This window comes from Suncus etruscus, chromosome 14, assembly GCF_024139225.1.
Source record: "Suncus etruscus isolate mSunEtr1 chromosome 14, mSunEtr1.pri.cur, whole genome shotgun sequence".
NCBI lineage: Eukaryota > Metazoa > Chordata > Mammalia > Eulipotyphla > Soricidae > Suncus > Suncus etruscus.
The window spans coordinates 37,918,824-37,988,737 of record NC_064861.1 but is presented as its reverse complement, the minus strand read 5'-3'; the positions used below and the strand labels follow the sequence as shown (position 1 = coordinate 37,988,737).

Below are 69,914 nucleotides of genomic sequence, written 5' to 3'. Positions count from 1 at the left end.
AGACTCGGTTCAGGTCCACCCACCCACCCACCCCAGACCCAAAGTCACTGCCAGGCACGGCCCAAACAATCCCCAAAAGCCCCCCAGCTCTGAAGGTCTGGCTGTCCTGGCACCCCTACCCCTGTGCCCACTCCAGACTGAGTGGCCCTGACTGCCCCCTGCCCCGTTACTCTGTCCAGGTGGGATCAGACCCCCTGGGAGTGACCAATGTCATCCCCAAGAGTTAGGGTCCCTGGACAGTCTCGGGACCTCTCATCCTGGATGACCTTGGTCGGGTGAATACAGACTTGGGGTCAGCTGAATCACCTCCAGACAGATGCAAGGGCTGGTGTGGTTAATGTTTGAGAAAAGCAGGTGTTCTGGGGTTCTCCAGGGAAGTATCATGAAAGACAGAGGGAAGGAGGGAGAAAGAGAGGGAGGAGAGAAGGAGGGATGGTGGGATGGATGAAGTGGGAGGGACAGGGATGGAGGAATGGAGAGACAGAGGGATGGAGGGCTGAAGGATGGAGGGTTGGTTGGATGGAGAGACAGAGGGATGGAGGAATGGGTGGATAAAGAATCGTGTGGACAGATGGATGATGTGGGACTGGCGGTTTTTGACTGAAACAAAGTTATCAGCTGTGCTTCTTCCCTGACCTTCAGCAGCTCTGACATTAGCCAGAAGCTCTGTTTATCCTGTGCCCCTCCTGCCCATAACCCCTACCTTGCCTCTGTGTTTCATCACTGAATTGTGTCTCTTCAAACCCATTTCTTCTGGGGCCATTTGTACCCCAGGATTTGCCGTCGGGAAGATAAACAAGACAGTGTGGTCTCGGGAGTGGGTCATTCCTGTCTGAGTCCCTAGGGGCCAAGGAGATGCGTGTTCCCCCCCTTTTCTCAGGAGCAAGCAGTAGAACTTTCTAGAAGCTGGAGCATGTGGTGCCATGGCTCATCCGTCAGTACTACAAAGTAGCCCCATTTCTCTGATGAGAAAACTGAAGCATTGGGCCTGGAGTTGGCAGCTGCTGAGGGACTCCCTTTTGGAGTGTCTAGGGACCTGGGTCATATTGGGGTCCAGTCAGGGTTGGGTCAGGTCGGGCACTCACTCACCTGCTTCTGCCTCTTCACACAGTGCCCACGGTTAGGGATGCCCCGGGTCACATCCCCCGGGCTCAGAATGTGGCACTCGTAACCTGAGGGGCAGAGCAGCGGCTCTTCCCCATCCTCAGTAGTGCTACAGGTCTCAGCTGTGGGGACATAGTTCAGGGATAGAACTGGGCACAGGTGTGCACATGCTCACATATGAATACATGCAACAAGGCTAGGAGACCCCAGGCTCAGGGGCACACCTCAAACACACACACTGCAGCATAAGGCGTGTAAGATAGTACCCAGCTATTAACCCAAAACAAAATGTTCCTCTATCTTCCTTTTTCTTATAAATCTTTCCTTTGATATGTAAAAGTCCACTTGGATAGCTATTTTTGTCTCTCTCTCAACCTTCCTCCTCCTGGTGACTTGAGAGTTGGTTTAATAAAGAGTGAGTTCTTGGCACTCAGAGATACCACCAGGTGCAAACAGACTCCATGTTTCTCTCCTGTCTAGCTTGGTTTATGAATCCTCACTATTACCTTGCTTCTTCAGACTCATCTGCAGGAGGGTTAGAAATATGGTGTCTGAGGTTATCTCACAAAGTGTGAAGATTTTATTTTACACAGGCCTACACATGACAATCACATGCTATACCCAAGGACACAGGCACACATATGAAAGTCACATCACACCCAAGAACATGGGCCCACACATGGTAGTCATATGCCATACTATGGCACATGAATCTACACATGGCAGTCACATGCCACATCCTAGCACATGGGTCCATATACGGCAGTCAGCGCCATACCCATATTCCAGTCCTCATATACTCCAACCTCATTTGTGTATATCTAGTTGCACAATCACTACATATACACATGGCATATATATCTATAACTACACGCATGCACTCTCCTCTCAGAAACATGCTCAATGATACTCATATATACACGCCCATTCACAATACAATCACATACATGTTAACATACCCATGTATAAACATGTAATACACACTCACACATGCATACACACAAAACACATGTATGTATCTATTCACACATATGCACACACCTGTTGATGTATTTAAGGGAATTAGTCAATGTGCCTTTAAGGGGTGTTGGTGCCCTCCCCTCAATGGCAATTGGACTGGGACACGCACCCCTGTAGCTGACAACTATCCTAAGTATAAAAAGGGTGAGCCTAGAAGTTAGGGGGGGCAGGTTAATAATGGAGCAGAGCCTGCTAGTTTTCTGGGGGGGGGCAGAAGCTGAGACCCCTGCCCAACCAGGACTGGGCCTGAGATAAAGTGTTGGCAAGATGCTGCTCACTCCATGCCCCCCTTCTTTTCCCCCCCCCAGAGCTACAGGCCTCCTCCTCCCAACTTTCTAGCTGGTGATCTCTCTCTCTCTCTCTCTCTCTCTCTCTCTCTCTCTCTCTCTCTCTCTCTCTCTCTCTCCCCCCTCTAGCTTAAACTCCCCTGGCAGACTTCAGATGATGTGCAGAAATAAAATATGATGTATCTACCTCTCTCTCTCTGGCTGCTCTCTCTCTCCCAGACCGCTCAGCAGCTGTCTGTGTCACTATGCACACCCATTTATGCACATACCCACTCTCAAACACACATATGCAAACATACACACACACACACACACACTAACACACACAACTCTCTATGCCACATAGCTGCTGCAGCCCTACACTCTAGTTCATTACCTGGCCTTTGTCCATCCCAGAAGGAAAATGGAGGAAAGGGGAGTGAACTCAGCTCATGATCTGAGGGGTCAGGCCCAGTCCATGCACTGCCTCCCAATGCTCCCCACCCCAGGAAGGAGACCCCATCCCTTAGCCATAGACAAATATGGGGACTCCCCTCTAGCCTGCCCCCTGTCATGTCATTGGAAAGGCCAGAACTGAGTGTTGCGTTCACTGCAGGTGCAGTCTCTGGGCACAGGTGCAGGTACCTGGCAGCGCCTCCTCAGGACCATCCAGGAGCCAGCCGTTCCCACCGAGCCAGCGAGGCTTGGGCTGCACCAGCCAGTCTAAAACTAACAAACAGAGAAATAAATTGAAGCTTTCTTAGTGGGACTGTTGCACACCTGCCCTGCATGAAGGAACAGAGCAGATGAAGAAGGTCCCAGCCCTGCTCACCCCTTCCTCCCAGTAACACATTGAATTTCAGATGAACTCCCAGAGAAAACTACAATTCCCAGCCTCCTTTGCAGCCAGGTGTAACCATATTTTGGCCAGTGGATGTGCACAAGTGATGATGCACTTTCTGCCTCGCCCTAACTGCTCTTTTGACCAAGTGGACTTGAGGTTAGGTGCCCACTTGACACCTGTCTCCTCTGGCCGTGGAGCCCAGAGAGAAGCTGGTGCCCTGGTTTTACGGTCTATTGCCTGCCTGTTCAAATGTGACTCACTAATGTTATCTTGTTTGTTTTGGGTTGGGGGCCACACCCAGTGGGGCATAGACTCATTTCTGTCTTTGCTTGGGAGAGTGCTGCTGGTATTCAAACCAGACAAAGCAGATACTCAGGCCTGTGAGTTGCCTCCCCCGCCCTGCTCCCCACTAGGACCTGGGCCCCTACTGCAGAACCCCCATGCCTTTTAAAGAAAGGCTGTGATGAATATTTGCTGCTCACAGCTGGGACTGTCACATTTCCAGGAAAATGCTGTGACAGAACAGGGGAGGGGTGTTGGTTCAACATGATCACCCTCTCCCCACAGGAAAGCACAGCAAAGATGAAGGACACACTAGAGGTTTGTTACTCCTTGAAGGACTGAGAGGGACTGAACATCTTCCCATGTCCTGGGACCCAGAGATGACAAAGCTAATGGATTTTCTGCAGCCCACAGGCTAGCTGGAGGGAACTTCTGGTTGGCTAAGAAGCTGAGAATGAACCGTAGAATGCCAAGTGGGCTGTGAGCAGGACAGGTTCTGACAGGCAGTGGAGGTGGTACTCACAGAACACTCAGCCCTTTCCCAACAAAGAGCAGGAGGTAGAGATCTGGGGGGGGGGCTGGGGACCCCTCAAATGTCCTCCTGCACTGGGGACCAAGGGTAGTGGACATTTCTCCATGACACATCAGACTGGAAGAAACTCCAGCCTGGTTTGTTGTGTGATCCCAGGCAAGGTGTTCAGCTTCTCTGAGCTTCAGTGTCTTCAGCTCAGAATAGGGCTGGGGGTTGGTTCCATTCCCCGAGCACAGAGCTGGGAGCAGATCTGGAGCACTGCCAGATGTGGTCTTGTGAGCATGAAGTGATGTGTGGAGGGGCCGGAGAGATAACATGGAGATAGGGTGTTTGCCTTGCATGCAGAAGGTCGGTGGTTCGAATCCCGGTATCCCATATGGTCCCGGAGCCTGCCAGGAGCGATTTCTGAGCGTGGAGCCAGGAGTAACTTCTGAGTGCTGCCGGGTGTGACCCAAAAACCAACCCCCCCCCCCAAAAAAAACCCAAAAATTGATGTGTGGAAAGTAGCAGGAAGGGTGTGGTTAGTTGTGTGGCCTGTGTAGAGAAAGGGCCTTGCATGCAGCCAACCTGGGTTGAATCCCAGGCATCCATAGAATCCTCTGAGCACTGCCACGATGATACCTGAATGCAGAGCCAGGAGTGAGCATCATCGTATATGGCCTCCCCCAAAATAAAATCAAAGCTTCCCTGGGTGCCAGCAGGCCCAGAGGCCTCACTTCTATTCAGGGAGACAGTAAGTGTGCACATCATTGGGGTCACTGAGTCCCTAGTCCCTCCATGATAGCAGCACCAACTCCTTTGCCACATGCAAGCAGGGGGGAAAAAGGGTGGGGGATGCTCAGGATACCCCAGGGTGTAGCTTAGCTGGTTAATATTTCTTTCTTTCTTTTTTTTTTTTTTTTGGTTTTTGGACTGGCAGTGCTCAGGGGTTACTCCTGGCTGTCTGCTCAGAAATAGCTCCTGGCAGGCACGGGGGACCATATGGGACACCAGGATATGGAACACTGGGATTCGAACCAACCACCTTTGGTCCTGGATCGGCTGCTTGCAAGGCAAACGCCGCTGTGCTATCTCTCCAGGCCCAATAGTTCTTTCTTTTTTTTTTCTGGGGGTGGTGGTGGTATAACACTTGGTAGTGTTCAAGGGCTTACTCCTGACTCTGCTCAGAAATCAGTCCTGGCAGGCTCGAGGGACCCTATGGGATGCCGAGATCAAACCCTGGTTGGCCACGTGCAAAGCAAATGCCTCCCTCCTATGGTCTCGCTCTGAACTGTTGGCTGATATTTCTGACAGGCTCAGCTCTCAGCAGAACCGAGTAGGGATTTTGTCTCCCCCACCCCATTGGGGCTTCTTCGCTACAATGAAGGGTAAATGTTCCCCTCAGTCGCCCTCTTAGACTCATCCCCTCTTCTATTCTGGAGTACTCTGAACCTGTCCCCCTGAGGACCAGTTATTCCAGGGTTCCCCAGGGGGTAGGCACTTTGTGGGGCTCACTCTGCTCCCTTGGGTGAAGAGGATAGAGGGGACTCACTCCCCAGATACCTGTTCATGTTTTCTCCTGAGCCTTATTGCGCTCCCTATGCCTTCCTGTGTCCCCTACACCTCTGTGCCCCTGGACCCCTGCGTCCCCCACTTCTCCAGTATCCTGGGTCCCTGGAAACAATATCTCCGCTCACACTCATCACTAAAGGGGTGGATGCTCTGAAGGCTTCTTTGGCGAAGAGTCCAGGGAAGAATACAGTATTTTAGAAACAAACAAACAAACCCAAAACTCATGATTCTTCCTTATGTTTGTTTTGGAATTCACATCCAACTGCACTTGGGGCTTACTTCTGACTGCTAGGAATCACTTCTGGCAGGCTCAGGGGACCATATGGGATGCTGGGGATCAAACCCGAGTCTGCCGCATACAGGGTAAGTGCCCTCTCCGCTGTGCTATCATCACTCCAGCCCTGCAAAACTCTTGATTCTCCGAGTTGGAAATTCACCAGTCTACCCTCCCCACTCTTTGGAGAGGCAATTTTGGGGATGGGAGGGGGGAGGGGTCCCTGGATCCCTGGACCCGGCTCTCAAAGGCAGTAGTGTGAGCCCAGAACAATCTGGATACCAGCTGGGCTCAGGGCCTGGTCTGGGCCCTTCTAGGCAGTCTCCCTGACCATCTCCCATTGGTCTCCCCCAGACCTACCTGGTGGGGGTCGCATCATCTCCAGGCACGTGTAGGCACAGCCATTGTAGCAGCATCTGTGGAGTGGGGGGCACTTGGCATCCCCCTCACAGCGCTTGGCCTGGCAGGCACCAGGGGGTAAAAACTGCGGGGGTGGCGGACAGTAGTCGGCTCGAGGGTTGTCCTGTGGACACAGGGCATGGTCAGAGCTGCAGGTAGAGCCTATGCCTCCCACAGCAGAGGCAGCAGGTTGGCGCTGTCCTGGATTCCCACTGATGCTTTTTCCTGGCACCACCCAGGATGCAAGGCCCGAGCCCCTTAGCCCCTTATAGCCTCTCAAAGGAGACCTGGGGATATCTGCATAGGACTTTGTGGTCGTGTCTGACCTAAGGGACACGAGAGGACAGGTCCTGATTATTGACCCCCACACGCATGCCCACACCTCTTTACATGTTCTCCTGACCACATGGGACCTTCACTCATGCAAACAGCCACTATCACACATGCTTCTACGTGTGACCCCACACACATGTACACACACCTCTATCATACTTAGCCACATGTGTACGCGTGGAGCTGAATGAGGTGATGACTAGCACGCACTGAGTCAAATGAACCCTGTAAGTGCAGAGTTAGAATCTGAGAGACCAGGTCAGCGCCTGAACCCATTGGCTGTCGCCCTGGTGAGTTCTCCTGCACGCCATGCCAGCAGAACAGCATGACACAGCTGGACAGATTCCGAGCACGCCCCCTGGCTCAGTGATACACCCATGACAAGTGACTGAGTTAAAGACACAAAACTGCTAAAGGTCCCAAAGGAAATCCAGAAAGAGGTTGAGGGCTGCAGGGCTGCAAGCTGCATGCACTGCTCATAGCGCCCAGAAGGTGGCGCTGAGTTACCAGGAACTGCCCTTTGGGATGACAGGCGCCCCCCCCCCCCCCAACTGTCCCAGAGTGTCCAAACTCCTAAAATAACCCCAAGAGCTGAGAGTGAGGGTGTGGAGGAGATGGCAAGGAGAGTAGCAGGGACTCACAGGGACAGTCTGGCGAGTAAGAGGACCCCACCTTGCTCTCACCCAGAGAATCCAGTTTGGGCCACACTCTGCAGTGCCCAGACAGTGGGTTGGGCTCAAACAGACTCTTGAATTCTCTCCCCAGTTGCACCCCAGGAAAAAGAGGGACACGAGGATCTGGGAACTGCGAAGCCTGCGTTCCAGAGGACTGGAAACCCTGAAACCCGTAGGAAGTATAGGGAAGGGATGGGCATAGCTGGGGTCCGGGGGTAGCCCTAAGGAGCTCCTTAAGCAGCTTCTGTGTTGCTCACTGTTGTCTCAAGCATCTTTTTTGTTGTTGTTTTTGTTTGTTGTTTTGGGCCACACCAGGCAGTGCTCAGGGCTCTGTGCTCTGGAATCACTCCTGATGGTGCTCAGGAGGCTGAGGGTGGAACCCAGGTCAGCCACATGCAAAGCAAATGCCCTTCCTGCTGTGCTATCGCTCCAGACCCACCAACATATTTTTTTTGTTATTGTTTTTATTTTATTTTATTTTATTTTAGTTTAGTTTAGTTTTTTAGCTACACTCAGCGGTGTTCAGGGGTTACTCCTGGCTCTGTGCTCAGGAATCGCTCCTGGCAGGCTTAGGGAACTCTATGGGTTTTTGGGGATCGAACTCAGGTTGGCCACCTACAAAGCAAATGGCCTACCCATTGTTCTATTGCTTGGGCCTCCCTTCAATCTAGCATTTGTAACTCGTGGGAATGAAATGCTGCTAAGGAAGAGAAGTGGATCTCGGGTAATCGAGGAAGGTCTGGCCGCTCCCACCCACTTCTGAGTTTATCTGGGGGAATCGGGAAGCCATCTTTACTGCAGTAAACATCCTTCTCATCGCCTGGAGACACATGTAAACTCTGACCATTAAAGGAGAAGAAGTGGGCGCCCACATCTCCCCACTGCCTGCCCAGAAGACTCTATCCTTCTCTGGAATGTTCCAAAGCTAAACCGCCAGACCTATAAACCCACCCAGATGGGCCATGGTGCGGGAAGGAAGCCAGTGCTCATACTTCCTGGGAATGTGGACTCTGTGTCCTGGCTCTGGGGCCAGCTGAGGGGACTATCTTTGGGGACACTCCTCGCTCTGGCCTCTCACTGCTAGGGCGGCCCCATTTCAATGCCTGCACAGAACCTGTGTTCCCTATCTGCTCCTAGCACGCTGGTGTGCCTATGTCTTCTGGAACATTCCACACCTTGTGTGCTTCTTTTCAAAACGTGTACACCACTAATTCTTTGGTTCAGGGTTTGTTCAGTTCCCAGGCTTCCAGCAACAGTTCCTGCCCCCACCCCTACATGCAGAGAAGCTCAGACCTGCCCATGTGGCCTGTGGAGTCAGCAGGTCCCGGTGTCTGTGTGTCAGAAGACAGAAGGGTTTGCAGCAGAATTCATGTCCGCATGCACTGACTGAATCCAATTTTGAATGGACTTTGAGGGAAGAAGAGCAAGGCAGTGTGAGCATGTCTGCAGAGGAACCCTAGGTTCTGACCTGAGATTTTTATCCCCTGCACCCCCAATCACTCAGCTGGGACTGGAGTGATAGCATAGCAAAGGAATCATTCACCTTGCATGTGGCTAACCCAGGTTAGCTAATCTCATCACCTCATATAGTCCCCAGAGCTTGACAGAAGTGACTTCTGAGCACAAAGCCAGGAGTAACCCCTGAGCGCTGCTAGGAGTGCCCCCCCCAACACCCCCACAAAAATCACTCACACCCTGCAGTGGACATTTCCTTCCTCTAGCAAACAGAAAGCCGACCTCTCTGGATATTTAAAAAGTCCCTCCTTGTGGGGGCAGCATCGCCCACAATAGGAAACTTTGGGAGGGAAATCCAGTCTGGCTCCCTGAAGGAGGGGCCATGACTTCAAACTCTGTCAGCCCAGATGGCCTCTGGGAAAGGGACAGGTCCCTAAACAGTGCTCAAAGGGGTACTAGGCCCTTCCTAGCCAAGAAGATAGCACAACTGGACATATGCTGGGTCAGGCAGGCTTCATCAGGAGGCATGTGATGCAGGGAATTGACCTCAGGGGCTTGGAGTGTGGCCCAACCTCTGAGTGACCCCCTGGCTTGTCAGTGCAGCCTGAGGCATCCCAGAGTTCCTCCCTTGTGTATTCTTCCTTGTCTTGGTGCTGAGACCTGCAGAAGGGGCCCAGGGGCTGGAGGGCCAGTGTGGCAGGTCAGAGCCTGTGGCCAGCAAATGCCCCTTAGAGCCACTTCCTGGGAGGTGGGGCCCTATTCCCCCAGGATCCAGTTTCCTACTCAGGAGGTGGGGGGCACTGCTTCCCATGTAGGCCCTGTGAATCAGGCGCATCTGGACCTGATCCTTTTCCTAGCTGAGCAGGGGCCTACAGCGTGGACTGGTCACATTGGGGCAGGACCTCGCCATATTGGAGCACTGATCTGGACAGGAAGGCAGCCCAGGTGTCCACCCTGATTGTACCGGGCTCGGCTGCTTGCCTCCTGAATCCACCATAGAACCAGGACCTCTGAGGAGGGAACAGAGTCAGGGGGCAAATGCAAGGGGCTGTGGTCTCCCCTCTTGGTTCCTGCTCAAGGTCTCCCTCACAGTCTCCTGTCACTGTTCCCACTCATGTTCCCCTCTCATTTTGATCAGGCAAATGTTTGCTTACAACAATGTTTTGGGGGGCTGGAGAGATAGCACTGTGGTAAGCATTTGCCTTGCATGTGGCTGACCCGAGACGGACCCTGTTGATTCCTGGCATCTCATGTAATCCCCCGAGTTTGCCTGGGGTGATTTCTGAGCACAGAGCCAGGAGTAACCCCTAAGCATCTCGGGTGTGGCCCAAAAACAAACAAACAAATAAAAAACAATGTTTTGGTTTGCTTGGGTTGGAAGCCACATCTGACAGTGCTTTGGGGTTACTCCTGACTCTGTGCTCATGAATTGCTCCTTGCAGGTGTGGTGGACCCTATGGGATGCTGAGGATCAAACCAGGGTCAGCCCCATGCAAAACAAATGCCCTCCCCGCTGTGTATCTTGCTATTGGCTAAGCAGTGCCTTCCTTTGTCCTAAAGACACTCACCACCCATCTGCCTCCCTATCTTGATCCTGCTGCTGTCCAGGGTGCGAGCTGATGCTCGGGGACCTTGAACAGTGCCTGGTCCCGGGAAGATCCTGCAAGATGTTTACTGAGTGAATCGACAACCCCACAGATTCATGACTGTCTCACACCAACATTTAGTATTTGATTACCGAGACTTGCACCCGTGTCAGTTTTAGCAACTGCAGCAGGGCCTGGTGCCCACTCATTCCCCTCCGTCCTAGCCCCTGACTGCTTGGCTGGCCCAGCTCTGCAGAAGATAGCAAGGGAGTGGGCCGGCCTGGCTGTGCAGAGACTCGTGCCAGGCCCTTGACAACAGGCATCAGGGGCCGCTTCTCCCACATCCCCCCTCACAGACACTCACGTGGGGCTCCCCAGCTGCTTCTTGGTGCAGGGTCTGTTTCCAGAAACTCCTGGTAGAAGTGGGCTGGAGGAGAAGCATCAAGAAGCCCAGGATACGGATAACCTGAGGGAGGCTGCTGAGAGACATTTCCGTGATATTCCAAGGCTAGAGGGCCCCCCTCTGCCGAGCTCTGAGACCCGTGTGGACGTGGGTACTGCCTGTGCAGCCAGTAGGCTAGCTCCACCCCACCAGGCTCTGGGATCGGGTGTCCCAGCCCTGGGAGGGGGTGGCCGGGTGGTAACAGCTGGCCCTAGAGTTGCCACCCAGACGTCCAGACGGCGGCGGGAGGAGGGGGCACCGCTGGCCTGGCGGGAGATGTGGCTGGGAGGGGCCATGACTTGGGTAACAAGCATTTCCTTTTGGACTGGGGTGGTCCCCTCCCAGACCGGTTCACAGCAGGGCCTCCTTGTCCAAGTTTGGAGCAGGGCTGGCAAGGGTGGCCTGAGGCTTGTTGGGAAGCGGCTGCAGGTGGGGGATCTGGGGTGGGGGGCTCAGGAAGACCACGCACAGTGCATGCCAGGCATGTCCTTGTCAAGGCAGGGTGCCCAGAGTCATGGTGTCTTGGGAGAACTCGTAAAGGGGAAGGGTCTATTTCCTGCTGATTTTATTTCTCACATGCCCCAATTATTTTCTTTTTAAAAATGTAGTCACTGTGACATGACAGTTATTCCTGACTGAGTTTCAGGCGGACCATATTTCTATTTCTCCCCACTGGTACCCCTCATGCCCTACTAGTCTCCCCTGCCAGTCCACCTCTAGGGGGGTGCTTTTTAAAAATTAATGTAAGTTTGCACTGTGGCTTGCAGACCTCTTGCTGATGCGGTTTCATATCTGACATTTCCCCCCTTTCAGCATCTTTCCTCCTGGTTCAGAGTTTCCCCACCACAGTCATTGTCCTCTCCCTGTCCTGTGCCCCAGATCCCTAAAAGACGCCCCTTACTAACACCCACTTGATGATGGGGAAAACAAAGGTTCTCCCCTCAGTCACTCAGCAGAGGTCCGACAGTGGGTCAGGGAGCAGATGGGTTGAAGGGACCCTGCTCTCTCTGCCAAATCCTCCTACTCTTCCCACCACTCCCCAGCTTCACTCACCTACCCTGCAGCCTCTTTTCTATTTTGGTTTTTGGGCCACATTCAGAGGCACTCAGGGCTTACTCCAGGCTCTGTGCTCACTCCTAGAGGGCCTCTAGGCAATGAACCACATTTGGTCACAAAATGTGTTCTCTCTTTTTTTGTGTTTATTGTCTGTTTATTGTCTGCCACTTACCAGTGTTCAGGGACTATCTGCCTTCTGGTGCTTGAGGACCTCTTTGGGAGTGTTCAGAGAAGCTGCGGAGCAGGGCCTTGAAACCTGACCACCTATATATACAGTCTGTGCTCGAGTTTTTTGGCCTTATCCTGAGCAATCTCGACCTCAGCCTATGCAATCTTAGTAATCTCAGCCCCAGCTGTGCAATCTCGGTATAGCCTGGCCAATCTCAGTCCTAGCCTTTACAATCTTGGTCATAGCCTGTGTAATCTTATTCCCAGCCTGTGCAATCTCAGCTCTAGCCTGTGCAACCTCAGCCCCAGCCTGTACTCCCACCTGAATGTGCATCCTCCTAAGGGCCCACAGGGGAAGCAGGGTTGGTGTTGCTTTTCACAGTGCAGGGGAAATACTCCAAAGATTCCCCCCTGTTCCCCTCATCTCCCTGCAGTTTGAGAGGTACCTGCTGGATCTCAGCCCTCCTGCGCTCCCTTGAGTCCCAAAGGCTGCAGGTATGTCTGTTCTGTGCCCCCAATGCCCTTCTTGCATCCCTAACACACCATGTCCCATCTCTACACCAGGGTTGGCACTAAGCCAGGGTCCTGGTGAGGGATTGGCACATATCCTGGCACAGGAGATAATGGAGTAAAATGGGCATTTTCCAGAGGGTGGCCAGGTAAAAAAGCCCATGGGGAGATTAGAGGTGGGCTGGGGAGTAAATGGGTGAGTGGGTGAGTTCGAGAGTGGGTGGATATTGGTTAGATGGCAGAAAGATGTGGAGGAAGGACTGGATGAGGAGTGGATGAGGAGAGTGATGGAGATGAGGGGGCGCTGATGGGGGTGAAGAGAAACTGATGGGCAGGGCAGACTGCTCTGGCCTTTCTGCTGAGGAAATTCTGCTGCCCAGAGACTAAATCCAACTGGCTCTTTGAGCATCTAATCCTCTGGCTCCATAGTCACCTCCACCCCCAGCACCTATATTTGATGGTCCCCACTGATGCCCACAGTCCCACTGCTGACTCAGCCACTTGACCACAGGGCTTGGTAATCCTGTTCAGAGCCGCACTCACTCCCACCACGGGAGGGGGTGCTAAATTGGGGTCCCCTTTGCTCGAGGCCCTTTCAGAAAAATAAGGCGACCTCACTTTACTCTTGGCTTAAACCATCCTGAGCCAAAGTGGCTCACAGGGAGGCATGGGGTGCAGGGTAAGGCCAGGCCTCCAATTATGGCCCCATTTCTCCTCCATGAAGCCAAAAGAAGCTTCCTGTCTGGAAAAACAGGAAAAATTCTTTTCCTGGGAACCAAACAGGTCCCAGCCTCATGCTCTCTGGTGTTGTCTGTGCCCTCAGCCCTTACAGTTCTCCCTTCACTGCACTGAATCTGCTGCTACTGAAGTTGATTGCTTCCTCTTCTTCCTCTTCTTTATTCTCCTCTTTCTATCTCCTCCAGCCCCAGCACAGTGACTCACAGTGATCACAGCATGGGTAAACAGGTGAGAACTTGGGGTGAGCCAGACACAGGGACTTTAGGGGACTCCCCTGGATCCTCCTGAGAGCCCCTCATGGCACAAAGAATTGATATGCCCATTGAACAGATGAGGAAACCAAGGCAGAGGCCTCAGGCATCTAGTTCCAGCTTTTTCATTCCTTTTAAGCAAGTCCCCAGTGGTGCAACTTCTGGAGCAGCTGGTGATCCAGCTGTCTCTCTGTCCGTCCGTCCGTCCGTCCGTCCGTCCATCCATCCATCCATCCATCCATCCATCCATCCATCCATCCATCCATCCATCCATCTGTCTATCTTTCTGCTTACTTCCATGATGGCTGCCTGGGCTGCCCAGTACCTGCCTCCATCCTCCTAATACTATTTTTCTGTCCTTTTGAGCATGTGATGGAGAGTCAGTGTGTGTGTGTGTGTGTGTGTGTGTGTGTGTGTGTGTGTGTGTGTTTGTGTTAGTGTTCTGTTGTTTTTTTTTGAGGGGGCTTCCCTAGTGGTGCTCAGGGAACCTGGGACGCCCTCTAAAACTGTTAACCAATACCAACACTGTGGGGCCAGCAGTGTGGAGGACCCTGGGACCACCTTGAACATTCTCAGAGCCACTGGAATTGCACTTGTGAGTACTTGGGGGACCCTCTGCAGTGTTAGGATTGACCTAGGGCTGGTCACATGCCAGGCAAGCTTAGCCCTGTGCCATCTCTCTGGCCCCAAACTGCTTTTGAATATTTTTGTGAGTTGGTTAGTTTGAGGACCACACATAGCAATCAATGCTCAGGGATTACTCCTGGCTTTGTGCTCAGAGATCATTCCTGATAGTGCTCAGGAGACCCTGTGCCCTCAGGCTAGTAATAGTAAAAGTTTAAAGAGGACAGGATACTTAGAATATATATATGTGTGTGTGTGTGTGTGTGTGTGTGTGTGTGTGTGTGTGTGTATTCTATGAGAGAGTTGGAAATGATCACTCTGGACAAGAACTGGATGCTGAAAGGAGATAAAATGATATGCATAGCACCCCTTCATTAACATTAGTGCAAACCATAGTATATAAAAGGAGAGAGGAAGAAAGTGTGAGAAAGACAGAGACTATTTGCCCTTGAGACAGGTGACTCAGAGAGGGAAACTGGGGACATTGGTGGTGGGAAATGTGCACTGATGAATGACATTGCATATTGTCTGATTGACTGAAACTCATTCATGAACAACTTTGCAACTGTAATAAAAAATCAACTGTACTATGAATAGCCTTGGAACTATGTTGTCTAAAATAATTTAAAAAAATTAAGCAATATTTTAAAAAGTAATTAAAAATTAAAAAAAGCTCTTCCACTTTCCAGCAGCCACATTCATATTATTTTATATTTATAGTAAGTATTTATATTAAAGACAAAAGCTGCCCTTCCCCCATAAGTTTTGGGGCAGTGCCCAGGCTTCTGGCAGTCACTGGGCCGGAAATTACTTTGTGTACCGTTATCGACTTTGTGGGGGCTGGGTTTTCCCAGGGCACCAGTTTTGGCCAGAGGGACTGATGGCCAATACAGCCCATGTCAACAGGAGACATTTTCAGGGCGGTGAAGATTAATCTTCTGTGTCCCCCTGTTCCTGTTAAATGGCCTCAAGGGATACCTTTTAGCTCTGTGTGTACTTTCAAGGTGATGACCTTCAATTAGGTTCCAAACAGTCAAAAAAAGAAAAGCACAGCACCCCCCAAAATTAAATCTTTCAAAATTTAATCTCTCCTGTTCCAGGCATCTGAGCACTGTAAGAAAACAGCTCTTTTTTTTTTTTTTTTTTTTTTTTTTGGGTCATATCCAGCGATGCTCAGGGGTTACTCCTGGCTCTATGCTCAGAAGTCACTCTTGGCAGGCTCAGGGACCATGATTCGAACCGGGGTCTGTCCTGTGTTGGCCACGGGCAAAGCAAATGCCTTACCACTGTGCTATCGCTCCGGTCCAAGAAAACAGCTCTTTAAGGGCTGAAGGCAACCTTGGGCTAAATCCCCAACTGTTCATCTTAAGAGTTGTGGGGTGCTGGGAGCAGAGAGACCTTGGGCTTCTGAAGGAAAGGCACCAGAAACAGAATGTCTAAGGGGCTGCTGGCCATGGATCACATGCCTCAGTTCATGCCCCAACTGCCGATCCTGAATGTGGGACTAAGTTTTCTGTGGGCTGTGTTTTCTGTAGTACACATTGGAGCAAAGGATAAACTGCCCCCCCCCCCAAATGGAAGCCTCATTGTTCAATCCTAGGAGATTGGGGAGCCATGGTTCTGGAAGCAAACACTAACGCAAGAAATAATCCATACATAGTTAAGAAGATAAAATAAGATCAGGAACTTCCGCATGCAAGCCTTCCAATCCTACTACTAATACCAGCAAGCAGATGGCTCAGTAGTTGGAAAACCAAAACCACATGCAGTTTCTCCTTGAGACCCCTGGGCTTTATTTGAAATCCAAAGACCATACCCAGGGTAGGAGAACAGGTGGTCAAAGGCACCAATCCAAATGGTACTTCAATCAAAAAGTGCTTTCATTCAATGAGTGACAAGAACCAGCAAAGAATGAAATGTCCTGAATAGAATGAAAACCAGTTAATCCTACATCTCCCCTTTTTAACTATAAAAAATGTAGAAATATTAGGTAAAACAAAGTAATTCGTGTCTCAAGGTTCTAAGAAAAAGGTAGATGCCTCTATCTAAATGATAAAGGGGTGGCAGTTTTTTTGCATAGGTGCAGCAATAGTAGGGGAAAATAGAAAGAAAAAACCTTTGGCCTAAAAACAGGATGTCCTTACCTGTGGGATTAATCAGATCCCATCCCACTCAGTATCCTCCTTGTTATTCATTGGTTTGAAATATCTTTGAATATGGTACCTTGGATTGGTGTTTAGACCACCTTATCCCACCTCTGGGTGTGGTCTGTTCCTTCCTAATAAATACTTTCGAATGCAGGAAAACACTCTCTTGTGTTTCTGTTTTTTTTTTTTTTTTAATTTTTTTGTTTATTTTTGGGTCACATCTGGCAGCGCTCAGGGGTTTCTCCTGGCTCTAGAAATCGCTCCTAGCAGGCTCGGAGGTCCATATGGGATGCCTGGATTTGAACCACCGTCCTCCTGCATGCAAGGCAAACACCTTACCTCCATGCTATCTCTCCAGCCCCTCTCTTGTGTTTCTGGACTTCCCACTGAGCTTCCTGCATCTTAGGAGTTGAAGATTTACTTGTTGGAATTCCTGAACCCATTTCTCCCTCTTTCGTGTGTGTGTGTGTGTGTGTGTGTGTGTGTGTGTGTGTGTGTGTGTGTGTATGAGAGAGAGAATTATTTCCTACATTGATGTTTATTTACTTCCAGACCTGCAACTCTCCAGTGTCCTGGCTTTTGTACCTGAGGCCTAATTCTGGCGCTTATCCATGAAGCATTCTGATTCTGTCATAAGACGAACTAAAGACTCTAGGCATACTAATTTGTCTAACTCCAAAGTCTTTCGTCATGGTCCCAGGAAAGATTCTCCTTAATCATGGTTGTTGCAGTCAAGCTTCAATAATTAGAGATCTTTGTATATGCACAGATCCTATGTCAAAGTCAGGGTGTCATGTAGTATCTCCTGGTATCATCCCATTGTTATGTGACAAGGTAGGAAATCTGCCTCGAAAGCAAGTCTTTGCTGACTTCCAAGCAATGGCTGTTACCAGCTAACTCTTTTTTTTGTTTTGTTTTTTCGGGCCACACCCATTTGATGCTCAGGGGTTACTCCTGGCTAAGCGCTCAGAAATTGCCCCTGGTTTGGGAGGACCATATGGGACGCCGGTGGATCGAACCTCGGTCGCAGATCAAACCTCCATCGCGATCTTTCCTTGGCTAGTGCTTACAAGGCAGACACCTTACTTCTAGCGCCACCTCTCCGGCCCCATCAGCTAACTCTTTTTTTTTTTAATGCATAATTTTTTTTTATTTAAACACCTTGATTACATACATGATTGTGTTTGGGTTTCAGTCATAAAAGGAACACCACCCATCACCAGTGCAACATTCCCATCACCCAAGTCCCAAATCTCCCTCCTCCCCACCCAACCCCCGCCTGTACCCTAAACAGGTTCTACATTTCCCTCATACATTCTCAATATTAGGGCAGTTCAAAATGTAGTTATTTCTCTAACTAAACTCATCACTCTTTGTGGTGAGCTTCCTGCGGTGAGCTGGAACTTCCAGCTCTTTTCTCTTTTGTGTCTGAAAATTATTATTACAAGGGTGTCTTTCATTTTTTTTAAAACCCATAGATGAGTGAGACCATTCTGCGTTTTTCTCTCTCTCTCTGACTTATTTCACTCAGCATAATAGATTCCATGTACATCCATGTATAGGAAAATTTCATGACTTCATCTCTCCTGACAGCTGCATAATATTCCATTGTGTATATGTACCACAGTTTCTTTAGCCATTCGTCTGTTGAAGGGCATCTTGGTTGTTTCCAGAGTCTTGCTATGGTAAATAGAGCTGCAATGAATATAGGTGTAAGGAAGGGGTTTTTGTATTGTATTTTTGTGTTCCTAGGGTATATTCCTAGGAGTGGTATAGCTGGATCGTATGGGAGCTCGATTTCCAGTTTTTGGAGGAATCTCCATATCGCTTTCCATAAAGGTTGAACTAGACAGCATTCCCACCAGCAGTGGATAAGAGTTCCTTTCTCTCCACATCCCCGCCAACACTGTTTATTCTCATTCTTTGTGATGTGTGCCATTCTCTGGGGTGTGAGGTGGTATCTCATCGTTGTTTTGATTTGCATCTCCCTGATGATTAGTGATGTGGAACATTTTTTCATGTGTCTTTTGGCCATGTGTATTTCTTCTTTGTCAAAGTGTCTGTTCATTTCTTCTCCCCATTTTTTGATGGGGCTAGATGTTTTTTTCTTGTAAAGTTCTGTCAGTGCCTTGTATATTTTGGAGATTAGCCCCTTATCTGATGGGTATTGGGTGAATAGTTTCTCCCACTCAGTGGGTGGCTCTTGTATCCTGGGCACTATTTCCTTTGAGGTGCAGAAGCTTCTCAGCTTAATATATTCCCATCTGTTAATCTCTGCTTTCACTTGCTTGGAGAGTGCAGTTTCCTCCTTGAAGATGCCTGTAATGTCCTGGAGTGTTTTGCCTATGTGCTGTTCTATATATCTTATGGTTTTGGGGCTGACATCGAGGTCTTTAATCCATTTGGATTTTACCTTTGTACATGATGTTAGCTGGGGGTCTAAGTTTAATTTTTTGCAAGTGGCTATCCAATTGTGCCAACACCACTTGTTGAAGAGGCTTTCCCTGCTCCATTTAGGATTTCCTGCTCCTTTATCAAAAATTAGATGGTTGTATCTCTGGGGAACATTTTCTGAGTATTCAAGCCTATTCCACTGATCTGAGGACCTATCCTTATTCCAATACCATGCTGTTTTGATAACTGTTGCTTTGTAGTACAGTTTAAAGTTGGGAAAAGTAATTCCTCCCATATTCTTTTTCCCAATGATTGCTTTAGCTATTCGAGGGTGTTTATTGTTCCAAATGAATTTCAAAAGTGTCTGATCCACTTCTTTGAAGAATGTCATGGGTATCTTTAGAGGGGTGGCATTAAATCTGTATAATGCCTTGGGGAGTATTGACATTTTGATGATGTTAATCCTGCCAATCCATGAGCAGGGTATGTGTTTCCATTTCCGTGTGTCCTCTCTTATTTCTTGGAGCAGAGTTTTATAGTTTTCTTTGTATAGGTCCTTCACATATTTAGTCAAGTTGATTCCAAGATATTTGAGTTTGTGTGGTACTATTGTGAATGGGGTTGTTTTCTTAATGTCCATTTCATCCTTATTACTATTGGTATATAGAAAGGCCATTGATTTTTGTGTGTTAATTTTGTAGCCTGCCACCTTGCTATATGAGTCTATTGTTTCTAGAAGCTTTTTGATAGAGTCTTTAGGGTTTTCTAAGTAGAGTATCATGTCATCTGCAAACAGTGAGAGCTTGATTTCTTCCTTTCCTATCTGGATTCCCTTGATATCCTTTTCTTGCCTAATCGCTATAGCAAGTACTTCCAGTGCTATGTTGAATAGGAGTGGTGAGAGAGGACAGCCTTGTCTTGTGCCAGAATTTAGAGGGAAGGCTTTCAGTTTTTCTCCATTGAGGATAATATTTGCCACTGGCTTGTGGTAGATGGCCTTCACTATATTGAGAAAGGTTCCCTCCATTCCCATCTTGCTGAGAGTTTTGATCAAGAATGGGTGTTGGACCTTATCAAATGCTTTCTCTGCATCTATTGATATGATCATGTGGTTTTTATTTTTCTTGTTATTGATGTTGTGTATTATGTTGATAGATTTACGGATGTTAAACCAGCCTTGCATTCCTGGGATGAAACCTACTTGATCGTAGTGGATGATCTTCTTAACGAGGCATTGAATCCTATTTGCCAGGATTTTGTTGAGGATCTTTGCATCTGCATTCATCAGTGATATTGGTCTGTAATTTTCTTTTTTGGTAGCGTCTCTGTCTGGTTTAGGTATCAAGGTGATGTTGGCTTCATAAAAGCTATTTGGAAGTGTTTCTGTTTGTTCAATTTCATGAAAGAGTCTTGCCAAGATTGGCAGTAGTTCCTCTTGGAAAGTTTGATAGAATTCATTAGTGAATCCATCTGGACCTGGGCTTTTGTTTTTCGGCAGACATTTGATTACTGTTTTAATTTCATCAATGGTGATGGGGGTGTTTAGATATGCTACATCCTCTTCCTTCAACCGTGGAAGATTATAAGAGTCCAAGAATTTATCCATTTCTTCCAGGTTCTCATTTTTAGTGGCGTAGAGTTTTTCAAAGTAGTTTCTGATTACCCTTTGAATCTCTGTCATATCAGTAGTGATCTCTCCTTTTTCATTCCTGATACGAGTTATCAAGTTTCTCTCTCTCTCTCTTTCTTTGTTAGGTTTGCCAGTGGTCTATCAATCTTGTTTATTTTTTCAAAGAACCAACTTCTGCTTTCGTTGATCTTTCGGATTGTTTTTTGAGTTTCCACTTCGTTGATTTCTGCTCTCAGCTTTGTTATTTCCTTCTGTCTTCCTATTCTTGGGTCCTTTTGTTGAGCATTTTCTAGTTCTATTAGCTGTGTCATTAAGCTACTCAGGTAAGCTCCTTCTTCCTTCCTGATGTGTGCTTGCAAAGCTATAAATTTTCCTCTCAGTACTGCTTTTGCTGTGTCCCATAAGTTCTGAGAGTTTGTGTCTTTATTGTCATTTGTTTCCAGGAACCTTTTGATTTCCTCCTTGATTTCATCTCGGACCCACTGGTTATTGAGCATGAGGCTGTTTAACTTCCAGGTGTTAAAGTGTTTCTTCTGAGTCCCTTTGGAGTTCACAAATAATTTCAGAGCCTTGTGGTCAGCGAAGGTAGTCTGCAAAATTTCTATCCTCTTGATATTATGGAGGTATGTTTTATGTGCCAGCATGTAGTCTATCCTGGAGAATGTCCCATGTACATTGGAGAAGAATGTGTATCCAGGTTTCTGGGGATGGAGTGTCCTATATATATCCACTAGGCCTCTTTCTTCCATTTCTCTCCTCAGGTCTAGTATATTCTTGTTGGGTTTCAGTCTGGTTGACCTGTCCAGTGTTGACAAAGCTGTGTTAAAGTCCCCCACAATTATTGTGTTGTTGTTGATATTATTTTTCAGATTTGTCAACAGTTGTATTAAATATTTTGCTGGCCCCTCATTCGGTGCATATATGTTTAGGAGAGTGAATTCTTCCTGCTCTACGTACCCCTTGATTAATATAAAATGTCCGTCTTTGTCCCTTACAACCTTCCTGAGTATAAAGTTTGCATTATCTAATATTAGTATGGCCACTCCAGCTTTTTTATGGGTGTTGTTTGCTTGGATAATTTTTCTCCAGCCTTTTATTTTGAGTCTATGTTTGTTCTGACTATTCAGGTGTGTTTCTTGTAGGCAGCAGAAGGTTGGATTGAGTTTTTTGATCCATTTAGCCACTCTGTGTCTCTTAACTGGTGCATTTAGTCCATTGACGTTGAGAGAAAGAATTGTCCTGGGATTTAACGCCATCTTTATTTCAAAATTTGGTGTGTCTTTTGGGTAGTCTTGTCTTAGATTAGGTCTTTCAGTTTTTCTCTTAAGACTGGTTTTGTGTCTGTGAAGTTTCTGAGCTGTTTTTTGTCTGTGAAACCATGTATTCTTCCATCAAACCGGAAAGTGAGTTTTGCTGGGTATAGTATTCTGGGTGAAGCATTCATTTCATTCAGTCTTGTCACAATATCCCACCACTGCTTTCTGGCATTGAGCGTTTCTGGTGACAGGTCTGCTGTAAATCTCAGGGAAGCTTGCTTGAACATGATTTCCCCTTTTGATCTTGCTGTTTTCAGAATTCTGTCTCTATCTGTGGGATTTGTCATTGTGACTAGGATGTGTCTTGGGGTGGTTTTTCTGGGGTCTCTTTTGGTTGGTACTCTTCGGGCATGCAGGATTTGATCACATATATTCTTTAGCTCTGGAAGTTTCTCTTTAATGATGTTCTTGACCATTGATTCTTCCTGGAAATTTTCTTCCTGGGTCTCTGGGACTCCAATGATTCTTAATTTGTTTCTGTTGATCTTATCATAGACTTCTATTTTCGTCTGTTCCCATTCTTTGACTAATTTTTCCATTGTCTGCTCATTTGCTTTAAGTTTTTTGTCCAATCTCTCCTGCTGTATGGAATTGTTATGTATCTCATCTTCCACAGCACCAAGTCTATTCTCAGCTTCTGATACCCTGTCCCAGAGCTTATCCATTTTGTCATTCACTTCGTTTACTGACTTTTTCAGTCCTGTTAGTTGACATGTTATTTCAGTTTGGAGTTTTGTCATTTCTGCCTTCATATTTTCTTGGTTCTTATTAGTGTTCTGTTCAACTCGATCCATGGTTTCTTGGAGTCTGTTGAGCACCTTCCATATTGCTAGTCTAAAGTCCTTATCTGAGAGGTTGATTAGTTGTTCAGTCATTATCTGGTCCTCAGAATTGTCATCTTCATTCTCTATGTCTGATGCTGGCCTGCGTTGTTTCCCCATTGTCACACTTGTATTGTGGGTTTTTCTACGTGTTGTGGTGTTATTCATTGTCTATATGATGTAGGCAGCACACTCCTCTGGCTCCTCCCTTTCTGGATGGGCTGACTTGCCTCTAAGGGAGGGGAGTCCTCCGTGGATGAAGCCTCACACTGGGTCAAATCTTAGGCCTGAGCATGCAACAGAGAAGACAGTCCAGAGAGAAATGTTTGCTTCTGTGATAAAGCGCCGTTCTTAGTGTGATTTTTCCTTCTTGTTGCAATGGAGTTCTTTCCTTAGAAAGAGTGCACGGCCGCGTAGCGAAGCGTACGCGGCCGTGCTCCTCTGAGCCTCTTTTTGCCCCACTCGCAAGAGTTTCACGCAAGAGGACAGTAGACAGACATAGACAGGTCACACTCACAGTCTTTCACAGTTGAGCCCCACTGGGCCGGTGTACTTTCGCGGATTTTCCCCGCCTGGTGTCACACACAGGGAGCCGGCTTTTGCAAAGCTTAGCCGGTTTTTATGCTCTGAAGTCCCTCCCTGAAAATGGCATCTGGGCGAGCGAGGTTTCTGGAGGCTCTTTTTGCCCCACTCGCAAGAGTTTCACGCAAGAGGACAGTAGGCAGACATAGACAGGTCACACTCACAGTCTTTCACAGTTGAGCCCCACTGGGCCGGTGTACTTTCGCGGATTTTCCCCGCCTGGTGTCACACACAGGGAGCCGGCTTTTGCAAAGCTTAGCCGGTTTTTATGCTCTGAAGTCCCTCCCTGAAAATGGCATCTGGGCGAGCGAGGTTTCTGGAGGCTCTTTTTGCCCCACTCGCAAGAGTTTCACGCAAGAGGACAGTAGACAGACATAGACAGGTCACACTCACAGTCTTTCACAGTTGAGCCCCACTGGGCCGGTGTACTTTCGCGGATTTTCCCCGCCTGGTGTCACACACAGGGAGCCGGCTTTTGCAAAGCTTAGCCGGTTTTTATGCTCTGAAGTCCCTCCCTCCCCATCAGCTAACTCTTAACAATCAACTACATTTGAAATGCTTGCTACTTGATATACCCTTGATATATATCTATATATGTCTATATATATATATATTTTTTTTTTTACAAGCCAGAGATTGAATCTGTGACTGTGCAAATGCAGAACAAGAGTTCTACCACTGTGTTATATCTCCAGTTAAATCTTATACCTGGAGGCCGGAGAGATAGCATGGAGGTATGTAACTGCCTCGGCTCCTGCCCTTTACTGGGAGAGAATTCCGGCCAGCAGCTTTCTCTCAACCAGGACAGAAGGCAGAAGGCAGCTACAAATAATTTGCGAGTGTTAAGCTCTTTTGTGAACACCTAAGAAATTACGCTGCAGAAGTTTGTAAAACGCTCAAGGTGTATGCCAGTCAAGAGGTTTATTGAGGGGAGAACAGGGTTTTTATGCCCTGCTTCAGTGGGAGGAGTAGTAACATAGGATTGAAACATAGACCAATCAGATTTGTACAAGTACAACAATTTTAACCAATGGGAGCATAAACACATTTTGATGGCGGGAAGGATAAAGAGGAACCTGGCAGGATGGGGGGAGGGGAAGCAAATCCTTAAACAAATAGCTAATTGATATTTACGCAAATACAATTTTTTGTTTAGCCTATTTTCCATTTAGATCTTTCTTTTGTGCAAGCAATAAGGATCACAGTTTAAACCTTACAAAAACCTATCTATAACTACATGCTTGTGAGCATTTACAAAAACAGGTTCCATGGAAAGGTTAAGGAATCTGGTTAAGCCAGATTCTGTGTGCTGGGCTAAATTTATTTGCAGAGTTTCCAGTTGGCTCGGGGCTATGCAAACTTTGTGGCTTGAATCAGGCAGGCGGTGGAAAATTTATCCAGAGTTCTTTTGATATGTGGGGTGCTCGGTCTCCCACATAGGTAAGGCGTTTGCCTTTCATGCAGAAGGTCATTGGTTCAAATTCCGACATCCCATATGGTCCCCCGATCCTGCCAGGAGTGATTTCTGAGCATAGAGCCAGGAGTAACCCCTGAGTGCTGCCGAGTGTGACCCAAAAACGAGAAAAAAAAAAGCACTTCCCCTTAACCAGTGCAACCTTCCCACCACCAAGGCCCTCTATCTCCGTCCTCTGCCTGTCTTCAAGACAGGAATTCTATTTTTTTCTCATAAACTACCTTTGTCATAATTGTTTGTGTAGTTATTTCTCTAGCTGAACTCACAACTCTTTGTGGTAAGCTTCATATCATGGCTGATCCTTCCAGCCCTCATCTCTATTGTCTCTGGGTATTATTAGAATAATGTCTTTTGAAAAAAGGAAAAAAAGGATAAAAAAGGGGAGGAGGCTGGTATGGCCAGTTTTATTTTTTTGGCATAGGAACAGTAAGTAGTCAGGAAATTAGAAAGGAAATTCCCTTGGTCTAAGAGAGATACAGGGTTTCTCCACCCTTGAAGAACACTGTCATGGGATCAACTACCGGCTCCAGACATGTTCGTTGTAGAAACTCAAGTCCTTTTTATGGTGCCAGCAAACGTTCTGCTCAGTTGGGGTTGTCAAAGTCAGTCCTCTGCAAATAGAGATCTTGTTTTTTGCACATATCCTAGGATAAAGTTTAGGGTAGAGTCTTTATGGTTCCAAAAGTTCTGCTTAGTCACTTTTTTTCAAGGGCATTTCTTGGTGTGGATGATCTAAATACTGAATGTGATTTTAAAATACATTTAGGTATGAAAGGAACATAGTAAATTTGACCCCAAAATAAAGCAGCAATGGATTTATTCCTTTAAGAATTTAACATTAAATAAGGGACACAGGACAAAGAAATATATCATTGATGGGAGTATATAAATGTTCATTAAAATATTTAAAATATTTTTTTGGCCACACCTGGTGACACTCAGGAGTTATTCCTGGCTATACGCTCAGATATTGCTCCTGGCTTGGGGAACCAAACTGCAGTCCATCCTAGGCATGACCAAGGCATATGCCTTACTGCTTTACGCCACTGCCCCAACCCCAAAATATTTTTAAATTTATTTTTAAATTAATTAATTAATATTTTTAATTTTTGGGTCACACCCCGCAGTGCTCAGGAGTTACTCTTGGCTCTGCACTCAGAAATCGCTCCTGGCAGGCTTGGAGGTTCATAATGGGATGCTAAGGATTGAACAGGGTCCATCACAAATTTGCTGCTTACAAGGCAAACATCCTATAGCTGTGCTATCACTTTGGCCCCTCCTTGGAATATTTTGAAGGATAGCATTTATAGTATGGTATTTGATATACTGGCAAGTGAAAAGGAAAATTCTACAGGTAGAATGAGTTCAGAAGGGAGTTCAGTGAGTTAGAGGAGGGGCAATCTGGTACCAGGGACCACTAAGGAAGAATACAGAGGGAATTGGTAGCTCTGGAATACACCGGTTAGACATTAACCAAGGCTGTGAGCAGTGGCAGATATTAAGAAGTACCTCAGTAGAGAACAAGAACCTATGTTAGCATGTGAAAGGCAAACATGCTACTCCTTGTGCCACCACTCCAGCCCCAAGAACTATTATTTTCCAATGTGGTTCGAATCTATAATTCCCAGATGAACAGAAATACCTTTAAGAGTCAGACTGCTTCTCTTTATAATCAAGACAACAGTTTCTGAAGGACTCAGTTCTTTTATGCCAGATCTTATCTTGTAAAGGCATTAAATTGGTATTATGGTTAATTCTTCAGGGCAGGGGTTAATCTAACAGCCTCCCTCCCTGCTCAGAAGTGGGTTGGAACAATAAACTAGCTCAGGTGATCCTCATCCCACATCATCCCCCCCCCCAGGGCACTTTTGTTGAGCTGATTTGGGGTTCACACCTGGCAGTGCTTTGAGACTACATATGGTTCTGAGTTTCCAGTGATGTGGGGGCCACATGATACAAACTAGCCTCAAGGGATTCTGAAAACCCTTAAGTCTCTGTGGCAAATGTGCTTTAACTTTTCCAAAAGCAAGAGAGGTTGGAATGTTTGGAGGCTGATGAAAAACAGTGCTTCAATTTGCTTTTTTTTTTTTGTTTTGTTTTTGGTTTTTGGGTCACACCCGGCAGTGCTCAGGGGTTACTACTGGCTCTACACTCAGAAATCACTCCTGGCAGGTTCAGGGGACCATATGGGATGCCAGGGTTTGAACCACCATCCTTCCGTATGCAAGGCAAATGCCTTACCTCCATGCTATCTCTCTGGCCCCTCAATTTACCTTTTAAATTCACCCACTTTGCTCCCCACCTGAGTTGCTTACTTCTCTGCCCCACTGGTGCTGGCCAGTGCACTCCAACAACACAGGCTGGTAACCTTTTGAAATCTTCTCGTGCCAATTAACGAACAAGCCCTGCTCCAGACTCCCCAGCCCTGGTTCCATCCTCTGGGGTCCCTCCCCCCACTATTCCCCTTCTTTCCACCAACCAAAGTTCTCCCGGGCAGTGGGACCCCCACAGCCTTTCAGGTTGGCATGTGCAGGAAAGATGCTGTAAGCCAGGGCTCTTCAGTGCCCCCCCCCCCCACACACACACTGCTAAGCCACAAAAGAGGAAACTGGGATGCCAGGGAGAGAGGTGATCAGTTTACCATCAGACCTCCAGGATCTGGCAGAGCCAAGACCAACTCACAGAAGCTCTGTGATTCTGGAGTTAAGGGAGAGCATACAAGGTTTTTGGGGACACTGAAGGATCTCATGGTGTCTGCCAACACTCCCCTTCTTACTGAGACTCACTTGGTTTGATTCATACTGTTTCTGCTCTGTAACAAAAATCTCTGGGGCTATGATCCCCAACTTACGAATAAATGAGGTCAGCTCTCTTATTTGTAGCACAAATAAACAAAACCGAAGCTTGACGCTTTCTCCACTTGTCTCTGCTCTCTCTGCGGAAAGTTTCCAGCATCCAGGTTCTTGGCCAGCCATAGAGCAAGTGCATGCCTGCACTAGCTGAACTCCAGGGTTAGAATCATAGAGATTGTCTCCAACAGTTGCTTATGTCTTTGGAGGAGGAAAACCCAGCAGCCCTGATAGACAAGTCCAGAGGTTTACTGTGGCATGTTGAAGATTCATAGACAGGGCTATTATCTACTTAGACCCCGTCCATCCTGCTTCATTAGGGTGAACCAGGCATTCCTGCTGGGAACAGAGACTGCTAACAACTCAGACTTGGGCACAGCAGTTTGGTTTCTTGAAATGAGGCTAAATGCCAGAGGTTCAGAGAACACGGTAGCTTCTCTCTCCATCCCTGTGATTCAACCATGTCCTTAGGAGCCCAGTGCCAGTTGCAGATGACAGCTGGGAGGAAGGGACCAGGGAGAAAGCGACAAGAGAGAAATCTCGTGGCAGAGCGAAGATGTCAGCAGCCATCTATTAAAGTCTCCAGGTACCACTTGGAGGCTGCCATGTTGACATGTCAATGAATTTCTATTGGTCAGAATTAGTTACATGTCTACTTCTTGCTGCAAGGGAGGCTGGGAAGTAGAGTCTTTATTTTCTATTTAGGTTGCCCTGTGCACTGGAGCTTATTATCTATTTCTGTGGAAATGAGAACTGGGTGCAAGAGGTCATGGAAGCTCTAGGGCCTGCCGCAGTAGGGAATCTGATTAAAGGTAATGGCTGTCCGAATCACGGGACTGTAAGGGTGAAATAATCCTTTGAACATCTGGTCCATTTCATTTAATAAAACCACTAGACTAGAAATATTAGCAGAGGGACAGGAAATAAAAACAGGGCTTTTAAAAGCAATCCTGAGGAATAGTGCAGAGACCTGTGTCCCAGACATCATTCCCTCACCCTTTTCACCCCGGCCCCATGGGGCTTCCCAGTTCCGGGCATACATCTGGGGAAGAAAATGGACTCTTCTTAGGATTTGTTTTTGTTTTATTTTTGTTTGTTTGTTTGTGTTTGAGCCACACCCAGATGTGCTCAAGGCTTGCCCCTGGCTCTGTGTTCAGGAATCACTCCTGGCATGTTTGGGGGGACTGTATGTGGTACAGGGGATCAAAACCAGGTTTCCTACATGCAAGTTCAGCATTCTACCCATTGCCCTGAAATAATTCAATGTAAGAACAACAACAACAAAAAAAATCCTGAAGCACATTAGTTTTATATCAAACTGAATTGAAGTCTATAAGAATACCTTAACTAGGGGCTGGAGTGGTGGCATGAAATGGTAAGGTGTTTGCCTTGCCGGCGCTAGCCTAGGACAACCTTCAATCCTACGGCGTCCCATATGGTCCCCCAAGCCAGGAGCGATTTCTGAGTGCATAGCCAGGAGTAACCCTGAGCGTTACCAGGTTTGGTCTAAAATAAAGCAAAACAAGAATGCCTTAACTAGACAGAAAATGACATAATCTAGAGAAAGCACATTTTATATATGGGAAAATTGAGACCCAGAGAATTATTTTGTTTGTTTTTAGGGCCACATCTGGCTGTATTCAGGGCTTACTTCTTGCTGTGTGCTCAGAAATTACTCCTGGCAGGCGCTGGAGACCCGATGAAATGCCAGGGATCAAACCTGAGTTGGCCGTGAGCAAGGCAAACACCCTCCCTGTTGTGCTATTGCTCTAGCCCCTGAGACTTAGAGAATTTTAAAAGACTCACATGCCAGACTTGCCAAGGATTTCAGGCTCATCAGTAAGTTTTTTTGAAGGATCAGGTCTCCAGGATAATGTTACTAATTTCTGGGGTTCTCCTGACCTTGAATAAAATATGTACAAGCACTCCCACTTTCTTTCCCCATCACTGTAAGAATAGCGGGGAGGAGCTGGAGAGAGACAGCACAGCGGGAAGGGTGCTTGCCTTCCACACAGCTGACCCAGATCCCAGCATCCTATAGGTACCCTTAACACCACCATGAGAAATTCCTGAGCACAGAGCCAGGAGTAACCCTTGAGCATCACTGGATGTGGCCCCAAAACAAAGCAACAACATAAAGAATAGCAGTAAATGTTGAGAATCATTTTATATGAATTCAAAATGCCCCCCAAATGACCTCTCTCCCCCAACACTACCCTTGCAAGAAGCAGAAAATCCTGCTGGCGTGAGCAGGCTTTACTGAGGAAGTGTCAGAGTTGGGGTCTGGGATGGGGTTGTGCAGTTACCCAGAGCTTAGTCACGATGGTAAATCCCATGGCTACTAGTGCCAGCTGACTGTCTCCACTCGAAGCAGCCTATCAGTCTCAGCATCTGATAATTGAAACCAGGGAGACAATCAGCTGTGATGGGACCATGCTCAGATAGGTGCCCTACTCCTCCCACATGAGGCTCAGAGGGGATCTGCTAGTGTCCACCCAGAAGCCTCATTGCAGCAAGTTACACCCAATTGGCTCTATAACAAATGGCCCAAGTTCCATCTAGAGCCAATTCCAGCCTTCTGGGCAATTTCCCGGAGCTCAAGTGTCCCCTGAGATTGTGGAATTTCTTCTCCTTTCTAATGACATTTGCAAACACTTGTTTCCCAGTCTCAGACCACTTTATCACGGATATGAAGCATGCTTTCTGAGGCCCCTCGTCCTTCGTCCTTCACCAGACAAACAACACAACTACACATCGCATAGTCTTTGAACTTAGCTATAAATCCCTGCTCTGCCTGGTCTTATGCTGCTGTGTGACCCAGAGCTGGACACTTGCCCTCACTGGGCTCTGTCATCCTTCTCTGTGAGTATGGAGTGGCACACCGCTATCAGGACTGGGTCCAGGCACCTGGAAAGTGTGTAAATGTGAGAACCAAGAAATTCTTCATCTAGTTCTGCTGCCCAGGAACTGTGGTTATGGTTCAAGAACCAGCCACCACGGTTGGACAATTGAAGCTCCTGGCTTTTAATTGAGGCTTAATCCATCTTGAGTTCAGATGTTTTTGCCTTAAATGCTTAATTGGGCTTCATAACTGAATTTTCCAGCCCTGATCCTCACAGTCAGAGGATAGGGAGGGCATGAAAAGCAATTCAATTCCTGCCACAGTATAATTAGACTCTCCTCCCCATATGGGGAATGAACTTGAAGCTACTGAAATGCTAGCCCGTTGGAAGGTCCAAGGATGTGGATCCCAGACTGAGACCAGGGTCTGAGAGTCAACAGGAGAGCAAGTCTGACAGGGTTCTGCCCCTGCCAGACCCTAAAGAGACAGAGGGTCCAGATGAGCCTTCTGAGGAGGGAGACAAAGGAGCATGAGGGGCTGGACAGGGAGGACATTTGTCTTGACATTGACCCAGGTTCAATCCCCAGCATCCTATGAGGAATCACTTCCAGGAGTGATTTCTGAGTGCAAAGCCAGGAGTATGTCCTTAGCATTGCTGGTATAGCCTCTCCCCCAAATAAAAACAACATAAAGGGACATGGGGTTTGTTATGCTGGCATGCTCAGGGACAAGGGGTGGTGGCATGGATGGACTCTGGAAACATTCGTGGAGGTTGAGGAACATCAGGACACTGGTGGTGGGATAGGACCTAATACACTGTATGTCTAAAAATTCAACTATGAAGAACTTTGTAAATCAGAATGGTTGCAATAAAATATTTAAAATGTACAAAGGGACCTGAAGCCACCTCTTCTTCGGACAAGAACTTGGGACTCACAAAAATGTCCCCCATTAAAAACAATCCCTCTGATCCCAGAAAGTTTCTTCCCATAATTCTCTCTCAGCCCAGAAAAATACACTTTCCCTTAAGAAGTTTTGTCTCCTCTTCTCCCCAGCAATCCTCAGCCTTCACACCCACTTCTCCCATCCTCAGAGTCTGCCTGGCCTCGGGGTCAGCGTGAAACTGCTAAACTTCAAGCCTTCTCACTGCTCTAGGCCCTTTATTCAACCTCACTAGAAAGTTAGTCTTGTTTGGCAATTTGAGCTTGATCACAAATGACCATTGGCTGTCCTCTCAGAAAGAGCCAGAATCTCCAGGGCGAGAGAGGAAAAGCAAAATACTCCAGGGTGCTTGAAGGGGAATATCTGGATTAATGGGACGTGTGTCTCCAACCTTTGTGTGTGTGTGTGTGTGTTTGGGCCACACCCGGTGTTACTCCTGGCTATGCGCTCAGAAATTGCTCCTGGCTTGGGGGACCACATGGGACGCTGCGGGATCGAACCATGGTCTGTCCTGGCTAGTGCATGCTAGGCAGAGCTTTACCGCTGCGCCACCGCTCCAGCCCCTCCAACTCTCTTTTGAATCCAAGTACACTCTGGGAAAGGGATGGAGCCTGGCAAGACTGGCTACACCCATCTCAGAGTCTTTGGGTATTTTATCTTTTCTCAGTTTTTAATCAACAAATTCCATTTTCTCTTTACAGTAATATGTTCTCAGTTAATAACAAGATAATTCAGTTACCTCAGGTTAAAAAAATTGTCCAAACCAGATCATTGTCACTTGTAGGGTGTGGGTATTTTCATCCTATTCAGGATAAGCTTGTCTCTAATTGTATGGAAGCAACTGTTGGATTGGTGCCTTAGATCACCTTTCCTTTTATAGGCTTGCTACTCATTAGATGAAAGCAACTTTGGATTGAAGCACCTTTTAGATTGGTGCCTTACACACCTGTTCTTCTCCCCTGGGTATGGTCTTTGGGTTCCCAATAAATCCCCTGGGGTCTCAGGGAGAGGCTGGCTCATGGTTTTGGTTTTCCACTACTGAACATTTTGCTTGTTGATCTTGGGGCTAGTGAGCAGAAAACTTTCAGTGGAAGACCCTGAACCTGTTTTGTCTCTATAACTGTGTGAATTATTTCCTATGTTGGTATTTGCTTCCACCCTATGTCTGCCCAACCTCCAAGAGTATTTCCAGTAATTACATGTGGTCAAGCCAAAAGCCTTGCCCTGAGTCTGGTAATTCATCATTTACCCACAGTCAGAGGAGACACCAGCCACTTCACCAGCGATATTGACTTATTAAATAAAACAAATGCTGAAAATGAGATAATGACAACCCAATCAGATGCTGAATCAGAAAGTGAACCTGTAAGGTTACCTCTCACCCCACTCCACCACAGCTCTATAGAGAAAGAGGGACAAACTCCCTCTCTTTAAAAAGTGTGGAATGGATCCCATCCCACCCCACCACAGCTATTAATTCTCAGAGAAATTGGCACTAACACAGTATTGGAAATAACTCCTTCCCATCAGGGAAAAAAAATCAAAATTCAACTTATGTGGGCTTAAATATGAAATACCTAAGTTGATTTAAATATGCTTGGAGCATAATCAACTCTCTTCATTTTGTGTTGAATTCCTTTGTACCTGGAGTGACAATGGGTTTTAGGCCCATCAGGACTTTAATGCTTCTTTTTTATCTTTTAAATAGGGGCTCCTGACCTTTTCATAGTACCTTGGAACATGGATTACTTTGTTTGACCTCATATTTCTGCATTTTTCTATAAAATTAAGAAGAAAGGTAAAAAGAAAGAATGGGAACCAGGGGCCAAGTGGTCTCAGGTGCATTAGTGGAGGAATAAAGGACAGAACTAAATATCCAAGCCAAAGTCAACAACAGTAGAATCAAGAACCCTAAACTTTAATAATCTAAACTTAAATGGACATGTTATACTGACAAGCAAAGGGACAAAGGGTGATGGTATAGGATGCACTCTTGGTTCATTGGTGGAGGGAGGTCGACTCTGGTAATGGGAATGGCCCTGATTCACTATATATCTGAAATTCAACTTTGAAGGACTTTGTAGATCACAGTATTTTCAATAACATAAAATAATTAAAATAAATACTAAATAAATACTCAGGCTAAGATCTGTCTGAGTCTTTCCAACATTTACCATAGAAAATGTGGATTTCGGGGCCGGCTTGGTGGCGCTAGAAGTAAGGTGTCTGCCTTGCCAGAGCTAGCCTAGGACGGACCCCCCGGCGTCCCATATGGTCCCCCAAGCCAGGAGCAACTTCTGAGCGCATAGCAGGAGTAACCCGCTGCAGACGGGTTAGCGTTGCTAAGCAGAACCTTTCGTGGATTTCAGGAACCTTTCATAGGGAAAGAAGCAGGAGCGCGAATGGACGAAATATGAAATATGAAATAAATGAGATCACACAAAAATGCATTGTATGGGGACTCTCGCCCAAGGGACGAGAGACAAATTTACTTTTCAGTTGATGACATTTTATAAGGACAAATTCTGGAATGCAGGGTGTCGTCAGGGAGAACAAAAGAGTGGGAGATGTTCTGGAGAAAATACAATGAGGGACCAAGCCTTGAATTTGCATGTTAGAAGGCCGTACTTCAGGTGAGAAAGAACTCTGCTGGAGGGCAGCGAAACCAAAGCTGGGATGTTTATAGTTTAGCAAAAAGCAGGCTTTTATGCGAACTAGCCAGCAGGGAACTTTTGGCGGGCTTTGGTACTGACATTTCTTTGTCTGTAGAAGAACTGAGGCTGGATTTTTTTTTTTTTTTTGGGTTTTTGGTTTTTGGGTCACACCCGGTGGTGCTCAGGGGTTACTCCTGGCTGTCTGCTCAGAAATAGCTCCTGGCAGGCACGGGGGACCATATGGGACACCAGGATTTGAACCAACCACCTTTGGTCCTGGATCGGCTGCTTGCAAGGCAAACAGCTGTGCTATCTCTCCGGGCCCGAGGCTGGATTTCTATAGTGGCCAAATAGAGAGAAAAATGTAATGTTACAGCCATGTTAGAATTACCGCCAATGACCCACACAAAGGGTCAAATGATTGACTTCGCTAAGCGGGCCTTTTGGCAAATAATTCTTTTAGAGGAAAGCACTGCACCAGGGAAGGGGAAAAACCATGTCTGGTGCGTGCTTTCCTTAAATGGGAAGTAACAGTAACCCTTGAGCATCACCGGGTGTGGCCCAAAAACCAAAAAAAGGAAAAAAAAAAAAAAAGAAAATGTGGATTTCTGTTTTTTGTTTGTTTGTTTATTTTTGCTTTTGGGTCACACCCGGCAGCGCTCAGGGGTTACTCCTGGCTCTATGCTCAGAAATCACTCCTGGCAGGCTCAGGGGGCCATATGGATGCCGGGATTCAAACCACCGACCTTCTGCATGCAAGGCAAATACCTTACCTCCATGCTATCTTTCCGGCCCTGAAAAAGTGGATTTCTGCAGGAGCTAAAAACAAGATTAATCGCCTCAATCACTCTGGAAGGATGGTTGTAGGAGTCCCATTGTCTTATGAGCTGCTTATAGGAGAAGGGAGTTCTCAGAAATAAATAAGTAGGCAAAAATTATACTGGTTTATACTTATACTTATACTGGTTTGCAACTCATCAGAGAAATTACATTGAAGGCTTGGAAAAATGTTGATTCTGATGCCAAATTTTTTGGGGGGGTCATACTCGGCAGCACTCAGGGTGACTCCTGGCTCTGTGCTCAGAAATCGCTCCTGGTAGGCTCTGGGGACTGTATGGGATGCCAGGAATTGAACCCAGATCTGTCCTGGGTCAGCCACTTGCAAGGCAAATGCCCTACCGCTGTGCTATTGCTCCAGTTTCTCTGATGCCAAATTTAAGGGTAGTTATACAAAGATTTTTCAGGGGGTTCCAGAGCCATATGCAGAATTTCTGGGGAAACTGACACACTATCTGGAGGCAGATTAGAGACACAGTAGCACAACAGGTCTTGATAAAAAACGTTAATCTTTGACAATGCCAATGGAAATTGTCAGGCTATATTGCATCCCATTAGGGAGAGAGATGTCATGGGATTTCTACATGCTTGTAGAAATGTTGAAACTTATCCCCTTTATTCCCCCCCCCCTCGCCATCTTTCTCCCCAATACTGCCCCCTTATCAACTTAAGCTATTTAGCTGTGAACTTTGGGAAACCAGAATGGATATAATTATCTTGTTAGAGGACACGGTGGACCCCACCCAAGGAGATCATCTGCACCTTGCCCAGGTGTGGCAAAATATACTGTTGGGCTAGAGATTGCTTTTTATTTTCTTATTGTATCTCCAGCAACTGAGGAGGGATCCAAAGCCTGCCTCAGGAGTTCAGGTCAGATACTTAAACTGTGGCTTAATGGGACATTTAGTGAGACTGCAGGATGCAATCCCTTCTGCTCTCGCTCACAGACCAGCCCCTGCGAGGTCAAAACTTAATAACCTTGTTTCAGGAAACTGGGCCAGGGGCCAATCCCAGTTCCCACAAAATCAGGGAATGTTTTTTTGGTCAATAATTCAGCTGCCCAGCCCAGCCCAAGAGAACTTTACAGCATAAGCTCATTTAAACTTGCCACTTTAAATATTATGATGCCTGTATAATATTCCAAGTTTGACTGATTGCTTTTACCAGAACCATTACAAGGAGGACATTAAGATGTCAAATCTGTTGGGACATAAAGGCAAAGTGGCAGAAGAATTTGGTAAAATTACGAAAGTCTTGTAGGCAGGACAACACAGGTATATCAACCCAAAAGACTTTAAGCATTTAGCATTGGAAAGCTAGATAGATGATCAGTTTGAACTACTTCTATTCCTGATGGAGAATATTCATCAAGACTTGAACAAATATAATGGGCAGAAAATACATATAAGGAAGGTAGTGATCATCTTTTTGACTTAAAAGTCACAAAACAAGTTTGGCAGAGTAAGCAGTTTAATGAGTTTACTAAACAAGGAGTTCAATGAGTTTAATAAGTAAGCAGTTTAATGAGTCTATTATTGCTACACTTTTCCAAGACCAGTTCATATCAACAGTTCAATGCCGGGGCCGGGTAGGTGGCGCTGGAGGTAAGGTGTCTGCCTTGCAAGCGCTAGCCAAGGAAGGACCGCGGTTTGATCCCCCGGCGTCCCATATGGTCCCCCCAAGCCAGGGGCGATTTCTGAGCACATAGCCAGGAGTAACCCCTGAGCGTCAAACGGGTGTGGCCCAAAAAACCAAAAACAAAACAAAACAAAAAAAAAACCAGTTCAATGCCTCATCTGCCACCAAGAATCTTGGACATTTAAAAAAAAATACAACTTACTGAACTTAAAAACAAATAACTGTAGTAGAATGCCTGTCTCGAATACAGGCAGGGGATGGGAAGGAGGAGGGATAATGTTGCACTGGTGAAGGAGGGTGTTCTGGTTATGACTGTAACCCAAATATGATCATGTTACTTAAATAAAAAATATATTAAAAAAAGAATCTTAGGGCCCGGAGAGATAGCACAGCGGTGTTTGCCTTGCAAGCAGCCGATCCAGGACCAAAGGTGGTTGGTTCAAATCCCGGTGTCCCATATGGTCCCCCGTGCCTGCCAGGAGCTATTTCTGAGCAGACAGCCAGGAGTAACCCCTGAGCATTGCTGGGTGTGGCCCAAAAACAAAACAAACAAACAAACAAACAAACAAAAAGAATCTTGGACATTTGAGATATTTATTCATTTCTCCTTGCCTTTGACATCTATAGATAAATGCATGTTACAAGATTGCCTTATTTTTAAAAAGAGGAACTGAAAGACAATAATAGGGTTTATTCCAGTCACTGCAACACACATCAGAATTCTTTAAAAAGAACAGAAATTTGGGAATTACCACCTGTGCTCATAATACATTAAAAAGCTTTTTCTATGATGGTAAGCAGATGAAAAAAAAAAAGCTACAGAACTAGATGGACTTTCTTTTAGAAAACCTTGACTTGTCACAGTACACTATGAAATCTAAGACAACTCAGAAGCATATAGTTTGTTCTTTGTTTCAAACCATTATGGTGAAATGAAAAAGAGTCATTGCACAGCCTATTGTAAAAATGCGGCAAGACAACATTAGTTTAAATTTGATGATCAAGAAGTTTCAGAAATCTCCAACTCATCAGTGAAATCTTCAGCAACTTAAATTCTTTTTTATACTACAAAGAGACATGCAACAATAGATACAGTTGTTTAGATCAAGCAAGTGTTCAACTAACTGCTCTTTATAGATATCTATAATAATGTTCTAATGTTTTTACCCACAAAAACAGGTGCAGAGTGTGTTTGGAAGCCATGGATTCCCAATAGAGTGCCCACTTATATAATGTTTTAGTGTCTTCATTTCAATTCCATAATGTTTTAATAACCTTTTAATATTTTTGTTCACAGTGATCTTGGAGATAATAGGTTGGATGTCCAAGTTTCACATTACATGATATATTCTACTGGATTCATAATACAGTGCTCATTATGATGTCTTAACAAATATTTTAAATTATCCATTTTCCATTTGATTATGCCTGCTTGTATGATCTAATGTTTCTCTTCACAGATATCCCTAGATAAGGCACCTGCATGCCATAAACTCTTGTTACAGTATTCAGTCTTGAATATGTTTTTTAATTTTTTTTAATTCAAGCTAGTTTTTTTACTATATTATAATGCTCTTGATCTCACTTTTTCCTCAGAAAAGGAACCTGATGCTCAAGAACTGTAATACAATACTTATTGGTGTAGACTCTTTTTTACAGTGCTCATTACCATATTACTTAGTATTCTAGACTTGAAATTATGATTGTTTTAAAAATGTTCTATACACATTCTGAACTATGAAGCCTTTTACAGCAAAGTTATCTTTCATCAACAATGGTATTTTTCCTAGTAACTGGAAAATTTTCCCATTTGACACGCCAGCTTCATATTTTTTGTTTTCTTTTCTTTTGGGTCACACCCGGTAGCACTCAGGGGCTACTCCTGGCTCTACGCTCAGAAATTGCCCCTGGTAGGCTCGGGGGACCATATGGGATGCCGGGATTCGAACCACCATCCTTCTGCATGCAAGGCAAATGTTTTATTTCCATGCCATCTCTCCAGCCCCAGCTTCATATTTTTTTAAGTACTCTGACCCATTCCACCTGAGTCAGTTATTCAACTGCAACCAATGGGTCTGTCTTCATTGTGTGTGTGTGTGTGTGTGTGTGTGTGTGTGTGTGTCCATCTCTATGTCTATTTAATGTCTATGTTGTATATAGTTGCACTTGGGGACCTACAGGTACCTAAATGGAATACAGGTGATAAATTTATTTAGCAGGCACCCGAACTCCTTGCACTCCCTATTCTCCTGCCCTCCCTTTTCCCTTGTACTCCTTATAATAAAGGGTCTTGCAAAGGGCCACCATTGCCATCTGAGAGAGGTGCTGCCCCAGCATGCTAGTCTCAAATAAACTATATTGCTTTTGCATTGTTCGTTTGTTTTTGGCTCACACTCAGTGGTGCTCAGGGGTTAATCCTGGCTCTGTGCTCAGAAATCACCCCTGACAGGCTCTGGGGACCATATGGGATCCTGGGATTCGAACCACCTTTTGTCTTGTGTCGGTTGCGTGCAAGGCAAATGTCTTACCGCTGTGCTATCGCTCTGGCCCTGCTTTTGCATTGTTGACTGCCTCCTCTGGTCTTTTGTGGGTCAGATTTTGAGTCCAGAGCTAAAAATAGTAGATAGTATCCCTTGAGTTTTGTGTCTTTGATAGAACTAGGTTATAGGAATTGTTTGGTTTGATATTATTTCCCCCATAGGCACAAAGAGTATCCCATGGCTCTGCTCTTTTGCATAGATGAAAAAAAATCTCCCAGGGCCAGAGAGATAGCACAGACATAGAGCATTTGTCTTCCATGTGGCTGACCTGGAAAGGATCCAATTCATTTCTTAGCATCCCATATGGTCCCCCAGCCTGCCAGGGGGCAATTTCTGAGTGCAGAGATGGGAGTTTGATCCCTGAGTGCCGCTGTGTGTGGCCCAGAAACCAATCAATAAATAAAATAAAAAAAAATAATTAAAAAATAAAGTTTTTTAAAAAGAAAAAAATCTGCCACCCCTTTTTATCTTTTATATAAAGGCATCCACCTTTTTCTTAGAACCTTGGGACATGAATTTGTTTTATCTTATATTTCTGCATTTTTCTATAAAGTTTAAAAGGGGAGATGGGGATCTGGATGGTGGCGCTAGAGGTAAGGTGTCTGCCTTGCCAGCACTAGCCTAGGACGGACCCCTGGCGTCCCATATGGTCCCCCAAGCCAGGAGCGACTTCTGAACACAGCCAGGAGTCTCCCCTGAGCGTCACTAGGTGTGGCCCAAAAACCAAAATAAATAAATAAAATAAAATAAAATAAAAGGGGGAGATGTTGGTTTCCATCCTATTCAGGATAAGCTTGCCACTCATTGGTTGGAAGCACCTCTTAATTGAAACATCTTTTGAATTGGTCCTTTACCCTACCTGATCTCCTTCCCTGGGTGTGGTATTTGGGCTCCCAATAAAGACCTCGGGTCTTAGGGGGAAATGACTTGCAGTTTCAGTTTTCCACAGATGAACTTTCTGCTTGCTGGTCTTAGTGATAGGAGCAGAAGGCTTACAGTGGAAGTTCCCAAACCTGTTTTATCCCCTTAACTGTGTGTGGATTATTTCCTGTGATGGCGTTTGCTTCCAGATCTGCATCTCCCTAATCCCCTGGGTTTGGGGCATGAGGCTTCCGCTACAAATCTGCTCAGCCACCCACCCATCCATCCATCCATCCATCCATCCATCCATCCATCCATCCATCCATCCACCTACCCACAATACTTTCATTTATCCGTTTATCCATCTATTCACCATCCACCCCTCCACCAACACACATCCATTCATCCACCCATCTATCTATGTCACCACCCCACCCATCCATCCATCTACCCACCCACCCATCCTTTCATTCATCCATCCATCCCTCTACCTACCCACCTATCCTTTCATCTGTCCATCCATCTATTCACCACCTAGTCATCTACCCACCCACTCTCCCATCCAACCATTTACCTACCAACGCATCTTTCAACCATTCAAACATCTACGCACCCACCCATTCTTTTATCTGTCCTATTCATCTATCTGCCCATCCATCCATGCACTCATCCCTCTAATACCAATACTTACTGTCTGACCATTCCACCAGCCCTTATATCAAGAGTGCAACAGACAGAATTCTTGCTCTAGACCTTGACCTGCGCCCACCCCATCATACCTCCCAGAACACCTCACTCAGTGGTCTACTCTTGCCAAGATGAGGAGCCCAGCACATCTTCCCCCATTTGCTAGCCCTGACAGACAGTCCTGTCTGTCCTTCCTGTTTGCCCTCCCCCCCAAAAAAAAAATTAGAGCCAAATGTTTGCAAGTGCACTGCATGACAAACACTCTTTCAGAGTAGCAAATGCTTCTGTTTTCTCCAGCAGAGAAGCAGGTCACTGCATCTACCTCTTCACTCCAGTCTGCTCTGATGGGGTGTGTTTGTTGAAATTTGGAACTCCCTCCAGGGCACCTTCTTTCTTCTGAGGAAAATCCTTGCCCTGGATTCTCTCACAGCTTCACAGAGGCAGCAACATCTGGAGCAAACAACTTTAAAGAGGTGTAAAAGCAACTCATTAGATTTTCCCCATGACCCTACTGGGTTTCTGTTCCTGAGAGTGTGAGCACTCTCATAAGATTCTGTTGTCACCTAGTAGAAACAGTTCAGGTTACCTTCTAGAAATATTACTAATAAGGGCCAGAGCTATAGCACAGTGTGGAGGGCATTTGCCTTGCAAACATCTTGCAAACACTGGATTCGATCCCTGGCATCCCATATGGTCCCCTGAGGCCACCAGGAGTGTTTGCTGAGTGCAGAACCGGGAGTAACCCCTGAGTGCCACTGGGTGTGGCCCAAAACCAAAACAACAACAGAGCTTGTTTCAGACCTAAACCTACATTCCATCCAAGCCCCTGGCCCCCAGGGATTCTCAGGGTTAAATGATCCCAGAAGCTTTGATTTTGACAGGAATCATGAAAACTTCAAAGATGCCCAGTTTCCACAGTGAAGTCATTCTAAGTGGGTGACTCTAGGGGACTCTGTGACCTTGGCACTGAGGTGAAATAAGCTGAAATAAAGGGTCACAGACTTTTCTTTCCAACATCTTCCAGCCCTTTTCAGAACCTTCCGTATGGTTCCTGTTTACCTAGGGCGTCTCTCTTGTCACCCCACCTGCAACCCTACAGCCTCTGCCTTCTATTTGCCCTTCTCTGCTCCAGCAGGTCTGATAAATGGTCTCTTTTTTTGCCAGTCTGGCTCCTCCCTGCCTCCCTCAAGTACTCAGATGCCTTTTAATTGAACCCGAGAAAGAAGGCTTGTGAATCAATCACTGCCACTCTGAAATGAAAGAGAAAAGAAAATTTCCCCCTCAGCCCGTCCCCAAGCCCCAGAAGTCACCTCAGCTGCAGCTGCTCTGCCTTTGAGGGGGGCCAGTCCTGTGCACAATGGCTCCCATCCCCGCACTGAGGGCAGTCTGTATGTCTGTCTGTCTGTCCCTGCCCTGGGCACTTTGCTTCCTGCAGGGTCTTCTGGCCAAGCCTCTTAACCCATTTTTCCCACCTACACAGGAAGCTTCTCTCATTTCTTTTTCTTTTTGTTTTTAGTTTAGTTTACTTTTGTTTTGCCACAATCTGCAGTTCTCAGGGGTTACTCCTGGTTCCACACTCAGTAGTCACTCCTGGCAGTGCTCAGGGATCCTATGGGATGCCAGGGATCAAACCTGGGTGGGCTGTGTGCAAGGCAAATACCCTCCCCAACTGTGCTATGGCTCCAGCCCCTTTTCTTGCTTTTCTAAAGCTGCATAAAGGTGCGTGGATAGCTTCGTGCAAACATACAGGCTCATCTGTAGAGCAAGTTCCTGGGCCTAGGGTTCAGGAGGTCAGTGCCAGCTTGTTCCTGCCGATGAGCCAGGCTGCAGCCCTGCAACTGCACATGGGACACCCCTTCCTCACCTTCCCCACTCTCAGGACACCCCGCTCTCCCATCTCCACTCCAGCTCCCTGCACGGCAGACATCCTGAGAACTGGGGAACATGGAAATTCGTGGGTACCATTGAGCATCATAGATCCCGCTGTGGTCCTGTCACTGGCATTTGTGAAAAGCTCCAGAGAGCTACTAGAACATTTCAGGGTGGATAAAAACAGTTTTGAAGGCTTGGGACTCCCATGGCTTTGCAAATTTCATAGTCACCTGCATCAGGAAGAGAAACCCAGCTCAGCAGTACCTTTGCTTTTGCTCAGCTACCACGACAGGAACTATCAGAACAGCATGCATGGATCATGATATTCATGAACTGTGTAACCAATGTGTACAGATTGTGACATTTCCAACTGTGCAGGATATGACCCGAGAGGAGGGTTGACCCCAACCAAACCAGGACTGACCCCGCTCTAGAGAGCCCAGAGCTCCCCTCTTAGGGAATTCACTGCTGCCTGTCTATGTTTCCACACATCTCCACCAGCTTTTCCTTTACCCTGGTCTAGAGCCCCTAATCTGTGGTTGTAATAATTACGAATCAATGACAGCAGCAAGAAAAGCAATAATCAACGGAGGAGGTGAATGGCTGAAGGGGTCAAAGGCACAAGCCTACAGCCACCACACAGTCCACACAGTCATTCCTGGGTCATCCCCAGAGACTCTTGTTACTAATACAGACTTGGTTGCCTGCTTAAGAGCCGCACAGAAAAGACACAGAATTCTCATGGCGAGAGTCAGCTGCTGTGACCACATGGACACCAGTGTGAGCTGTACCAACTGGGGCTCACTTTGCAGTTGATTTAAACCAGAGTCATGAAGCCAAACACCTGCAACTGAAGACCTGTGCCATTCACATCTCACCTCCAAAGTTTTCCATTGCCAATTCCATCGCAATTCAGGCCTTTTACTGTTGCTAATTTGACCATGATTTCAAAAGTCCCTTCCAGCATATTCCTCAGTTCCTATCTCTGAAACCAGGGCTGCCCCTGCCTGAACCCCTCAGCCCCAGCCACTGAAGGGTAAAGATCACCTTTCTTTTTTTTTTTTTTTGTTTTTGTTTTTGGGTCACACCCGGCGGTGCTCAGGGGTTACTCCTGGCTGTCTGCTCAGAAACAGCTCCCGGCAGGCACGGGGGACCATATGGGACACCGGGACTCGAACCAACCACCTTTGGTCCTGGATCGGCTGCTTGCAAGGCAAACGCCGCTGTGCTATCTCTCCGAGCCCCTAAAGGTCACCTTTCAAGGTGACCATTATGGTGGAGAGCACTTGCTCTGTATGTGAGGTGCTAGGCTGGAGCAGCGGGGTCGGGGACGCAGCGATCAAGAAGCCACGGGACCGGAGAGATAGCATGGAGGTAAGGCATTTGCCTTTCATGCAAAAGGACAGTGGTTTGAATCCCGGCATCCCATATGGTCCCTCGTGCCTGCCAGGATCTATTTCTGAGCAGATAGCTAGGAGTAACCCCTGATTACTGCTGGGTGTGACCCAAAAACAAAAAACAAAACAAAACAAAAGAAGCCACATGTCTGGCTTGGGACCTGAGGGAGAAATTGTGTTGATAGAACTGAGTTAAGGATTTGGCAGGGGTGGGGGACCCCTATGTGCCTGTATTCAACCTGAGCCCCACTTCCAGGTCTGTGCTCTGGCACCGAGGGCTTCTTGGGAGAGAGGATCAAGAGCTCCAGAGCTGGGTGTAGAGGAGTGAAACTCGAGGGATAAATCTGGCATCAGAGGAAGAGGGTGTAGGTGGTCAGAGTGTAGGTGGTCAGAGTGTAGGTGGTCAGAGTGTAGGTGGTCCCCCAGACTGGAAAATGACTCTCCTTAGGACTCTTTAACAGGAAGCCTGAGCTGGTCTAGAGACCCAGTTTGGTGTGTCCTGGACCACAAGAGAGGCCTGTGTGCAGTGCTGAGACTCTGCATGTGTAGATGTGTGCATCTGTATGCATGCTTGTGTTGGTTTGTTCATGTGTGGGTGTTTATATCTGCAAAGGCATACACCTGTGTGGGTGTGCATGTATGCATATGTATGTGTGTAAACATGTGTGCTTGGGGCCAGAATGGTAGCACAATGAGGTCAGCATTTATCTTACACACTGTTGACTCAGGTTCAATCCCCAGCATCCCATAGGCTCCCTCAAGCCTGCCAGGAGTAATTCATCTGTGCTGCTGGGTGTGACCCCCAAAACAAAAACAAAACATGTGTGCTTATGCATGTGCTCATACATGTATGCAAGCATGTGTTTACATGTACATAGGTGTATGTATGCTCATATCTATCCCAGTACCATAAGTATTACCATAAGTGACAGCAGGAAGAGCACTGGATGGCGAGTCCCCGACAGCTGAGCCTACCCTGGACTGGCCAGGAGTGATCACTCACTGGTCTCCTCTCCTCTGGGTCTTGGTTTCCCTATGAGCTGGGCTGGGTGCCTCAATTTACCTCGGAAAACCTGTTCCCAACAGCTCAGACGCTGCCCAGATCCTTTCTTCCTCCCTGCAAATTCCTTCCCACGGGTTTGGCTACATGGGGCAGGAGCACAATCTGTGCCCAATGGTACTCAACCCCCCCACCCTTCTCTGAGCCCCCAAAGTAAGTGGAAGTGCCAGCACTCGCCACAGGGGGCGCTCTCACAGGTTTCTCAGGAGAGGACCTAAGTGGAGTCAAGCCTCCCTGCCCAAAGATGCTGGGGTCCCTTCACTGGGTATTTTCTGGGCTGGCCAGGCCACCTCCGAGGCCTAGCACCCCACTCCAGAAAGAGGTGGAAGGATTGGGTTCACAGCCTGCCGCACCGGAAGTCAGGAGGTGCCTGTGCCAGTTGGCCAGTTTCATCCACGCCCAGGCTGGGCCGAGCTATCTTCTCTGCAAACCAAGACTCAAAGACTCTTAAAGAAATGAAGATAAAGGAGGGAAAGGAGAGGGGAGGAGAGGAGAGGAGAAAGGGGAGGAGAGGAGGAGAGAAAAGAGGAAAGGAAAGTAGGGAAGGAAGAGAAGAGGAGGGGAGAGGAGATGAGAGGATAGGGGGAGAGGAAAAGAGATCACTGTTGTCCTCCTCTGACCACTGAGAAAGTAATGCCAGAGAGATGGGTGACGGGCTCAGAGCTCAGCAGCCCATCCTGGGGATAGAGCCTGCCAGTTCTCTGACTTCTCGAGAACAAATCAGGAAACTGAGGCTCAGAGACACTAGGTTCCACCGCTGCCTCCAGAAAGTGCTCCTGATGCTCAAGTCTGGGTTAAGAATCTGTGTCTGGCCCAGGCTGCCTAGTTTTTCCTGCAGCTTTTCTACCTGGACAGCTCCAAGGACTCAACCCTGAATTGCCATATCGGCCCAGGATGGAGCCCAGAGGAGCACCTAGCCCTGAGGCTCCTCCCAGAGCGTGCTGCTCCTCTACCGGGCAGCTCAGGCTGGTGGAGCGGACTGGCTGTGTTCTCCGCTGCAGCCCAGCTGATGGAAAGATTATGTCTAAGCCTTTCCCTTCCCCCGCCCTGGCAGGATCACACTGACTGTCTCCGGGGGCCTCTGCTCAGCCTGAGGTGCTGCAGGACAGCTGTCGAACTGGCAGGCTCCGGCCATGGCCCCTTGGACACCTTCCTCTGTGCCGGGGGAGGGGGGAAAAGGTGGGTCCTTTTCCAAACCCCACCCCTGTCCCCTGGGGCTGTGCTGCAGTGGCTAGAACAAGTGCTGCAGAGTGGACAGACTTCAGAGAAGCAGGAGGAATAGCCAGGGGGGATCCCCCCCCCACTTCATCCCCACTGCAAACCTGTCTTCTTGCAGGGCATCTGAATGGGACTCCCTGGTTCTTCTCAGACACAGCTGCCAAGGGGGTCCCGTGAGTACGACAGGTGAGTTGAACTTAGGGACGAAGTTAGCGCTGGGGGTTCAGGAACAGCAGTGGGCAGCATGGGGTCCTGCATTCTCAGTCCAGGTGCCTTTTTGAGGGAGTAGATCCAAGGGAACCCCATGTGGGGGGCCAAAGGGAGTGGGTGAACCCAAGATAGCTAAGGGAGATAGAGCGCAATGAAGGCAGATATAGCAGTTTTGAGGGGGTTCTAGGAAGAGAGCCCTGGGGTTCCTGATTATGGAACCACTCAGGCATTCAGGGCTGTGGGTTTTGTTTGCACTTGGCAAAGGAAGAAGCTTGGGGAGGGCTCCCCAGATTTGAGAGCTTTCTCTCTGCAGGTTGCTTGCCTGGCGCAGGCTCTCTGCTATAGAGAAAGTTGTACTGTGAGTGGAATATTGGAAGCAAGTGTGGGGAGTGAATGGGGAATGCTCAGTCTGTCACCGTACCTGCCTCTGTCTGCTCAAATCCCACTGGTTCCAGCATCAACACAAGGAAAACTTTTCTTTCCCTTCAGTGGCCATGTTCCTCTTCTGGCTGGGGTACACCTGGGAATGGCAAGTCACAGACACTCCTGGAACTACCAGCCAGAAGGCAGAGTGAAGGGAATGTCGGCAGGTTGCAGAGGAGGAGACATCAGGGGAGATGGCTGTGGGGTTTTTAGTACATGGGCTGAGTCTAAAGTCTGATTCTAAGTCCAGGAGAGTTCGACTGAAAACATTTGAGGTCTGAAACAGAAAGGGCAGAAGTCCCTTCATGCTACACAATGTTGTGTGGTACAAGGTCAGAGAGGGAAAGTGACTGGCTCAAGGCCACACAGCAGTGAACTCAGAGCGGCGCTGTCATTGTCAGTCAAGTCTCCCAAGAGGAGCAGGCAGAGGGACGAAGAGACAGATGGGGTGGGGGTGCTCTCTGCTCCCTCTCATAATTGGCCACCTCTAAGTTCCCTCAAGTTCAGGTAAGTCTAGTCTGGCCTGGTTATGCCTCCGTTTTCCCCCAGTATAGCCAAGATAAACTTGTTTGCCCCCGAGATTGTTGATGTGACCTCAGGGATGTCCAGTAGGGAGACCCTGGCACATAAAAGCATCTAGAACCATCACAAATCCACACTCAAAATGTGTCGGTACTCATAACCCGGGTGTCCTCAGGGACACAGCCGCAAACTGCAGCCACTGCAGAGGGGACGGGACCCCTGACAAGCTCTGGAGGGGAGCCCCCAGGGACTCTGACTCACCTGGGTTCAACTTTCCCACAATACTAAGGGGAGGCAGAGAGGGGTCTGCGCAGAGAGCAGAGAAAGTCACAGAAACAGGACTTTGAGCGGCAACCATGCAGTCTGGGGGGGGGGGGGTCACACAGCTTGGAGACAATCTCCCTGCAACCCTGCAGTCTTGGTCTGCATAAATCCTTCCCAGGGGGTTCTACTGAGCTCTGAGCAAGCCCCTTCTACAGCAGGCTGGAGTGTCCTACCCGCCTTCACTAAACCCAGACACACATGCAGAGGACAGAAGAAAGCCAGGAGGCGTGACACCAGGCACGGCGACAGAGACCCAGGCCGCACCCCACCGCCTCCCATTTCCATGCTCTCCTCTCTTGCCTGCCAGGATCCCCTCAGCCATGCCAGCGCTGCCCAGAGACGAGGAGGCCACATGCCCAGACCCACCTCGCTCTCCCTCCGGCAGCCCGGCCAGTCCAGGGGCCTTGGAGATGCCGCTCAAGGGCTGCTACTACGACCGGGCCCGGCCAGTAACCTCCCTGGATGTGGTTGCCGACTTGCAGAAGGAGATGCTGGTGAATGTCGGGGGGCGCCGCTACCTGCTACCCTGGAGCACACTGGACATCTGTCCGCTGAGCCGCCTGGGCCGTCTGCGGCAATGCAGGAGCCCCGAGGAGTTGGCACAGCTGTGTGATGACTTCGACGAGCGCTCCGGTGAGTTCTTCTTCGACCGCAGCCCCAGCGCCTTCGGCATGGTGGTGAGCTTTCTGGCGGCGGGCCGGCTGGCACTGCTGCAGGACGCGTGTGCCCTGTCCCTGCGCGAGGAGCTGGCCTACTGGGGCATCGAGGTGGCCCACCTGGAAGGCTGTTGCCGCCGCCGGCTGCACACCAAGCTGGAAGAGTTGGCAGAACTACACCGTGATGAGGTGCTGCAGGGCCGGGCTGAGACCTGTCAGCCGCCTGCACCCCCGACGCGCTGGGGCCACTGTATGAGTCGCTTGCGGGAGATGGTGGAGAATCCACAGTCGGGGTTGCCCGGGAAGGTTTTCGCCTGCCTCTCCATCCTGTTCGTGGCCACCACAGCGGTGAGCTTGTGTGTCAGCACCATGCCCGACCTGCGCGCCGAGGAAGACAAGGTGAGTAGCCTTGTCACAGCTCCTCAGGTGATCCCCACCTGCACCCCCTTTTTTTACACCTGGAAATGCTCAGGGGTTCCTCCTGGCTCTGCACTCAGGGATAACTCCTGGCGACGATCAGGGGATCTATGGGATGCTAGGAATTGAATCCAGGTCTGCAAACACCCTCCCTACCTTGCTATCATTCTGGCCCCCCTACATCCTTTTTTTATTTGGTTTTTGGACCACACCTGTTGATGCTCAGGGGTTCCTGCTGGCTCTACAGTCAGGTTTCACTCCTGGTGATGCTCAGGGGTGCTGGGAATTGAATCCAGGTCGGCCATATGCAAGGCAATTGCCAACCATGCAAGACAAATTCTATGGCACCTCATCTAAGGTAAATTTACAATGCCCTGTCCCTCAGCTCTAATGCAGCACAGAATGTGGAATCCTCGTAGGGAGGCTGTGTTGGAGGAAAAGGCGCCTAGGGCCTCTGAAATTCAGGATGAACTCACCCTTCTAGGAGAAGCCTAGGTCATGCCAAAGTCTCTCTGATCTTAGGGCCCTGCAGGCCAAGCAGAGTCTCTGAGCATGTCTCCCCCTTCTTCACACCACAGGTGAGAATCAAAAGCCCCAGAATCTGGAGCCGTCCAGTCTCCAGTGCCAACCCTTGTGCCCCCTGCCGGATCCTTCAACCATCTCTCCCACTCTCCCTTCTCTTTCTTCTCCAGTGCTTTTTCCTCCCTTCTTCTCCTCTGCCTCTTTCTTCTAACTTTCTGTTACTTTATTTAAACACCATGGTTATAAGGCTGTTCATAATACAGCTGTTTTTTTTTTTCCAGTAACAAAGTTGCCCATGATTGAATTTCAGTCATACAAAGCCCAATTTCCTTCCCCAGTTCTGCTTCTTTCTCCTCCTTTTACTTCTCATTCTGCTCTTTCATCTTCCTTCTCTTTCTCTTCTTTCTCCTCCTCATTTTTATTTTGGGAGGGGTTGCAAAGGACAGAATCAGAGCCTCTAAGTCCTGGTATATCTCCCAGTTCCACTTTCAGTGAGAGAAACTGAAGCACAAGGCATTGGGCTTCCCCCAAGTTACACAGGTGTCCACGAAACCTGAGATATGCCTGCCTCAGTTCCCCCTCTGATTTCCTCCCAGGTGAGTTCTATGGAACAGGAGTGGAACAGTCGTATATGAATGAGTTTGTCAGATCACAGAGCCTTGTGTGAACTCTGCTTCATATTTCACTTTTGGGAGAGTCAGACCCTTTGTGGGGTCTGAAGGTCTGGAAGACTGAACCAAGAATCTCCAAGTGGCTGGGCAGGTGATGGGAACTTTCCCACTGACAGTGGCAGAAAGGCCTGGTTCTAGGGGCAGCTCTGCTCCCATTCTAGAATCTTTTAAGGCTCCCCTAATTAAGTCTCAAAGAGTGATGTTAGATGGAGGTGCTGACAGAAAAACATACCAGGAGGGGGCCGGAGAGCTAGCACAGCGGTAGTGCATTTGCCTTGTACACAGCCAATCCAAGACGGACAGTGGTTTGAATCCTGGTGTCCCATATGATTCTCCAAGTCTGCCAAGAGCAATTTCTGAGCACAGAGCCAGGAGAAATCCCTGAGCGCCACTGGGTGTGACCTAAAAACCGAAAACCAAAAAATAGAAAGGAAAATAAAAAAGGAAAAACACATTTGGAACTGACAAATCAGCACAGGACCTTTTCTCTGTCATTTATCCAGGGCTGAGAGAGGACAGGGCTTAAGGCATTTGCCTTTTATGTAGCCTACCTGTGTTTGATTCCTGCCACTACACAGAGCTGGGAATAAGCCTCATCTATATCAATGGGTACAGCCCAAACCTTTCCTACTCCCTAAAAAAGATATAGCCTGGGGTTTTAAAAATCAACCTCCCACGTCCCCATGCTGTATCTCCAGCCCCAGGTGAACAAGTCTGAAGCAGAGTTGAACAAAAAATAATCCAGACCAGGCTGAGGGTGAAACACATGTAAGTCTGGCAGTCTTCTACCTAGTATGGAGCTCTCTGCCTGCCAGAACTACCATTTTTATTGAGTACAGAGATCACCTCTGGGTGGGGCAGTAAATCCACCAGGTTTACAAGTAATACAATCTTGGTTTTGGGTGAAACCAAGTCGTAAACAAACAAATACAAAAAAACCAGGGATAAACTTTGTTTTAGGTAAAATAAGGTGTAACCCAACAGTGGGTACATGGCAAAATAGAATTAGCTTAGAGAGATAAGCAGCTAGAGGGGCTCAGTAAATATTTGCTGCTGGCTGGAAAGAGACAGAGCTCAGAACTCAGTGCAGGAGGCCTGGGCTTGAAACTAAGCACTGCAGGGGCTGAATTCTGAGCACAGAGTAGAGGGGAGATGCCAGGCACTATCAGGTGTGGGTCTCAAATGAATTAAATGTAGAAGAGTAAAATATTCCTCATCCAGCTGTTAAGTATTTTGTCCTCAGAAAACAAAACAAAGGGCCCGGAGAGATAGCACAGCGGCGTTTGCCTTGCAAGCAGCCGATCCAGACCAAAGGTGGTTGGTTCAAATCCTGGTGTCCCATATGGTCCCCTGTGCCTGCCAGGAGCTATTTCTGAGCAGACAGCCAGGAGTAACCCCTGAGCAATGCCAGGTGTGGCTCAAAAACAAAACAAAACAACAACAACAAAAAGAAAACAAAACAAAACAAAGCATTTGGACCACTTCTAATCAGTCTTTTCTGGTTCTGGATAGGACAAGGCTTGGGTGCAGGTGTTTCTTTTTCATTTATTATAAATTTATTTTTTTTTCCTTTTTGGTTTTTGGGTCACACCTGTTTGTGCTCAGGGGTTACTCCTGACTCTGCACTCAGGAATCACTCCTGGCAGGCTCAGGGAACCATATGGGATGCTGGGGATCGAACCCAGGTCAGCCATATGTATGACAAATGCCCATCCTGCTGTGCTGTCACTCTGGCCCCTTGAAATTTCTCTCTTTGATTTGAGGGAAAGGTGAAATCAGGACCCAGAGGCATTTTTTGGAGGGGCCACAGCCAGCAGCACTCAGGGGTTATTCCTGGTTCTGCTTTCAGAAATTGTTCCTGGCAGGCTCAGGGATTGAACCTGGGTCTATCCCAGGTTGGCCTCATGCCAGTCAAATGCCCTACCACTTTTTGTTTGTGCTATTGCTCTGGCCCCTCCAGAGGTATTTTCTACAAAAAAAAAAAAAAAACAAAACAAAACAACAAAAACAAAAAACAAAAAAAACCCACAAAACATTCTTTAGCACAAATCATGTGGTGTCAGAGTTTGCCTTTCATATAAATATTTATGTGCGGGACTGCAGGAAAAAATGGGGGAAAACTAAAGGGGCTCTGGCCTGTGAAACATTCCAGGGCAGACAGACCCTTGGGTGTTCACAGCCTGTCCTGCTCAGGGATTCCCAGGGAGCCTGGACCGGGGACTTGGTTTCTCCAAAGCCTGATGCATTGGGAATGGCACAGGGCACGGGCCCAGGCTTGGTCTCACGGTGAACAGAATATTACTTCACAAAAGGCAAGAGGATTTAGGAAAAACAGTGCTCCTAGCCTGGCATAAACTGTGGACTCAGGCTACCCTTTGTCCTCTGGGTTGTGAGATGTGGTCCCCCATCCAGCTGCACATCCGTGAAAGTTGCCATCTCTCAGTCCGCTTGGTGCCTGCCCCGTGCAGGCTGGGCTGGCCAAGTATCATGTGTTTCTTCTAGGTGAGGTCCTAGAGTGGGACATTGGGGCTGCCATGGCTCTTGTGAATGAGCCACGTGCACCTGGTGTTTGAGGGGGGCCTTGACCTCAGTCTGGGATCAGCTACTTCAGGGCAGGCTGTGGGTGCTATTGTGGGTCATTGTGGGGGCCCTGGCATCCCATTAGGGTGGATGAAAGTCCTCCCTAGGAATCCCACACCAGGGCTGAGATGGAGAGTTAGAAGAAGGGGACAAAGCCTTTGTCCCTTGTTCTTTTCCTTCCACCTTGTTATGGCCACACAGATGTCTGTGCCTGCAACTGTAAATCAGAAGGATGGAAGGAGGAGGCAGGAGGCAGAGAGGGTAAGGAAGAAGTTTCCAGACTACTGGATTTCTCAGAGGACTCATTTCCATGAGCGCCCCTCATGAGGCTGCATTTGACAGAAGGGCATTCTGCGGCTTTGCATATTTTGTGGCTGTGGACACAGCCATGTTGTCCGTAAGAACCCTGAAGTCAGGTGACTTGATCACCCTGAAGTGTTTCCCAGGCTGGCCATTGCCCTATCCCAGTGATCTGTCACCTCCAGGGACACAGCCTTGGGAGCAAGGGTTGCCACTTTCTGGGTGTCCATATAGGAAGGATGCATCCCATTGTGGGCCTAAGGGCCCCACTTGGGGGTCACATGGCTGAGTTCCATGGGGCACGGGCACAGAGCAGTTTCCCCCTGTGCCTCCAGCTCTTGCAGCATTGCTGGTCTCTTCTCCTCCTGTGGCCTCTGTCCCAGGCAGAGTGTCAGGGCTCTGATTTCTGACTTGGGCTGTTGTGACTTTTTTTTTCCCTAAGCTTTATGTGATGGAAAATTTCGGGCATTCACAACATCCGCAGCATAATGTAATGCGCTCCCCAGCTCTGTGACTCAGCACCATGCCCAGCTCTGGTGCTCTAGGGCTCTCCCCTGCCTGGCTCAGGGTACCCTCAGCCCTAGGGCTACAGTACCCCATCCTATGGTTGACATGCACATACCTGCCTCTTGACCGGTAGGTCCCTTTAATCTACAGCCCATTTGAGGGGGGACACTCTCAGTCCAAAAAGTTCTCCTCTGTCTCCTTCCAGTCACTCCCTGTCCACTCTGCAGTGTGTGTGTGTGTGTGTGTGTGTGTGTGTGTGTGTCTGTGTGTGTGTGATTTTGTTCACCACAGAGGGATTTTTTTTTTGTCTCTGAAAAGTGGTGGTACACCTCTGGCTACTGGACAGGTCCTGAGACAGTCCTTGGGGTCTCACAGACCCACAACCAGCCAACTTCTGAGAGTGCACTCATGTTTCACATCATGAAGGCCTACACAGACCCCCTCACTTGCATAAGACATGCATATGAGGGGGAAACACCAAACCAGTTTGCCCACTATTGAGTGGGTGCAGTGTCCTAGAACTGCCAGCCTGGGATCCAGAATGTTCTGAGCAAACCAGGAGTGGCTGCTCGCCTGACCTGCAAAAACACCCCAAAACTTCCTCCCACAGGGGGAGGGACTTTCTCCTCCCTTTTTCCTTCTCTGCATGTTTAACCTCAGCTGCCTTGGGTGCTCTTCTATCTTCAGGAGCCCCAGATGTTCTGGCACCCCCAGGCATTGAATGCAGGGGTATTAGCGGGGCTAGGTGTGGGAGTGTTTACTCGGCCAGTGGGGGAGTATCTGCCATAGAGAGCAGCAGCAGTGCAGGTGGGTAACCACCCAGGGTTACTGCAGTGTTGGGACGTGGCTCATGAGCTTGGCCGCCAGGAAATAGGCACATGCCTTGAATAGCCAAACATGGTGCCAGCGGATGGGGCTGAGCAGCCAGCCCGCCTCCAGTCACCTTCCCAAACATTGACTCACCATTTGGAAATGGTCTCCTCAGGCTGCCGCAGGCCCCCAAGCCCCAGAAAGCCAGCAACCAGACACCTGAGAGGGAGAAAAGAAGGTGGCCCTGGAACTGAAAAGCTTCCAAGTTCCACTGGGGGTGCACCCAGAATACTGATGTCCAGCCACCTCCATGGGGTTGCTTTGGGGCTGAGAGACCAGGAAACCTCAGCTGTTCCTGGCACCCTGCAGACAGTCTGGTGCAGGGGGTTCTTTTCTTTTCTTTTTTTTTTTCTTTTTTTGGTTTTTGGGCCACACCCGGCATTGTTCAGGGGTTACTCCTGGCTATCTGCTCAGAAATAGCTCCTGGCAGGCACGGGGACCATATGGGACACCGGGATTCGAACCATCCACCTTTGGTCTTGGATCGGCTGCTTACAAGGCAAATGCCGCTGTGCTATCTCTCCGGGCCCTGCAGGGGGTTCTTGATCAGCTTCGAGAAATGCTACCTTGGTTTTCACCTCTTTGCTGGAGCACTCAGAAGGGATGAGGACTCCCACCAAGTCACACAGCAAGGGTGCTGCAGAGCTGGAGGATCAAAAACAGTTCTGCTCCCCCAGCCTTTGGGACCAAAGTTTTCCTCTTCAGGACATTCTCCTGAAGAATGTCTCCACTTTCCCAAAGGAAATGCTTAGAGCTGAGGGTATATCTGTATCTACAGGGGACAGTAGTTGCTTCCCACAAGGGTCTCTGCTGCTCTGGTGACTCCTTACAAGCAAGTTACAGGCAGCGCACCAGGAAGGGAACCAAGGACTTGCCTGGCCCAGTGAACAAGTAGGGTCTGAGCCATGATGCTTTAGACTCCATTTTCCCTCCGGAATCCACACGCCCTCCCACTCTGTGGGGGGCAGAGAGTAGTTGGCAGAGGAGGTACTAGCCCTGGGCAGGAAGAGAGAGGAAGATAGATGCGGCTTTTGCCTGCAGCAGCCAGACAGAAAGGATCTTGTGATCAGGGGCTCAGCCACTGGAAGTGATTTCTTTTTCTGCTTCAGAGCATCTTAATGCAAAGCTCAGCACAGTGCCCATATTTGCTTCTCATGCAGGTGACTGGCCCCAGCCTTGTATTCACTGAGCTGCATTAGTGGCACGTATGTCGTGCTGTGCTGTGTATGCATGTAGGTGATTGGAGGCACAGATGAGGACACTTGGACTTGCAAGATTTAGATGCAGTGGTCCTCAAACTTTTTTATTTTTTTATTTTTTTTGGTTTTTGGGCCACACCCGTTTGACGCTCAGGGGTTACTCCTGGCTATGTGCTCAGAAATCGCCCCTGGCTTGGTGGGACCATATGGGACGCCGGGGGATCGAACCGCGGTCCTGATCCTTGGCTAGCGCTTGCAAGGCAGACACCTTACCTCCAGCGCCACCTACCCGGCCCCAAACTTTTTTAAACAGGGAGTCAGTTCACTGTTCCTCAGACTGTTGGAGGGCCAGACTATAGTAAAAACAAAAACTATGAATAAATTCCTATGTACACTGCATATATCTTATTTTGAAATGAAGAAACAGAATGGGAACAAATACAATATGTGGCCCGTGGGCCCTAGTTTAAGGACTACTGAAATTTTAGAAATTTCAGGTTATCAACTCTATTTGGGATTATCTAGCTGGTTTCAGGAAAATGCCATGTCTTGGGCTCAAATTTAGATCAATTCAGTTGGGGTCATGGGTATACTGCTTGGATAGGCGGGTTTTTGAGCCCCACCCACTCATCCAAGTGAATTAAATATGCATTGGATGAATAGAGAAAGGGATGTATGTATGTATGAAGAAAGAAATTGATAGTGGATGTTGGGTGGGAAATGGATAGATGGTGGATGAGTGGATAGGTGATGGATGGGTAGATGGGTGGGTGGGTAGATGAAGAAATGGGTGAATGGATGGGTAGTGGATAGATGGGTATGTGGTGGGTGGGTGGGTGGTGGATAAGTGGATGGGTGGATGGTAGATTGATGGATGAATATATGGGTAGATAGGATGAATAGATGGATAGAAGGGTGAGTGGGTTAATGGATGATAGATGGATGGGTGAATAAATAGGTAGGTGAGTGGATGAATGGGTAATTGGGTAAACAGGTGGTTGTGTAGAAGGGTGGATAGATGTTTGGGTAGTTGGTTGGCATATAGAAGGGATAAGTGGGTAGGTTAAATGAGTGGTAACAGAGAAGACAGAGACACCAGCCTACCATAGAGAGAATGTCGCATATTGATAGCAACATCTGTTGGCTCAAAGATGCCCCCATCCCTCTGGCTATCTCTCTAACTCCAGGGGCTCCTGTTGGGGTCGGGAGCTTGCCTGCCCCCTGCATGGAGCTGCTTCCTCTACAGGGCGAATGCTCACAGAAATGTTTCTACATCTTCATCGTGGAGACGGTCTGCGTGGCCTGGTTCTCCCTGGAGTTCTGTCTGCGCTTCGTGCAGGCCCGGAACAAGTGCCGCTTCTTCCAGGGACCCCTGAACATCATCGACATCCTGGCCATCTCGCCCTACTATGTGTCCCTGGTGGTGTCAGAGGAACCGACGGAGGAGGGCGGGGAGCGGGCGGGCGGCAGCCTGTACCTGGAGAAGGTGGGGTTGGTGCTGCGAGTGCTGCGGGCGCTGCGGATCCTCTACGTGATGCGCCTGGCGCGACACTCGCTGGGGCTGCAGACACTTGGGCTGACCGTGCGCCGCTGCACGCGCGAGTTCGGGCTGCTGTTGCTCTTCCTCTGTGTGGCCGTCACTCTCTTCTCCCCGCTGGTCTACGTGGCCGAGAATGAGTCGGGCCGGGTGCTGGAGTTCACCAGCATCCCCGCCTCGTACTGGTGGGCCGTCATCTCCATGACCACCGTGGGCTATGGAGACATGGTGCCACGCAGCGTGCCCGGCCAGGTGGTGGCTCTGAGCAGTATCCTCAGCGGCATCCTCATCATGGCCTTCCCGGCCACCTCCATCTTTCACACCTTCTCCCACTCGTACCTGGAGCTCAAGAAGGAGCAGGAGCAGCTGCAGGCTCGTTTGCAGCACCTACAGTCGGCCACCACGGCCTGTGAGCATGAGTTCCTGACGACGTCCAGAGACCCCGTCAGGCAAGGACCTGCCTCACCCATCAAGTGCTAGGCAGGGACCCTGCCCTTGTAGGAGAATTCCAGAAGCTCAAAGGGCCCCAACAATGGGGACCCCCATCCCGGCCGTTGCAATGCTTCAGCTGGCTCTACCGACCCCAATCCTGCCTCCAACCCTGCCTGGTATCTCTCAGTCCTCAGCAGAGGCTCTCACAATGGACCAAGCTGTCTTTCAGACGTCCACAGAGTCAAGTGCCCCCAGAATTCCATTCCTCCTCCTCCACAAGGCCCCCCTCTGCCCGGCACCACCATCTCTTGGGGATTGCTTATCGCCTCTGCTTGCACGGTTGCCTCCCCACAGCTTGAAAAACTTCAGCCAAGAACCAAGACTTGCCTCTCAGCTCCATGATTGTGTTAGGAGAGTGGGGTGGGGGGGGCAGGCTGGTGGCTGCCCCAGTCAGGCCCCTGCACCGGGTGAAAGCACCCTTTGCCAACATGAAACTTTCCTGGGTTAGCTGGAATTCCTGCTGGAACATTCTCTATTTTTGCACAGAGGCTAACTAGTTATGGCAGGGTTTAGTGCTCCAGAGCACTGTTCCTGCAGCTGGTGGCTCAGCTCCTCTCTGGCCCTCAGTCTTCCACCCTCAGCTCAGCTCCCAGACGCAGCAAGGACTCAGTGTGAACCAGACCAGACCTCAGTGCAGACGAGAAAAGCCCTCCACGAGGACTGGCACAGACCATCAGTCTGACCCATTGCTCCCTCATGGGCCTGCCATCTGCAGGACTAGGCAACGACATCGGGCATATAAGTAGCACCTCCCTGGCCAAGATCCAGCAATAGGGCTAAACTGCGGAAAATCTGCCTCCTTCCTGCATGCTGACTGGCTTTGGTAGTTGCTAGGCGGTTTCTTCATCTCCATTGGTTGAAAGGAGTCTTAGGGAATCCCTATGGCCCAGGGGAAGCAGATAAATCTTGGAGGAAATGTATTCCCCAAGAAGTGAGGTGGGGATAAACGGGGTGATTCTTCACTTCAGGGTGACCTGCGCTCCACATTAACTCAATTCTGATGATACCCTGAAGACATTAAATTTCAGTCACTGCGAACTGCCAGGCAGATCTGAAGACAGCCTGAGGGGGGAGGCTGCAGTCTGATGGGGGAGGTCGACAGTTGATGTGGGGGAAGCGGCACCTGCTGACCTCTGAATACTGCGTCTCACAGATCTGAAAAGGGCTCAGCACTTAGCAGCATTGTATAGGACCACAGTCCCCCTCATGGGGATCCCTGTATACCTGGATTTGACTTGCTGCCTGGAGCTTGTCCTAATGTCTTCAACATACTAGAGGAACAGCCATAGACTGCCTCAGGATACCTCAGCACTCAGACACAGTCAGGGGACACCCCCCCCCCCCTCAGGCCGCCTTCTGGGTGACCCAGGGAGCATCGCAGAGGGTGGGGAGTGAGAAAGGGAAGAGAAGGAGCTGGTGTGACCCCTAGTGTGCAGATGTGACTCGGGGTTCCTCCCGCACAAACAGTATCAATGGAACATGCTGGAAGTTGGGCGTATGCAGTCAACCTGGGCTGGTGTGAGGAGGACGGTGAGTCCCCAAGTCCCTGAGCACCTCTGTCCCCCACCAGGAATAAAAGGGACTCTTTGATCCCTCCCTGGCTGCTTGGCCTGTCATACAGGTCCTTTGGTCACCATGTCCAGCACTGGACAGAGAGAGGACATAAAGTGACAAGTCACAACAGAGACAACAAAGCCCAATGGCCTGTCTACTCTTGACCCCAGAAGGCAGAGAGAGCACTATGTGCTGAATCCTACACCTCCATCCCCCGGGGCCCAGGGTACTCACAACTGGTGACATGCAAGGAACACAGAGCGTGACCCTCTGAAGTCACCTTCCCTGCAAAAAGGGGGCAGAGCAGAAGGAATTGCAGAGCCCCTCAGCTAAAATTAGCCGATGCTGCTGCTTCCAAAGTCCTGGTACAGCCCCGCTGGGATATGCTCCTCAGGAAGCCCAGAAACTTTAGCTTCTTAAGCTTTGGGGTTTCCCTGCAGCCCCCCAAAATTAAACAGCTTTAAAAAGTGAGTTTGTGACTTTCCTGGTGTTGGGGTATGGGAGTCAATTCTCTTCAGGGAGCAGTGGAGGAAGGGAGGAGGGGTCCCCCTGGGAAGGGGTGAGTGACAGAAATCTGGTCACTCTATCCAGCCTGGGTCATGGATAAATTGGGGTGCTGCTGGTTTCACAGCAGGAAGGCACAGGACGAGCTGCCTGCTGTGGTCCTGGGTGCAGAAGGGAGGGAAGGATGCTAGCAAGGAGGGAGGGGGAGAAGGCAGCTTGGATACCCCCCTCCCGTGAGGGTACAGAGTATGGGATTTTGTATCTTTAGAACTGTGAGATCCCCAAGAAGCCAAGTCCAAGACCAGGGTTTCCATGCAGTTAGTTATTTCCATCGAGATCCACCAGGAAGGACCAGAGAGATAGCACAGTGGAAGGGCATCTTGCCTTGTATGCAGCCAATCCAGGATGGATGGTGGTTTGAATCCCGGCATCCCATATAATCTCCCGAACCTGCCAGGAGTGACTTCTGAGAGCAGAAACAGGAGTAGCCCCTGAGTGCCACCGAGTGTGCCCCCCAAAAAAACAATCTACCAGAAATGCCTCATCTCCAAGTGGGAGAAACCCTCTTTAGGTTTCTTCCAACCAAGGAGATCAGCTGGCTCTGGAGAGCTGAAATCCAGATGGAGTTCAGGTGAGGCCTAATCAAGGCACACTCAACCAACTTAAATTCTGTGTAGCTTCCTGCTGCCTCCGGCATCCGGCATCCCCACTGTTTTAAGAAAGAAGGCTTGGGTTCCCAGGACCCAGCCTGGGAGATGGGGTGTCCATTGGGTCTTGTGCTGCAGCTATATGAGGGGTATCTGTGGGTTTGGGGCTCGCTCTGGAATCCAGGGAGACTCATTCCACAGACACATGGTGGGGGCAGGTTTTTACAGGAGATGAGGCTCTGTTCTGAGAAAGACAGAGCTGGGCATGTCTAGTCACTCTTGGTGACTTGGGGGGTCTGGGACTGGTCAGATGCTTCTGTTCCCACCTGTCACTCCCCAGCTTCCTGGATCTACAAAGTCTTTCTCCAAGAGTAGGAAACTGAAGTAGAGAGTGAGGATATTGGAGTGAGTCAATTTCCTGAGGGCTCAGTTTATCCTTCTTACCATCTTCAGAAGCCCCTCATAGGAATTCAAACTGCAAAAGTGTAAAAGTGAGGAGAGCAAATGGATCGGTATGATGGCACAGCAGGGAAGGTGCTGGCCTTGCACAAAGATGACCTGAGTTCCTCCCTGGCATCCAATGGGGTCCCTGAGCTCCTCCAGGTGTGATCCCTGAGCATAGGGCCAGGAGCAACCCCTGAGCACTGCCAGGTGTGATCCAAACACAAAGAAATTGAGGTAAACATGGAATTCTCTTTACAAAACAGGGCCAAAATATTTGGGGTTTTGTTTGCCCCAGCCATGCCCAGGAGCTCAAGTTTGCTAGCCTGCTGACACCTGGCATGGGGTGGGAATGCCGATTTGGATGTTGGGGACTTTGGTGATGCCAAATGTGCTCTGGTGAGTAGCACCCAAGCAGGAAGCTGACCTCGAATCTTCAGGGCTCAGACCTACTCTCAAATGCCCTTTAGGAAACTTTCGTAAAGGTGAGGGGGTCAGGTTGGGAGGGAGGATTAGTCCACACACAAGGATTACTCCTGACTCTGCTCAGGAATCAGTTCTGGTGGTGCTTGGGGGACCATGTAGCTGAACCCTGGTCAGATGCATGTCAGGCAAACTCTGTACCCACTGTACCATCATGGCCCGATTTACCCTTCTGCTCGGGATGAAAACACAACACAGGGGCTCCCCAGAGATGGGTGCTGCAGGGAAGGATAGGGAGGGCAGCCTGGAGGAGGCAGATTTTTTTTTGTTTGTTTTTTTGGGTCACACCCGACGGTGCTCGGGTTACTCCTGGCTGTCTGCTCAGAAATAGCTCCTGGCAGGCACGGGGGACCATATGGGACACCGGGATTCTAACCAACCACCTTTGGTCCTGGATCGGCTGCTTGCAAAGCAAGCGCTGCTGTGCTATCTCTCCGGGCCCGAACTGAGCTGGTGGTACGGTTGTTTACGCCAGGAAGAATGTGTTTGTGAAGCAGTTTGCACCTGTGTGCTGAGGCCCCTCTGAGTTAGAGTCCAAGCACCATACTCAGAGTTGGGTCCTCCTAGAAGCCCCAGTGCTCAGGATGGGGACAGCCCTCCCTTTGGGGCCACAGTCACCTTGAACAGTGTGTTTATCCACTGATAACCTGACTGATGGGCACCAAAATGACTGGGTACAGAAAGTGGCAGTTGGGAATGGCTGGCAGCAATGTGGCCTGGCCTGGAATCTCGATGTAGTAGCCACAGTAAATCAACTTCAATGATCTCCCAGGGACAACAGTGGATAACAAGTAGGCTAATTAATAGGCTTCTGTGTTTTAAAAGTCCTCTGCATCCTTGACAAATAGCACCAGGAGAGATTGTTATTTCAAAGTTAGTTGGAGAAATGTTTATTTAATAGAAAGAAAAAAAGACAAACAGAGCAGTTAAAAAGTTGCTTTACTTAAGCTGGCTGCCAAAACTGCCCTCGTTATCTGCCCATTCCAATTCAAGGTGCTTCTCTGGTTCCTCCGGGTCAGTCTTTGAACTTGCCCACCAGTGGCTTCGGCATCCAAGAGCCCAGACCCTGCTGGTCCAGGAGAATGGACAACTGCCTGCGAGCATCCTGATGGGGCCCCGCCTAGTGAGAAACAGGGTGGGAAAGGACACAGGGCCCTGGTTGAGTGCAGGGTGGGAGAGAGCCCTGGCTGGACACTGCTAAGGTGCCAGGACGGCTCACCTTGGCTGCCTCGTAGGTCTTCAAAGCCAGCAGTTGAGGCTTGCCAACCGCACGGGCCGTCTGGCGGAAGGCATGGAGAAAAGCTGCCTTGCAGAGGCGGGAGGGAGGCCCAGGGGCTCCGCTAGAGTAGAAAGCAGAAGCCAGTCTCAGGGAGCCATGTGAGGACAGGGGCACAGAGAGACATCCAGGCCAGACAACTAGCTCTGCACCAGGACAGAAAGGCAGGGGCCTCCCCTTAGCACCATCATCCCCCACCATAGGCCTCTCCTCACTTGGCCTTCACACGTCCCGTGTTCACGTCCACGACCTCGACATCAGAGTCCCCCAGACTCCAGTTGAGGCTCAGGCCTTGGCAGGTACTGGATACAGGCTTGGAAGAGGCCAGAGAGGGCCCGGAGAAAAGATGCATTGTAGTGCGGGCATAAGGTGGAGGTAGACTGGACCCCAGTGCCCCATCTAGGCAGGGCCGGCTATGGATGGCCTTGTCCAGGGTTGGAGGGTCATGGCAGGGGTCAGCTGTGAGGCATAAGACACAAGATCACCTCCATTCTCTGCCACAGACCCTACCACCTTCCCCGGCTTCTGGGCTGGGGGCTGTTCTCACCCAGAACCAGGCTGGTGGCATAGAGGGGTGGCAGGAAGTGAGCCAAGAGACCGCTGCCCAATCCCAGCACAGCCCAGCGTGCCAGCTTGTCACTGGCCGAAAGACAGGCTGTGTGTGTTTCCCGGAGTGCAGGCGCCAGATAGCACACAGGCCGCAGCTGCCCACGCACGTGGGCCTGCAGGCGCAGGGCAGGGTTGTGCAAGGCACCATCACTGGCAAGGGGGAGACTGGAGAGTGGAGAGGGCCAGTCAGGGCTGACAACACTGCCACCCCCTCAGGCCTAACCCAGGACCCATGCCCAGAGGCTGACTACCCACCAGATGTCATGCGCTGCTCCCTGAGGGGTGGTATTGGTGTAGAGGTGCAGGAAAGTGCGTGGCTTGAGGGCAAATGGGGGCCCAGGTCCCGTCTGGGGGGCCAACACAGACCTCTCCTTGCCCTGGGGACCTCCAAGCGTCACCAGTAGGAGCTGTCGGAACAAATACCTGGGACACAGGGAGGGCTTGGGGATATTCTTCGGTGGGGAGGGGGGACATGGGAAACCAGCAGACCCCTGGCCTCCTCACCTCAGCAGGGCCCGCCGGGCCACCACCAGCCCATGGCTGTCATGGAGCTGCCGGCCTGAGAACTCCAACCGGCCACCACAGCTGCCACCGCCTGTGCCCAGAGCCACCAGCTGGTAGATCTCCTTGTCACGGTCCTTGGTGCCCGGGACCTCTGCGGGGTAGCAGGGAGGAGAGCTGAGCCCCTGAGCTGAGATACCGAGGAGGCAAGGGGTAGAGGAGCCCCTACCTCTCTCCAGGATAACAGCAGCCACAGTCTCCTTGCAGGCTTGGTATGGCGAGGCAGAAGCCACCAGGCGGTCAAAGCCAGCGCTGATCACAGCAGCACAGCGTTGTTCATGGGACACGAAGCTCTCTGCACAGTGGGTGTGTGTGCCTTAGAGAGAGAGCGGGGAGGGGGGGGGCAGAGAGACTTGAAGCAGGGGAGGGAGTGCCCCACCCAGATCTCCCTTCCCCTTGGAATAGGCACACCTACCTAAGCTCAGGATGGACAGTGGAGGCAGTGCAGGCTGTGGAGGCAGTGGAGGCCGGCTGGGGCTTGGCAGGGACCCTGGAAGAGAAAAGTGGGCAGACTCCCACCATGACACGATGCTCAGGAAGCTGAGATGTTCCACTGAAGGGGGGCCTGCCACTCAAGGCAGGATGAACTGGCTTTCGCCCTCTATTCCAAATCCCTGAAAAGAGGGGGGGGGTCCCCTTTTGCTCAGTTCACCTGGGATCTCGGTAGATTTGCGCGTGTAACAGAGGCTGGACAGGGCCATCAGTGGCTGCTCCTGGGCCTTGCTGTGGGTACTGCCCACCGTTTGGATCACCCCGTCCAGCTCCGTAGGCACCGAGAAGCGGAAGCTGGGGTCTGGAAAAGGATGGGCTGGCAAGCGTCCTGTCACCATCTGGGAGACCCCAGGGCCTCGGAGCTGGGTGCCGAGCCTATCAACATCCTCTGACCTCGGCGAGGACCCAAGGCAGGCAGTAGCTGGGGAAGAAAATGCAGTCTGACACCTGCGGGCCTGGACACAGCAGCTTCGATGTCACAGCCTGTGCCCCAGGGCCTCACCTGCCAGCTGGTCCTCGTGGAATGTGCAGGAGATGCCCAGGCTGGCCATGTACTGTGCGAGCAGACTGGAGGTCTGCTGGGACAGCGGGTCCTGGGGCTGCAGGCTCAGCAGCCTGGCCACCTCCGGGATGTCCCCCGTGGCCCCTGCAGGGGGAAGAGAGACCCCCGAGGCCCCCGCCATCTGGCCCCCGAAGTCTTCCAGTGCCCAGGCTGCTGCCGCCCCCAGATCTCCGAGGCCAGCCCCTATCTGGGGCCAACTGTCCCCCGCTGCCAAGGCCGGCGGCTGCCTGGCAGCCTCCTCCTGGACATCAGGGTCCAGGCGAGACACGGGCCCCCAGATGCCGTGGCCCAGGCCCACAGAAGGGGGCTGGGGGTTCATCGGGAGCGATAGCGGTAGCTGTAGCGAAGCTGCAAGTCGGGGCTTCTTACGCCCACTATCCTCGGAGGCCTGAGTTTCACCGCCCAGGGAAGCCATGGCGGCAGCCCTGTGAGAACAGCGAGTCGCCTACACGAGGGAGGGCGGCAGGCACGATGGGATCACGTGTTCCCAGCTAACGTGTTCAGGGAGCCCAACCTCTTCCTCCGTGCCAGCCAATGAGAGCCCACGGAGTGCTGACAAACAGCACTGCTGACCAATGGGAATGATCAATTTCCCCACCTCACTTCTGGATTGGACAATCCAGGGGCCTTTTCGCAAGGCACTTCCGGGGCGGGGCTTTGCGGTGGGTGGAAGCTAGGCATGCGCAGAATCCTCGTGCTGCACAGCAGGGTTGACTTATCCGTGAAGACGGGAACGTACATCTCGCAAAACTCCCATGTCCCGGGTCCTTAAAGACAGCATGTAGGTAAAGCATTTGCCTTGCATGCAGAAGGTTGGTGGTTCGAATCCCGGTATCCCATATGGTCCCCTGAGCCTGCCAGGAGCAATTTCTGAGCATAGAACCAGGAGTGACCCCTGAGCACAGCCGGTGTGACCCAAAAACCAAAAACAACAACAACAAAACAAAACCCCTCCCAGGTCCCAGCCTCATCAACCCTACTTTTTGCCAGCACATCACCCTGCCCTGGCCCCCAACCGCTTCCTGCCAGGAAGGTGTGAGTCTTCTGTGCCCCCAAGAATCATTACCTGTGTCAAGGATGTTCGCCTTCTCAAAGGCCACAGGAGCTGCTCAGGGCTCTGAGCATCTTGCCCCCTTTTCCACTGTGTGTGTGTGTGTGTGTGTGTGTGTGTGTGTGTGTGTGTGTGTGTGTGTGTGTGGTTTTTGAGTCACACCCGGCAGTGCTCAGGGGTTATTCCTGTCTCCAGGCTCAGAAATTGCTCCTGGCAGGCACGGGGGACCATATGGGACGCCGAGATTCGAACCGATGACCTCCTGCATGAAAGGCAAAAAACGCCTTACCTCCATGCTATCTCTCCGGCCCTGCTTTTCCACTCTTTAGGAAAGAATTTTGGGTTGGCTCATAAAAACGAATAGCTGAAGAGAGAGAGGGAGGGAGGGGGGAGGAGAGAGGAGGGGAGAGGAGGGGGAGAGGGAGAAGGAGAGGGAGAGGAGAGGAGAGATGAGATTAGGGCTATTACCTAATGGCACACTTCTGATCAAAGTTCTATCTCTCAATCCCATCACATGAAATTTCACAGGAAAGATTTAGCAGCTCTTTGCTCGTTCTTGAGGGAGCCATGGGGATGTAGACAGCTTTGAAGAGCTGGAAAACATAGAACCGAAGCAGAAAATACCTAGAGCGGTGGTTCTGGTTGCAATGCACCCTCTCAGTCTGGCTGAGAGTCTGAGGAAGCCCATTGTCTGGGTGCTTGCTGCTCTGGCCCTCATCCATATGATTTGATTGTTAGGAAGTCACTGGGAATTCTGAAAATGCTCCAGGCAGACAGAGAGATCCGGTGTGGTCTGGCTTCAGCTTCAGTACCACCCACTTACCACTGTAAGCTTGTGGTCGTTTGTGATGAAGTGATGGGAAGTGTCTCCAAGTGGTTTTAATGGTTATTATAAATGTGTTTTAATGGTTATAAATGTGTTTTAATGGTTATAAATGTGTTTTTTTGTTTGTTTGTTTTTTGGGTTACACCTGGCTATGCGCTCAGAAGTCGCTCCTGGCTTGGGGGACCATATGGGACGCCGGGGGATTGAACCTCAGTCTGTCCTAGGCTAGCGCCACCGCACTGGCCCCTATAAAATTTTTTTGGGGGGGGCACAGGGGTTACTCCTGGCTGTCTGCTCAGAAATAGTTCCTGGCAGGCACGGGGGACTATATGGGACACCGGGATTCGAACCAACCACCTTTGGTCCTGGATCAGCTGCTTGCAAGGCAAACGCCTCTGTGCTATCTCTCTGGGCCCATATAAATGTTTTTAATGTTATGAATGTTCTCCAATTTTTTTAACCTACATTCCCCTAAGATGAACTCTTTTTTTGGGGGAAGGGGCACACCTGACAGCACTCAGGGTTACTCCCAGCTCTGTGCTCAGAAATTGCTCCTCAGACTGGAGTGATAGCACAGTGGTAGGATGTTTGCCTTGTACACAGCCAACCCAGATGGATCTGGGTTTGATCCCCAACATCCCATATGGTCCCCCAAGCCTGCCAGGAAGGATTTCTGAGCACAGAGCCAGGAGTAATCCCTGAGAACAGCCAGGTGTGCCACCCCCCCAAAAAAAAGGAAATAGGGGGCCAGAGAGATAGCATGGAGGTAAGGCGTTTGCCTTGCATGCAGAAGGACGGACGGTGGTTCAAATCCCAGCATCCCATATGGTCCCCATAGCCTGCCAGGAGTGATTTCTGAGCACAGAGCCAGGAGTAACTCCTGAGCGCTGTCAGGTGTGACCCCCCCCCCCAAAAAAAAGGAAAGAAATCTCTTCTGGCAATTCTCGGGAGTCCATATGGGATATGCCAGGATCAAACCTGGGTCAGCCGCATGCAAGGCAAACACCTTCTCCTCCTGCTGTGCTATCACTTTGGCCCATAAGGTAAGCTCTTACCTTAAGGTAAGAAAGTTTCGTTGTTGTTGTTTTTGGTTTTTGGTTTTTGGGTCACACCCAGCAATGCTCAGGGGTTATTCCTGGGTCTATGCTCAGAAATTGCTCCTGGCAGGCTCAGGGGACCATATGGGACTGGGATTCGAACCACTGACCTTCTGCATGAGAGGCAAATGCCTTACCTCCATGCTATATTTTTATTCATAGGTTCAACATTATTAAAGTTGTCGTTTCTGACTTACAATCAGTCCTAACTATGGTGATGGAGATGGCTCGTTACATTTGTGGACATTTTCTCCCTGGGACTATGCCCTCCTAGTGTCACCTATGTGGAATGTCCTAGTCTTCTGGGGACAGTGAAGGTCCACTGATTTCTGTTTAACAACTTAGCACCTGCGCATATACAGATATCATCATGGTTCACACTTGAATAGGCTTTAACTAACACAAATGGCAGCTATGTGCTCAGTGACTGTGTTGGTTGAATAATAAATTTGTGTCTTCTCATTGTTGCCTCATTCATGGACTCAGAGACAGGGGCCACAGGGAGATTGACACGTTCTTCATGTGTGTGTGGGTTTATGAGTGCATTCACTATGTGGAAGTCTTCAATGAATGCATGCTTCAGTGCAACTCTTTTTGAGATAATAGAGAGCAGAGATGATATGATGGTATGGCACCTGCCTTGCACAGAATAGATCTGGCTTAATATCCTGTATCAAATGATTCCCCAAGCACCACTATTTATGCAGCCCGAGAGGCCCCTAAGCACTGTTGAGGGTAATCCAGGTGATCCCTGCACCAGAACCCTTGAAGCATCTTTGGACTCTTGCATTGAATTACCCACCTAGGGCCAGCGAGGTGGCACTAGAGGTAAGGTGTCTGCCTTGCAAGCGCTAGCCAAGGAAAGATCACTACCGCGGTTCGATCCCCGGGTTCGATCCCCCGGCGTCCCATATGATCCCCCCAAGCCAGGGGCAATTTCTGAGCGCTTAGCCAGGAGTAATCCCTGAGCATCAAACGGGTGTGGCCTGAAAAACAAAAACAAAAACAAAAAAAAAGAATTACCCACCTAGCTGGTATCCACGGTAGGCAGTGTTAGGGTCCAGAGTCTAAGGAGGAGATCACACTTTTGAAACAAAACAAAGCAAAGCTTTATTTTTGTCTACCAGCATGCCCCAAGCTGACCAGTCAGGGCCAACTCCTGCAGAAGGGGTGGTGCTACAAGCAAGATTATATAGGGTATATGCAAGAACTGGTTCATTTCACTGACCTTTAAACTAATAGGCTGGTGTGTGGGAGTGGGGATGGGGTGGAGCTTTCAACAGTTCCTGATACCTTTTTTTTTTTTTTTTTTTTTTTGGTTTTTGGGTCACACCGGCAGTGCTCAGGGGTTACTCCTGGCTCTATGCTCAGAAATTGCTCCTGGAAGGCTCAGGGGACCATATGGGATGCTGGGATTCGAACCACTGACCTCCTGCATGAAAGACAAATGCCTTACCTCTATGCTATCTCTCCAGCCCCCAGATCCTGATATCTTAGCCTTAACAAGGTATCTGTTATGGCCAGGTGTCCCAGGATGATGTTATGGTTTCTGATGTTTTTAATGGCAATGAGAGCCATGAGATTTTTGCAAATGGAAACTTAGCTTTATTTATCCTTAAATCAACAAACTGTAGTCCCTTTTGCTCTAGGCTCCAGAGGAGGAGAGGCCCAAATTCAAGAAACTGCCTAAGGTGATAAGTGCCTGGTCACAGAGAAACCTTACTTCCCAATTTGTACCCCGATTTGTAAAGCCTGCATGGTAGACTGTTGTGTATTTGTGAAGCGTTCCATATTTTTGAGGGTGACCCTGCTTTAGATAGCCCGAGAAACTTAAGAACAGCTGCCAAAAATGAATTGGACATCTTCTTGAGCAGATTACAAAAATCGTTTCTCTTAAAATTCATCCCAGGAGAAAGGTATTTCTGTTAATCTTCCCTACTATAGAAACCCCCACAGGGGCCTTGATGCAACAGTCAGGATCTTTGGAATGGGTGTATTTACATAACAAACAGCCTCGCTCAGTTGTCCCCTACTTGCAACTGATTTCAGATTATTATCAAGGCAAGACTCAGATCTATGTCTTTACTAGGTTTTGACCCAGATATAATAGTTTTGCCAATACCAAAAAAGGAAATTGAGTCAAATTTGCCTCTTAATGAATCTCTACAAAGGGCCCTCTCAGATTTTACAGGAGAAATATCCTCCCATTATCCAGCAGGAAAAACTTGGGACTTTTTAAAGAAAACTCAGTTTGTTATTTCTTCAATTGTTTGGGATTCCCCTATTCCCAATGCCAAGGTTTTTTACATCGATGGATCCCAAAATGGAAAAGGAGGAATAACCGGAGACAACATTAATATGACCATAGATACCAAATATAAATCTGCACAGAAAGTTGAATTAGCAACGTTAATTTGCCTATTAGAAAATGTATCTGAAGCCATGAATATAGTTTCTGATTCTTTGTATGGGTAAATTTATGTCATGTGATAGCCACTGCTTCCCTTAATACTAATAACCCGATCATCCAGAACTTACTTAAATGATTACAGCAGCTTCTTCAAAAATGAACTGAGCCCATTTTCATTACGCATATTAGAGCCCACTCAGGTCTTTCAGGACCGATGGCTCAAGGAAATAAAACTGCTGACTTGCTAGCAATGCCTATATTTAAATCACCTGTAGAGGAACATTCAGCCCTACACACAAAT

The 69,914-nt window shown here is 49.0% G+C and overlaps 3 protein-coding genes across 3 annotated transcripts; 1 reads left to right on the top strand and 2 right to left on the bottom strand.

The window, feature by feature from the left end:
• Nucleotides 1-185: 185 nt before the first annotated feature.
• On the bottom strand, nt 186-11,058 carry WFDC1 (WAP four-disulfide core domain 1). The gene is made up of 6 exons (XM_049787382.1): nt 10,987-11,058; nt 10,685-10,828; nt 6,234-6,396; nt 3,036-3,119; nt 1,090-1,226; nt 186-266 (listed from the first exon to the last, which is right to left on the bottom strand). Exons 1-6 carry the CDS (start codon nt 11,056-11,058, stop codon nt 186-188), a joined length of 681 nt encoding a protein of 226 aa, XP_049643339.1.
• A 34,645-nt stretch (nt 11,059-45,703) lies between these two features.
• KCNG4 (potassium voltage-gated channel modifier subfamily G member 4) lies at nt 45,704-57,354 on the top strand. The gene is made up of 3 exons (XM_049786745.1): nt 45,704-46,056; nt 47,657-48,404; nt 56,318-57,354. The coding sequence occupies exons 1-3, from the start codon at nt 45,998-46,000 to the stop codon at nt 57,086-57,088; spliced, it is 1,578 nt and encodes a 525-aa protein (XP_049642702.1). The 5' UTR covers nt 45,704-45,997; the 3' UTR covers nt 57,089-57,354.
• Nucleotides 57,355-61,744: 4,390 nt separating this feature from the next.
• Nucleotides 61,745-64,970, bottom strand: ADAD2 (adenosine deaminase domain containing 2). Its single transcript, XM_049787381.1, has 11 exons — nt 64,828-64,970; nt 64,170-64,654; nt 63,828-64,088; nt 63,591-63,665; nt 63,315-63,491; nt 63,119-63,269; nt 62,870-63,037; nt 62,553-62,779; nt 62,221-62,464; nt 61,949-62,069; nt 61,745-61,849 (listed from the first exon to the last, which is right to left on the bottom strand). Exons 1-11 carry the CDS (start codon nt 64,968-64,970, stop codon nt 61,745-61,747), a joined length of 2,157 nt encoding a protein of 718 aa, XP_049643338.1.
• Between the last annotated feature and the right edge of the window lie 4,944 nt (nt 64,971-69,914).

Excerpts from the sequence above, each read along its gene's own strand:
- WFDC1 (XM_049787382.1), bottom strand. The coding sequence starts at position 11,058 with ATGGCCCCTCCCAGCCACATCTCCCGCCAGGCCAGCGGTGCCCCCTCC. Across the intron at positions 6,397-10,684 it reads AAGCAGCTGGGGAGCCCCAC|GACAACCCTCGAGCCGACTA; the intron begins GTGAGTGTCTGT and ends CTGTGTCCACAG. Across the intron at positions 267-1,089 it reads GTGTGAAGAGGCAGAAGCAG|GTCATCCAGGATGAGAGGTC; the intron begins GTGAGTGAGTGC and ends CACCCGACCAAG.
- KCNG4 (XM_049786745.1), top strand. The coding sequence starts at position 45,998 with ATGGGACTCCCTGGTTCTTCTCAGACACAGCTGCCAAGGGGGTCCCGT. Across the intron at positions 46,057-47,656 it reads GGGTCCCGTGAGTACGACAG|GATCCCCTCAGCCATGCCAG; the intron begins GTGAGTTGAACT and ends CTTGCCTGCCAG. Across the intron at positions 48,405-56,317 it reads TGCGCGCCGAGGAAGACAAG|GGCGAATGCTCACAGAAATG; the intron begins GTGAGTAGCCTT and ends CTTCCTCTACAG.
- ADAD2 (XM_049787381.1), bottom strand. The coding sequence starts at position 64,970 with ATGTACGTTCCCGTCTTCACGGATAAGTCAACCCTGCTGTGCAGCACG. Across the intron at positions 64,655-64,827 it reads TTGTCCAATCCAGAAGTGAG|GGCTGCCGCCATGGCTTCCC; the intron begins GTGGGGAAATTG and ends CTGTTCTCACAG. Across the intron at positions 62,465-62,552 it reads TGCCACCAGCCTGGTTCTGG|CTGACCCCTGCCATGACCCT; the intron begins GTGAGAACAGCC and ends TATGCCTCACAG.